The sequence below is a fragment of the Crocuta crocuta genome, unplaced genomic scaffold, assembly GCF_008692635.1.
Source record: "Crocuta crocuta isolate KB4526 unplaced genomic scaffold, BGI_CrCroc_1.0 scaffold532, whole genome shotgun sequence".
Classification (NCBI taxonomy): domain Eukaryota; kingdom Metazoa; phylum Chordata; class Mammalia; order Carnivora; family Hyaenidae; genus Crocuta; species Crocuta crocuta.
The window spans coordinates 681,512-753,600 of record NW_027532419.1 but is presented as its reverse complement, the minus strand read 5'-3'; the positions used below and the strand labels follow the sequence as shown (position 1 = coordinate 753,600).

The following is a 72,089-nucleotide window of genomic DNA, read 5'->3' as shown; positions in this document are numbered from 1 at the left end:
GGTGGCATCATTGAATGAGTCCAGAAGTTTTCTTTCCATTTCTATTTCTTGGTACAGCTTGAAATGAATAGGTATTAACTCTGCTTCAAATGTGTGGTAGAATTCCACTGGTAAGCTTTCTTGCCCAGTACTCTTATTTGTTGGGAGAGTTTTGAAAACTGATTCAATTTCCTTGCTGGTTATGGGTCTGTTCAAAATTTCTATTTCTTCCTGTTTGAGTTTTGGTAGTATGTGGGTGTCTAGGAATTTGTCCATTTTTTCCAGGTTGTCCAGTTTGTTGGCATATACTTTTTCATAGTATTCTCTAACAACTCTTTTATTTCTCTTGTGTTGGTGGTGGTCTCTCCTCTTTCATTCATGATTTTATCTATCTGTGTTCTCTCTCTTTTCTTTTTGAGAAGTCTGGCCAGGGGTTTATCAATTTTGTGTATTCTTTCAAAAAATCAGCTCTTTGATTCATTGATTTGTTCTACTATTTTTTTCATTCTATATTGTTTATTTCTGCTCTAATAGTTATTATTTCTCTTATACTTACTTTGGGGTGTTTTTGCTGTTCACTTCTAGTTCCTTTATGTGTGAGGTTAGGTTCTGTATTTGGAGGTTTTCTTGCTTGTTGAGATAGGCCTGGGTTACAATGTATTTTCCTCTTAGGACTATCTTTGCTGCATCCCATAGGGTTTGGATTGTTGTGTTTTCATTTTCATTTGCTTCCATATATATTTTTAAAAATTTCCTCTTTAATTGTCTGGTTGACTCATTCATTCTTTAGCAGGGTGTTCTTTAACCTCCATGCATTTGTAAGCTTTCCAAATATTTTTCTTGTGGTTGATTTCAAGTTCCATAGCATTATGATCAATCTGAATATATGCATGGCATGATCTCAATCCTTTTATATATGTTGAGGACTGTTTTATGACACAGTATGTGATCTATTTTTGATAATGTTCCCTGTGCACTTGAGAAGATTGTGTAATCTGTTGCTTTTGGATGAAAAGTTATGAATATATCTGTCAAATCTATCTGATCCAGTGTATATTTCAAGGCCATTGTTTCTTTATTGGTTTTCTGCCTAGATGATATGTCCATTACTATAAGTGGAGTATTAAAGTCAGCTACAGTTACCATATTATTATCAATAAGTTTGCTTATGTTTGTGATTAATTGATTCATATATTTGGAGCTTTCAAGTTATGATTATAAACATTTATAACTGTTAGCTCTTCTTGATAGATAGACCCCTTAGTTATGATAAAATGCCCTTCTTTATTTCTTATTACAATTGTTAGTTAAAGTGTAGTTTGTCTGATATAAGTATGGCTACTCCAGCTTTCTTTGGGCTTCTAGTAGCATAATAGATGATTCTTCATCCCCTCCAATTGACACCTTCAATTTGTAGGTGTCCTCAGGTCTAAAATGCATCTCTTGTAGGCAGCAGATAGATGAATCTTGGTTTTTAATCTATTCTGATACCCTCCGTCTTTTGTTTGGGGCATTTAGTCCACTTACATTCAGAGTGATTATTCAAAGATACGGATTTAGTGTAATTGTGTTATTTGTAGGTTTCATGTTTGAGGTAGTGTCTCTCTCTGGTACTTTGTAGTCTTTGTTGCTTTCTACTCACAGATTGCTTTAGAATCTCCTGCAGGGCTGGTTTAGGGGTCACAAATTCCTTTAGTTTTTGTTTGTCTGGGAAATCTTTTATCTTTCCTTCTATTCTTAGTAACAGCCTTTCTGGATAAAAGATTCTTGGCTGCATATTTTTCCTATTCAGCACATTGAATATATTCTGCCACTTCTTTCTGCCCTGCCAAGTTTCAGTGGACAGTTCTGCTACTACTCTTATGTGTCTACCCTTGAAGGTTAAGACCAATTTGTCCCTAGCTGCTTTCAGACTTCTCTCTTTATCTTTGTATTTTGCCAGTTTCACTATGATATGCCCCAGTGTTGACCTGTTCTTGTTGATTCTAATGGGAGTTCTCTGTGCCTCTGGGCCTTGGATATCTGCTTCCTTTCCCAGATTAGGGAAGTCCTCAGCTATAATTTGTTCAAATTAACCTTCTTCACCTTTCTCTATTTCTTCTTCTTCTAGAACTCCTATGCTATGGATGTTAATATTCCATTGAATCACTTAGGTCTCTGATTCTTCCCTCATGATCTAGTATTTTCTTATCTCTTTCTCAGCTTCATCATTCTCCATAAGTTTATCTTCTATTTCAGTTATTCTCCCCTCTGCTTCCTCCATCCTTGTCACTGCATTTAGTTTATTTTGCATCTCATTTACAGCATTTCTTAATCTGTCATGACTATTTCTTAGGTCCTTGATCTCTGCAACAATAAATTCTCTGCTGTCTTCTATGCTTTTTTCAACCCCAGCTATTAGCCTTATGACTATTATTCTAAATCCTTATTCTGATATATTGTTTATATCTGTTTGAAGAAATCCTCCAGCTGTCATTCCTTCCTGGAATTTCTTTTGAGGAGAATTCTTATGTTTTTTCATATTGGCTAGTTTTCTGTCTTTTATGTTTTTTACTAGTTTGTTATTTGTCCTGCACTGGTAAGTACTACTATATTAAAAAAGAGGTCATACACTGTTCAGGGTCTGGCATGTCAGGCAGTGTTTTGGAGTGTGTTGCATGCTCTCTATTGATGTGCCTCTGTTTCCTTGTAGTGGTGGTTTGGACCTTCCATCAGGTGTGCTTTGATTTGTTTATTGAAGTAACCCTGGAAAATAGGAGTGGTGGAAGAAAACTTATCCCGTGCAAAGAGAGAAGAAATAAAACAGGCAAAGAATAAAAAAACTGTAAGGTTTAACCCAGAGAGAGAGCGGAGAGAGGAAAATAAGGAAGAAGGAGATGCATACAGAAGAGATGTAAAAGGAATAGAGTGGAAATACCTGGTTAAATAAACTAAAACCCAGAAAAGAGAAAGAGGAAGAAAAGAAAAATAAAGCAAAAAACATATATAATAAGAATTGACCAAAAATCAAATCAGAAAGTGCAAAACCACCGGACAGTTGTCTGTTGGTGCCTAGTGGCTCTGCTGGTCTGGAGGAGGGGCCATCTGGTTCCTTACTGTCAATCTCACTCTGGTAGGTAAGCAGTTACCAGGTATGGTGGGTGAGGGGGTTGGTGTAAGCAGTCCCACCTCCACTGTCCTGCCATCCTTCCCCTGGAGCCCCACTGTGTCGGTGCTGGGGAGAAAAGTGGTGACGCCCCACTCTCTCCTCCCTGGACAGGGCGTCCCAAACCACAATGTTCAGGCACTCCTCACAGCACTGTGTGGGCATGAATGGGCCCGTTTGTCCCACTCCACAGTCTCCCATGNATTGCTGGGTCATAGGGGAGTTCTATTGTGAGTTTCCTGAGGAACCTCCACACTGTTTTCCAGAGTCAAACCCCAGTGTCTTAAAGGATCCTGCTTCCCACGGCCTGGTTCTAGGGTAGTGCCACTCTGCCCAGCTAACAAAGGGCCTCTGGCTGGCACCTGCAGAATCTTCTGTCTTTGGAGCGGCACTATGCCCTCTTCCCACAGCACCAGAGGGAGGGGACTTCTTTCTACCAATCCGCCTCTGTGCTTGCTAAGGAGCCGGAATTGGCTTCGCTTCCCTTCCCTCCAGACACGTGCACTGGCAGCAGCACAGGCACGTGCATAGGAAGGCTGCCCCAGTCCAGAAAAGTCCCACAACCTTGGATTGTCACTCCTAATGCTATGAAAGTATAAACTGGCTCTCTCCATTTTTTCCATTCCCAGGTCTGTGGTCCAGAGAGATTTTTCTGTTGTCCAAATATAATCCCACACTTCCACAGCCTCTCTTTCTCTTCCTTTTGTCTCTCCACAAAAGGGGATCCTTCCCCTCTGTGCCTATGCCACCATTTTATCTCTCGCAATTTACAATCATGCATCTATGGACTGCCAAGCTGGAGATGTTTCTGTCACTCTGTAGCCCAAATTCCTGGAATTTCAAGTGCTCTGACCTCAATACTGCTGAGTCTGAAGGAGAGGGAAATTCTCTTAGTTGACTTTCTATGTCTGTGACTGACTTTTGTTTCCCTCTCTTCACACTGAGCAATTCCCAGAATGTGGTGCTCAGTCTTCTTTCCAGCCTTTCTTCACTTGAGGAACTCTTCATTCTGAAGACTTCAGTACGTGATGCCATGTGAATTGAGCCTATTTTTGTTTATATGGATCTTACCTCTTACTAATAGGAAAGACCTTTGAATCATAGATTATATGATTTTCCCTTACTCTATATATCTGATACAATAGTATCAGCACTGCTTCCACCACTAATAGCAATGCTCACTGACCACTGCCTATGCCAAGTGTTGTGCAAAGTACTTTTTTATATTCATCTAAATTAACCTTCACAAACATTCTCTGAGATGCCTATTGTTATTCTCATTTCACAGGTAAAGATGTGAGTTCCAGAATACTAAATATTTTGCCAAGTTCTATATGATCCTAAAGCACAGATATTTCCTATTACTATTACTTATTACTATTCAGTCTCATTATAAGCCATACACTGCACACAGAATATTATTATATTTATAAGTAGCTAATGTGTAAGTCAAACATTTTATATCTTTTAAATTGTTTTAAGTTAACTTTATCTATTTGTGTGTGTGTGAGAGACAGAGAGAGAGAGAGAGCGCACATGGAAGGGGTAGAGAGAGAGAATCCCAAGCAGGGTCCACATCAGTGTGGAGGCTGATGTAGAGCTTGAACCCATGAACTGTGATGTCATGACTTGAGCAGAAATCAAGAGTCAGATGCTTAACCAACTGAGCCACCAAGGCACCCCAATTGTTTTTTTCTTAATAATGAATTCAAGATTCAATATAGAAGTTAACAGAGGAGTTCAATGATTGAGAGAAAGCAATTCAGAATTTGAAACTGAAATGTAAGATGATAGATCATTCCCTTATTAAACCTGTATAGTTTCTTTTTTTAATTTTTAAATTTTTTTAATGTTTATGTATTTTTGAGAGACAGAGAGACAGAGCAGAAATTGGGGGAGGGACAGAGAGAGAAGGAGACACAGAATCTGGAGCAGGTTCCAGGCTCCAAGTTGTCAGTACAGAGCCTGATGCAGGGTTTGAACTCAGGAACTGTGAGATCATGATAATGGAGGCTGGGTAATAGATGTGGGGTTAGGCCGAAAGGATTTTTTGATGAGAGAACAACACACCTACAGATCTGCAGACCAAGTAGAACAGTGGGCTCATTATTGTTGTTAATATGAATCGATTCTCGGGAAAATTTTCTGTCTTGGGTTATGTAGCTCTCCATTCACCTACTTCGTTTAATTCTTATGAGTTCAGGATGCCCTTCTCTTTCTTCTTTCACCTCTCATTACTTTTTACTACGAGATCTCTCCTAAATAATATGGTCTCATAGTTATTCATGGCTCTTTTGAAGATTTTCTTTTAGACAGGTTTCCTTTCCTGTTAGCAACAAAGAACAACACAGATTTATTTGGGGGGAAAAAAAGTAAGAAAAGAAAAGATACTGCTAAATTTCTCCTGTAGGAATGAAAAGTCCTAAGTCCGGGGGCACTGTGATCTAGTCGTTGAGAGCATGAACTCTGAGTAAAGACCTGGATTTTAGTCCCAGTTCTTTTTTGTTACTTGGTCAACTGGTTTAACCTTTCAGAGGCTTAAGTCCCTTGTGTTTAAAATGAGAAAACTGTAAAATTCATCTATATTTCATACCATGGTCTACAAGTAAATGTCTTCTTTGTTTTGTACAGTGAGCAAAAAAGGAAAGGGGAAAAGGAAGCCCTGACATTAAGTAAATGGCTGTTGCTGAGGACTCAACCAGCTGGGGGTGCTATCAGGAACCTGTACTGGGTGGGTAAGTGCTTCCCCTTGCTGTCAATAAATATATGCAGTTTGACTGATTTCAAGTTGATTAGCCACAGATAAGTATTGCATTTTAAAGCACAAAGTATATTAAAACTGTCATTAACCTTGTCAAATTGCTAAATTTGAAAAATGCTAGTACAATTTTCACTTCAAAAATCAAGTTATTTCCTTTATCCTTTCCCAGATTCTTTCTCTTCATTGCTGGTTGCTGAACTGCATATTACCTTTTTAATTCTGTACCTTTGTTTCCTAGCATACCCTCATTTGCATTTCTAAAATCAGATGTTCTTTTCATATAACACAGTATCCTAATTAAAATATTAAAAGATGCTTTTTGAATGAAGAGAATTTACATTGCCATAAAAATTTCTGTGTGATGCAGGATGCTTCCTTTTTATATTTCAATGACACTTTCTTTCTGAATTATTCTGAGTTTATAGAGTTAACCCAGTCAGCCTTTAGGAGGTATTAAAATATGAAAGAGGAATAGGCTGCAAAAAGAAGTGTGGTGAAAAAGGAAAATATTGAATTTATAGCAAAATTTTTGAGGAAATTTTTTTGATGTACTTTTGTAATTAACTCCAACCAAGGGATCTTATTTTCTTGATTGATTGATTTGGCCTTCACATGCAGAGTAGAGCTAATCACATTTTTTTTTTTTTTTTTTTTTTTTTTTTTTTTTTATTTCATGGCTTATTGTTCTCCTGTCTGAGGAAATCATACTCATGTTTCATTTTACTTTTCCTTCTTTTCCTGATCTCCATTCTCATCCTACTCAGAAACTTGCTTAAATGTTTGAAGTAAACCCTTAAAACCTTTCTTTAAATATCTATGTGTTTATATGTATTTTATGTTAACTAAATGATGCATTATTCTGGTTTCTACTCTCCTAACTTAATGGTATGATTTGGGGGTCTGAATATTAGTACTTAATACGCCTTTAGCAACTTTCTGTTCATTGTTATCATCATTACTTTATGGGTAGACATCCAAGTTATCCTCAGCTTCCTTCACCCACCTCCAACCCCATGATCAATATCTAGCAGAACTCTGTGTGAACATCAGAGTTCAAGCACTCTGAATCCCAGGGTCTACACACCTTTAAGGTTCTTAAAATCTTCACTATAGCTTTATAGAATGGATGCACCAATTTGGTTGCTCTAGAATTCTTATGTTCCCAGCTTTTTCAGAGGCATGTACTGTCATTCTCCTCTTTAATTTTTGTATTCTGAAGGAAATAAGTGATAATTCATCAATTTATTTCCCTCTTCAAGCACAGTTCCAGAGGAGACTGCACAGTTGACATCTGGACTCTACTACCACAAACTGCTTGACTTCAGGCAAGTTTCTTAATTTTTTTGTTCTTCAGATCTTCATTGGTGAAGGAGAAACATTAGCACATTACTCTTATTTATGCTGTGAAAATTCTATACACACAGATAAATAAAAGCACGTAAAACCATTACTCATTCATTATAAGCCCTATTTAAGTGTCACGATCATTATCAGTTTATTTATCAAAATATAAACTCCATGAGGGCACATTTCTCTCTCTCTCTCTCTCTTTTTTAATGTTTTATTTATCTTTGAGAGACACAGAGAGACATAGCTTGAGCAGGGGAAGGGCAGAGAGAGAGGGAGACAGAATCTGAAGCAGGCTCCAGGCTCTGAGTTGTCAGCACACCTGATGTGGCGCTTGAACTCATGAACCATGAGATCTTGACCTAAGCCAAAGCTGGATGCTCAACCAACTGAGCCACCCACATGCTCCATCTTTATTTGCTGTTTTATTTATTTCTTTATTTATTTAGTTTTTGTTTTTTAGTTTTTTAATGTTTTTATTTATTTCTGAGAGAGAGAGAGAGAGAAAGACAGTGTGAGCAAGGGAGGGTCAGAGAGAGAGGGAGACACAGAATCTGAAGCAGGCTCCAGGCTCTGAGTGAACTGTCAGCACAGAGCCAGAAGCAGGGCCCCAACCCATGAACCCCGAGATCATGACCTGAGCCAAAGCCAGATACTCAACCGACTGAGGCACCCAGGCGTCCCTTTATTTGTGGTTTTAAACCCTATGCCTAGAATAGTGTTTTTTAATGTTGAAGTAAATTGGTAATGTTGAATCTTTAGTGCATTCCTGAAAAACACTGAACTTAAGGGATTTAGTTTTCTGTTTTTTTCCCCCTGTACTACAGTGGTATAAATCTAGAAAATAATCCACCTAAGGCTATGTGACAAAACTTGAAAAACATAAATTAAATCTTCCATCCTATTCCATGCTCTCTTGGAAATCTACCCCTCCTTGCCTGAGGGCACTTGGTCACAACCCTCCCTCTAGGATAGCCCTTACTGGAGTTTTTTCAGAGCTTGTTTTTCTAGTTGGATAGCATTATTAGTGTTGAGCTATGGGAGAGTCTCCAAAGTTTCAGTCAGTTTTCCCTTTACTTTATTAACTGAATCAAATTTGCACATGATCAAATGCTGAGAGGAATTACCAATTCATTCTATGAAAGAATTACAATTCAAAAAACATGTTGACTCAAATGAAACAGTCGAAATTCAATTTAATATAAACTAAAATGTGAAGTATTGCATTGACAAGCAACATTTCTATTGTCAATCAATGGAATATGTAAGGATTAAAGGTACTTTACATTAAATTATCCAGAGTAGTTGATCAATGTGTCTTTTATGAGATAATGCAATGTGGTTTCTGAGAAAGTCTTTGGTGGATATCTGCTTCAGGTAGACTAGATATTTTGATAGAACTCCCTATACAGAAAACTACTTTCAAAATAAAACAGTCTTTTGATGATGACATGCAAGTATAGGAGAGATCTCCATGGACCTTGGAAATTCAAGTTCTTCTTTCTTCTTCTCTTCCTTATCATTATCATCTGAGATCTTATGTCTGAGTTGAAACACAGTTCTGAGATGTATGAAGAAAAAGAGTTGTCTTGGGAACAGATGCCAAAAGCAGTTTTGCATTCAAGCACTGGTCCTCAGGCCACAGCAAGGGTTTTGAACTGAGGTTGAAGCATCCATTATTGATCTGGGCCCTTAAATGGGATTGAAGAGTTCCATATCAGAGGCAACTTTTATCTTCTAGACAGTATAAGTCTTGTCTAGAAGAAAGAACTGCCAATTAGTTTCACAAGATTCTTCCAATTGAGATTAATAAATGAGCTTATAGAGATGACCAAGCATACAAGAAGGAAAGTCACCATATACACATCTCAGCAGAGAAAATTAATATGGTTCTATCTCCCCCCACTCACATCCCAGGCTGTAGATATTGGGACTTTCAGATACAGGTTATAGAATGATTATGAATAAAATGTTTTTAAAATGGATGAAGTAACACATATGAATATGTGACAAGTGATTATTAAGGATGACCAGGCATACTGAAAAAGAAAAAATAGAAGTTCCAGAAATAAAAATATGATTACTAGAAGTAAAAAGTTGGTGAACAGATTTACAGGAAACTATATACTTGTGTAGAGAATAGTTTACTTAGATATATATCTAGATATCTATCTAAAGAAGCTTATATAGATATCTGGATGTTAATCTATAGAAACTATATATCTACCTATATCGATATCTAAAAACCTATCTACCTATCTATCTCTCTATCTCTATATGTTTATATATCTATATACCTATCTATAGATATATCTATCTTAAGGAAATGTACAAATAGAATAGCTTATAAAAACTATGAGAGAGAAATTAGAAAAATATCACAATGAGAAGATCTAATCAAAATTTCAGAAAGAAATAATAGAGAGTATAAGAGAGGCAATACTTTTTATAAATAATGACTAGGAATTTTCAGAACCAATAAAACACATAACGCACAGATTTAAAAAACATTGTCAAAGGAATTTGTTCACAAGATTGTGGTATGAGTAATGTAAGTTATGTAAACTTTGCAATGTGAAATAGACAAAGAAAATGGCAAAGACTAGTCAAGAAAGAAATGATACCTTTATTCAATAGTAAAGAAAATTTACTGGCAGTTGACACTATATGTACATTTAAGAAAATAACTCTCCATCTGAAACTTTTTGAGGGAACTACCTATGATATTTTTTGGTGAAAAGTATGATCAGTAGGTTTCTGCAACTCTCACTAGAAGATTGTGTTATAGGATGTGAACAAGATGGCAGAGTAGGAGGCTCTGGACTCTTCCTCCTTCTACATATGTACCTAATAGACAGCTTCGTATAGATCAATTGCCTCTGAGAGAAGGCAAGTAATTGGTCAAGGCACTTCTAAACACCAGGTGACTGAGAAAGTACTCACATCAAATTGAGTAAGGAAAGCATTTGTAGCAACATGGATGGAACTTGAGGGTGTTATGCTGAGGGAAATAAATCAGCCAGAGAAGGACAGATACCGTATGTTTGCATGTATAGGTGGATTAGGAGGAACTTAACAGAAGACCATGGGGAGGAGAGGGGGAAAAATAGGTGGGGGAGAGGGAGGGAGGCAAACCGTGAGAGACTCTTGAATGCTCAGAACAAACTGGGGGCTGATGGAGGTGGGGGAGAGGGAAGGGGGGTGATGGGCATGGAGTAGGGCACTTGTTGGGATGAGCACTGGGTGTTTATGGAAACCAACTTGACAATAGACTATTTAAGAAAGAAAACAGAGGGGCGCCTGGGTGGCTTAGTCGGTTAAGTGTCCGACTTTCGCTTGGGTCATGATCTCGCGGTTCGTGGGTTCGAGCCCCGCGTCGGGCTCTGTGCTGACTGCCAGCTCAGAGCCTGGAGCCTGTTTCAGTCTGTGACTCCCTCTCTCTCTGACCCTCCCCTGCTCATGCTGTCTCTACCTCTCTCCTAGAAATAAATAAAACATTAAAAAAAAAAAAAAAAAGAAAGAATGCAGAAAAGCTGCGACACATTCACATCATAAACCCCACCCTTGGCATAGCACCTTATCGCTTCCAGATGTTCATTAACATTAATGAGGCATATATACAACCTTAAAGGAGAATTAGGATTAGACACAGATCTTCTGAAATTAATAAAATATAAATATTTATCTTGTTAATTGTTTTTCATAATTTAAAAGTCCAATTAATTTTTACTATATTGATGGCTCTTATTTTATTATATGTGTTTGACTTCTCTATGATGATGAGGTAACAACCCCAAAAGTGATGAGTAACTATGGTTCCCTCTTTTCTCAGTTCTTCCCATCTCTTGTTTTTTGGAGTATTTTCTTCTTAACTCTTGTTTTCTAATACTGTTCTGACTTCACTATTCACTTTAGCCATTCATTTCCTGCTGCTGTTTCCTAATAAGGATGGTGCAATGTAGAGAGCATCTTTCAGGTATCCATAAAAGGTCAAGTAAAAAGGTAAAATATTTATATTATATAAAAGCCATGACCACAGCTCAAGTCAAGTGTATGCATCACAAGGAGTTCATTCATTAACCAGTTCCTGAGATAACTTCCCTGCTTTATAGGCAGATAAAGCAACATTTCTGAAAAGATAAAATAACTCATTCATTTTTTAGCATGATTCCATGATTTAAAAAAACAGAAAATTATATTGTAGTGAAGTTTTCACGTAAATATATTTCATTGCTTTAGTAATGCCAAGGGGCATACAGGTAGATTAATCATCTTTTATATAATTATATACAATGAGCCTAGATATGCTCAACATCACTGTGGTTAATTTTGCAGAATAAACTTACAACATCAGACTCATGATTATTTTTTTTAATGTTTTTATTTATTTATTTATTTCTAGGAGAGAGAGAGAGAGACAGCATGAGCAGGGGAGGGTCAGAGAGAGGGAGTCACAGACTGAAACAGGCTCCAGGCTCTGAGCTGGCAGTCAGCACAGAGCCCGACGCGGGGCTCGAACCCACGAACCGTGAGATCATGACCTAAGTGAAAGTCAGACACTTAACCAACTAAGCCACCCAGACACCCCAGACTCATGATTATTTTGAAGTTAAAGGGTAAGTTTTTGTCTGACAAAAGTTTAATGTATGTAAAAATGATATGTAAGCATTTATGTATGTATTTATGTATGTATTCTACAGTTAATTAAAAACTAAGTTACTCAATGTCTAATAAGTAGTAGGCAAAAATTGCAGTGGGAAACATGGATGTAGAACATTTTGTAATTTACAGTTCTCATTTAAAGACTCATTATTTATGTTTTTCAATTTGACTTAGAAATTGATCTTTAAAATATTTAAATACATCCAACATTTGAGGAAAGCTTCAATATCCTAAAAAGTTAATTATGCACATTTCCTATACTAAATATCACAAATAAAAATAAAAATAAGTACTATTAAAGAAATTGCATCACAAATACAGAAAACTAGCCCAATGTAATATTATTCAGAGGAAAATGAAAAGGAGTGATATGAATAGGAGCTGCTAAAAGTGTTGACAGAAGATACACAGAAGGAAACCTGCTGTAAAGAGGGGCAGTGGGCTTCTTGCTTTTGGCATCTAGGAGCTATTTTAATGTTCTGTTTTGGCTAAATCCTTGTTGCACCCTGTCCTGCTAAATAAAATCAACATAAATGTATACACACTTTACCCAGTACCTAACTTAGCTCTACTAGAAACTTTTCCTTGTAAATTTCTATCTTTTATTCAATTAATAAATACCTTAAGTATTTTCTTTGTACCTAAATTAACCTATATCCCCTTATTGTTGTTTTGTTATTTCAGTCTTCAATTTATTTCTCCCATTATAAAAGTTGTATTCACTAAGTATAATTTCAAACATACAATTTTAAAAAAGAAAACAAAATGATCTCTAATTTAGGTCTCATTCCCCAGCCCAATCACAACTAGGTAGTTTGACATCCCACCTATTTTTAAAATTTTATTTAAATTCATTTATGAGTTTTTCCTCCTAGGAGTCTTTTTTGGGATTTTGATTTAGACCCATTTCTACTATTGAGGCACCATATAGTTTCCCCTTCTAAGACTTAAACCATTTTGCATTGAATATCTGCTTAATTGTCTGCATTCATTCAGTCTCTCACCGCCTGCCCCAACCCTGACAAGTTTGTAGACTCTAAAAATGCAGACTCTTTTCTGTCTTACCTGTCATTGTATTCCTAGCAAATAATAATGCTCTGTGCACATAGTAGGGTTGATAAATATTCATTCCATGTGTGAGTAATGGTCTTAAAAATGTATATCCTCCTTTTGCAATTAACATAATAACACAAGTATTTCTCCACATTACAGTATTTACTTTTAAGTATTTTTATGTGGTTCACCATCTGTTCATTGCATAAAAATCAATTTCAAGATTGTTGGACTCTTTGACTTATGTTTATCACCACTATAAACCAAGGTTCTTAGCAATGCAATCTCCCTCATCAATTCTCAGGGTATCCTATTTCCTCTTCACTTCTATAAATTGCAACTAAATCTTTGTTTAAAAAAAGACTGGAGCAAAGTCCTAATTCAGAGTCTAATGAGCATGGCAAAGCTAATGAGAAATATCCTAGAACAACTTCTGTGCTTCTGTATGCCTGTTGGCTTATTTTGTAATTTAATGACATCACAGTAAGCACAAAAGAACTATCTTCCTTCTTTTAAAAAAATATGTTATTCTAGTTAAATTCAAAATTCCTTTTCTGGACTCTAATCACCCCATTTTACATAAAAGCATTGAATAGGTATGAAGAAATTTTCTATTTTTTAATTTGTTAAATTTATTATTTTAATGTCTTGATCATGTATTCATTCACTAATACAATTAATATATATTAATTTCATTGCATTGCAGTACAGGAATCACTGTGGTATTATGCAAAGTACTGAGGCCCAGTTTAATGAGATGAGTAGACATACAAGCTAAACTTTATTACATACTTCAAAATTAAGATTAACAAAAATATGTGAAGTAGGTAAAGATAGAAGATCTTTATTTTCTCTCTGTGGGCTTTCATTTTAGGGAATGGTATCTGGGAAGCTACTGCAACAAGTAGTTGTGGTCTATGACTTAGCTAAAAATCTACTTTATGGGGAAGGGAAGAATTGTCCTATTTTTTTAAAGTTTATTAAAACTTAAAAAGTTTAATAAATTTTTTATTTTTTTTAATTAAATCCAAGTTAATTAACATATAGTATAATAATAATTTCAGGAATAGCATTCAGTGATTCATCAGTTACATATAGCACCCAGTACTTATCCTAACAAATGTCCTCCTTACTGTCCATCACCAATTTAGTCAATCCCCCCACCAAACACCCCACCAGCCATCCTCCGTTTGTTCTCTGCATTTGAGAGTCTCATGGTGTGTCTCCTCTGTTTTTATCTCACTTTTGCTTCCCTTCCCCTCTGTTCATCTGTTTTGTTTCTTAAATTCCACATGAGTGAAATCATATATTTTTCTTTCTCTGACTGTCTCATTTCACTTAACATAATATACTCTAGTTCCATCCATGTCATTGAAAATAGCAAGATTTCATTCCTTTTGATGGCCAAGTAATGTTCCATCATGTATATATATATTTATGTATATACATATATTTATCCATCATATATATAGATGCCGCATCTTCTAAATCCACTCATGAATCAATTGGGCTCTTTCCATAATTTAACTATCGTGGATAGCATTGTTATAAACATTGGGGTGCATGTGCCCCTTTGAGTCAACATTTTTATATCTTTTGGATAAATACCTAGTAGTGCAGTTGGTGAGTCATAGGGTAGTTCTATGTTTACTTTTCTGAGGAAACTCCATATTATTTTCCAGAGTCACTGTACCAGTTTGCATTCCCACTAGCAATGCAAAAGGATTCCCCTTTCTCTGCACCCTCACCAACAACTATTGTTTCTTGAGTTGTTAATTTTAGCCACTCTGACAGGTGTGAGGTGGTATCTCATTGTAGTTTGGATTTCTATTGCCCTGATGATGAGTGATGTTGACTATCTTTTCATGTGTCTGTTGACCATCTGGATGTCTTCTTTGGAAAAGTGTCTGGGTCTCTTGCCCATTTCTTCACTGGATTATTTGTTTCTGGATTTGAGTTTGATTGTCATATTTTTAAAATTTTTACAGTTAAAGCATCTGGCAAGAGCAGTATCCTGGCTTTTCTGAAAACAATGCAAAATAATCAAGCAAGCTCATTTTGTATAGTTTAGACAGGGGAGAATCTAAATTGACAATTAGAAATCTATATTCTTAATATACAAAAAGTTATCAACATGAAAAACTAGCAAGTGTGAAAATCTATGTAAGTATTGCCTCTTGACTCACTTTAAAAACTTCTTTGGAAGCTTAATAAATTGCCAAACAACATTCAATTAATTACATATTGGAAAGGGACTTCTGTACCTATTGGAGAAGACTATACTTGGATTGTCATCATTGTCTGTGAAAACATGAATCAGTTTAAAATATGTTTTTGTGAGTTGTTTTTGTACTGGAATGATATCTCTTTCAGTTGGGAGTTCTGAATCTTTTATGCAAATATTGTTACCTGAGTATATCTGAAATTTCCTTTTAGAATAATCTTCAAAGTAAGGACAGATCAAAGTGCAGGGTCCCTAGATCAAAACAAGCAATGCCTTTGTAAAATCTCCTATTTTTGCTTTAGTTCAAAGCAAGTTAATAAATGTTCTCTCTTCATCTCTCTGTTAATGACAGTTACATCATTATAGGGAAGGAAAATTTAACATTGGCTTTCTCATAAGCTTAGCCTGGAGAGGAAGAGGGCCTTATAAAAAATAGAAAAGTGGGAGGCTACTGTATTGTTTCTTACACTGAAGAAAATCGAAATGCTAGTGCTATAGAAAGTAATTAAAGGGACATAATGGAAACACTTGTAAAACCTTTTTGCATACTTCTGTTTTAGTATTTATCACACCGGGCTGTGATGAGATGCTTATATTTTATTTTCTTTACTGTATTATAAACCTCTAAGGGAATAAATAATGTCTTATGTATCCTCGTTTCATTAGCACCTGGAACAAATATCTGCTTCACAATAACTCCTTAATAAGCATTTAAAGAAATGAAATGTCTTTTTTAAAAACACCCTTTTATAATGGAGTGCTTTTGAATAACTATGTCATGAGCAAGATTGAACTTTGTCTTGTGATTACTTTTGTCATATGTAAAACCTAAAAGGACTTGTAAATGGACTAATCAAATTAACATTTACTCTGGGGTATTTTTCCATCCATTTAAACAAGTGCATTAATTTTACCTTAGAGTATAAAAACAAATCAAAATGACACTATCACATTAAAGATATAAAGCTTGCTTTAAGTTTTAGTTTTTAAAAAGATGCACTCAAGTGTCACTAAGTGAGAAAATTCATAAATTGAAATTAGTCATTTACAAGAGTTTAAATGAATTACATAAAACTGTAAATAAAACAGATGACATATTAACATGAATTCTATTTTTACATATTTGTAAAGAATTTAAACAGAATATAGTAAAGCCTTGGATTGCAAGTAACTTGTTCTGCAAGTGTTCTGCAAGATGAGCAAACATTTCTAATAAATTTTAACTTGATAAATGAGTACTGTCTTGCAATATAAGTAGTACATGATGTTAAATCTCACATGATCACAACTGAGCCAATGGTTCTTGAAATTTGCTTTGACATATGAGTGCTTTGGATTACAAGCATGTTTGTGGAATGGATTCTGCTAGCAAACCAAGGCTTTACTGTATCTGGATTAGTGATACTTCATATGTACTAAAATGAGCCCTTAGATTTGCTGTGTGAAAGTCTTCTATATATTCATGACATTTGATAAGAAAGACTATAGCAACAAATAAGCCAAACATTTTATAAACAGATATGATTTGAAAAATATTCTATAGACTTATAATACAAGTTTAAAAATTGATATTTCACAGAACATTGTCTCATGAGATGTCCATTGGAAATAAAAAGCTAAGTGAAACAAAACAGCAAACTAACAATGATTAAATAAGTGTGGGGTGTACCGATAAAACAAAGTTTAAAAGGTTTATCACAGTACTGCACAAATCCTAGAACATGCTAAGGTCAGTTTTAATGTCTATATGGATGCGATAGTGAGCTGCATTTTGCAGAGGTGTTTGGTTATGCAGGAATTTGGCCTTTTTGAAAGGAACACATTGGCCTTTCCAAGAACAAATGTGTTGTGGCACACATTTTGGAAAATTCTGGGCTATCAATTGGCATCCGCAAGATAGCAGTATTCTGTATTTGAAACATTGACATATAATTGGATTGTTTGGTAAGCTTGACTTTAGTATTGAACATAGTTTTCCATCAGCACCTCTCACTTGCTCATGAAAATAATGAACATGGAAAAAAAGGTATTTTAGAAAGCTTAGTTGCAAAAGGAAATGAAAAAATAATTTGATAGGAGAAGAAAACTACATATTGGAGGAAACTGAGATGGGAAGGAGGTTGTTGTGAGTGAGCTGTGGATTCTGTAGGAGGAAGACTTACTGAGCATAAATTCCTGAGAAGGCTGGAGAGAATGGACTCCTGAATACAGATGAGTGAAATGGATTGTATAAGAAGAGAGACACTAGGTATAATGTTGCCTAAAAAAGGGAGGAGAGGTAAGGACAGATATAAATCTGCTTGCCACAGATGGCTTCTGATTTCTCTGTAAAATGAGATCAGTTGTAAATTAGTTTCATTGGTGCAGCTTTGAAGAAAGGAAGGGTGTGTGTGCGTGTGTGTGTTAAAGTAGTGCAGAGAAGAAATGCAATTTAGTTGAAAGAACTTGGGTTTGGCCTCATGAGAATAGATTCTATTTTGATCCTTCACTTTTTTGTTAAATGGCATTACCTACACAAGCGATCTACTCTCTCTGATCTTCTGTGTCTTCAACTTAGAAATAAGAAGATCCACCCAGATAAATTCTTCTTAATTTTTAATAAGCATATGAATCATCTGGAGGATCTTAGTAAAGTGCTGTTCCTGATTCAGTCAACTTGGGACCCGGCCTGCAATTCTGTACTTCTAACTAACTCCTGGGTAATGTGATGCTGCTGGTCCATGAAACATACTTTGAATGGCAAAAGCCTAAATAATCTAATCACTAAAATTCTTCTACATTTGTATGTAACTATTTTATACTGAGAGCAGACATATCAGTGTCTCAAGCTACCATGATTCAGGGTTTGTTGTTGTTGTTTGGAGACTTTACAAATGTATTTTACACCATTTTGTAATAATAAATACACACATATTCATGATAGAATTCAAATCTGTGTGAAATTCAAGTAATTCTTCGACGAATATTATACTAGCCAATATAATGTGAAAACATATATGAACTACCTACTATTATAAAAATATTTATAAACAAATTAATAGTTCTTCTCCTTCTCCCTTCTGTTTCTATCTATATCCTCTCTTTTCTTTTTCCACTTCCTCCTTTTTTTTTACATGCCTAAGACCAGAACTCAGAGGTAAGAGGATTAAACCACAAATGTTCATAACTTATTTACAACATATGTAATCTGTGGATAATCAAGAGGTCATGTAATAGGATCACAGTGGTATAGAAGATTCTGCATTGAAATTGATATCTTGCTTGCTTCCCTATTGGAATTGAATATAAAAATATTACTGGAAGCAGATTGTTTGGTCTGAGTATGTCACTGAAGATCATTTCAAATCAAGTATTTCCAGGTAAATATTAGAAATATCATATCACCATAATTAAATGCTGCTCATATTAAATTCATGTATATCAAAAAACAAAAAAATATTTTATTTGATTTTTTCAGTGAGAAAAAAAGCAATTGTAATGCCCATTTTGAGTAAGTCCATACAAGTGTAGAAGTAGAGATCAGTTATAGGTTTACTACCAGATGTATACTTAATGTCATCAGTCTTGGCATCTTTTATATATCTTTATCTACATATTGACATCTACATTAATATTACAGCTCTGTCTGTATCTCTCATGAGTTCCCATGTTAGCAGCAATAAACAAAATGTACCCGGCCCCTGAATCTACCCACACGGTGTAGGAACTCGGCCTTCTGCAAAAGTACCTAAATTATTGCTGTAGTTTTTCACTATTTCTCAACAGCATGTATAGTCTCTTCATGTTCTTCTGCTCAGGATCTTTACTCACCGGTTGTTCTCTGAATAGCTGGTTGACAGCAATATCTTTCTAATACTCTCTACCCATCAGCTATCTGCAGAGAAGGTCAATGTCTAATCAAGAGAGCAGGTTCTTTGTGCCCCCAAATCTGCAATGACTCAACTAAGGAAGAGAAAAATGCTGTTACCTAAGAAAATAACCAAAGTAAGACTGAATACCAAACTAAGTTGTCAGAGTATATGAAAGCTACATTTTATTGCATACACTCACTAATCAGAATGGTGTCCGAGTTTGCAGTACTGAGAATCAGTTCCAAATTCAGAAATTCAAGAGGGATGAGGTAGAATGCTATGAGTAACAGGTCATAAGATCATAAAAATACTAGCTTAGAAATGTTAACAAAATAAAATCCAAGTATTATACTCTCCAAGATGAAAAGATCCTGAAGAGAGTTGGGTCTTTCGTGAAGCTCTTAGGGAAAATAAAAATGTGTTTGTAAGATTTGTAGTTTGAGGTTACTGGGGATTCTGAGGAGCAGGAGAGAATGTGGGCATATGGGATCGAGCAAAAGACCTTAGATGGTAAACAAGAACTTATTAAGTACCTGCTGTGATGCATTAGTTGGAAAATTAGCTCTATTGGTTATGGCATGATGCTAATGAGCCCAAGGTTGAGTGTTCCCCATTGACTTCAGGGTCAGTTAGGTGTGCTCTTCAGGGGCCTCTGATTACAAGAAAGGCTTGGCAAGCTATTTACAGGTGCTGCTCAGGCTCCGGGCACAGAGCAAACATGGCAGCTCTCTATACCCATAATTTCCACTGGATGCACACTCTCAAACAATATGCATTTCAGGGCTCACTCCAGCAACATCGGGATATATATAGTCATGAATAAAAACAAAACTACTTATCTTGATAGTTGTTTTATTCATAGTTTTCTTTGTTGTTAGTGTTGGAGAATGCTGTGGTGAGGTTTCAAGAAAGCATTTTGGTGTGTATAAGAAGTCACACAAATGTTCATATACTTTAACTTAAGAATCATTCCTGAAAATTTAGCTTGGAAAATAATTTGATAACTAAAAAAAGTTATATGTATAAATTTATTGTAGAATTGTTTATGTCAGGCAAAATTGAATGTGAGCTAAATGAAATGTCAAATCATAGAAAGCCTTTTTTAGTTTTAGAACATTACTTTATAGACCGTTATGCATGAATAAAATAAAATATAATTATGGCAATTGAAGAAGAATATAGGAAAAGCTTATGAGAGAACACTAGAAGAAAAAAGGCAACACAAAATGTTAAGTACATTATGAATACAACTTTTGAATATTTTAATATGAATACGACTATTTGAATATATAGTCACACAGAGAAACAAAAAAAAGAACCTTATTGAGAAAGAAAACAGTTGAGTTCAAGTGGTGGCAGGCAGTGGAATTCTATAGAGTAGGGCTCGAATATGTAGGAGCTCCAGTCACCCAGGCATGATTTTGAATTTTAGCTCCTCCCTTTACTAGCTCTGTGACCGTGAGTCCATTATTTCAACATTCCGTACCTCACTTTGCTCATCTGTAATTCTGGGATAAGGATTATTAATTCTAAATAATTATGACTCTTATTCTAATAAGGATTATTAATTATTATCTTAATGAGGTTATTCTAGCCTTTATGACTGTTCTGCTATAGGATAAAATTTATGGAAGAGCCTTGGTCACACACTGGTACTTAATGTTTAGTTCTTGTTATTTAAGCAATGATAGAAGTAATTATTATTTTTGTCAGAAATGCTTTTATATTTTTCCAGTTTTCACTTTTTAATGTTAATCATGTTAGCAGTGGATATTTATTTATTTTTAAGTTTATTTATTTATTTTGAAAGAGGGAGTGAAAGCATGCAAGCTGGGGAGGGAAAGAAAGAGAGAGAGAGACAGAGAGAGATAATCCATTATCTCTGAGATAATGCTGATAAGTCAGCACAGAGCCTGACTTGGGGCTCGATCTCAGGAACCTCGAGAGCATGACCTGAGCTGTAACCAAGAGTCAGATGTTTAACCCACTGAGCCACCCAGACACCCTTAGCAGTGATTATTTAAATATTTATCCTTTGTCAGATGGGGACCAAAAGCATGCACTTTGGAATCAGGCATACCTGTGTTTGAAACCAGCCATGTAATTTACTAGTTATTCTGTAGTTGGCTGTTTTTATAATGTAAATGGAATCACTTAACAAACTTTACAATTGCCCAAGACAGCTCTCTATAAGATAGATCTCATATATTTCAGTTGAGGAAACAGATTCAGAGAGCCACACAACCAACAAGAGACTGAGTCAGGATTTTAATTTCTATTTGACCTCAGAGACTACGTTCATGACTGATAAAATAAACCATGGCTGGGGCGCCTGGGTGGCTCAGTCGGTTCAGTGTCCGACTTCGGCTCAGGCCGGTGGGTTCGAGCCCCGCGTCGTGCCTTGTGCTGACAGCCAGCTCAGAGCCTGGAGCCCGTTTCAGATTCTGTATCTCCCTCTCTTTCTGACCCTCCCCTGCTCACGCTGTCTCTCTCTCTCTTTCTCAAAAATAAATTTTAAAAAAGAATTAAAATAAAACAACCATGGTTATCCCTGACTATTTAGAAATAGTCATTGCTATAACCACATCAGTTTGAGAGAAAAAAAGAATAGGAAATGGAGGGCTGGAATCACAGCCTCCTTGAATCCTGGCCCATGGGTGGGGAGGTTGCTGTAGGGACTGTGGGGAGCAGCGGAAATAGCCGGAGTTTCTATAACTGCCATCTGCTCATCCTCACTAAGGCCCATGCGTCCCAGGCTGCGGTGTCACATGCTTTCCCAGCACCACCCCCCACCCTCCCACCTTGTTCCACACAGTTGCTGCAGTACCTGTTACCTCCCCATGCTCTCTATTATTTTCCTTCCTCACTTGTCTCCCTGTGTGGCCATATTTAGGGTCAGGAACTCTGAGGTTTCTGAGATACCTTGATATCTTGATATTGAATGACAACTGAATGACTCAATTGTCCCGTCGTTAGTCCGGAAGTGGTGGATTGCTCATGCAGCTTGTCACTTTCCTGCAGGGCGACTCCTCACCCTGCACTCCCCGTCTAAGTCTCCAGAGGGTCTGGGAGTTAGGGGAAAAGGGCTGCTTGAAGACATTCCACAAGTAATCCTGCAATGGCCAAGAGGAGAGACAATTTCACACCTGCCTCTTCAAGTTGACTTTGGGTAAGAAAACGATAAATTAAATAACAGCCCTTTGTAACATAGCATAAAAAGACACATGACATTTAAATACAAATGTTATTAATATCTTAGCTTGTTTCAATAAATGTTAAGCAGAAGTATATTTATTCAGATATTTTCTCATCTTATATATTTTGAATCCACAGTCAAATGTTTTCCTTTTATATTCAGACTCCCATACCTTTTCCCATTTGGAATCACGTCAATCAGTTTTACAGCTGAAGGCAGTGACGTGCTGACAGAAGGTGAATGCTATGTGATCTGCTTTCTGATTACATTTGCTGTTTACTGCTTTTGAAGTTTGGAGAAATTATTTTCTTTTCAAACTGGGAGTGAAAACTTCATAAAGATTAGTCTCAGTTAATAATATTGTGGGAACCCCGGATGCCAGAGGTAAGTAGCATTCAGTTTGTGACATCTTAGCTTGACAAGGGACCAGTTTTCTTATTTGGGGATGTGATTCTGTCCTTGATGTTTATAAACTGGTTCTTGGAACTTCCTTTCATCTCATGACACCATGAATGAAAATGTAATAATTTGCCTTTTTTCCTCTCATCCATGAGAGGTGTTGCTTTTTTTTTCCTTTTCTTTTCTTCCAATAATTTTACCTTCTGTTTCCTAATTATTTGGTTCCCACCTGTGTTTCTAGATTTTATTCCGTCCAGTGTAGAGTCCATACTATAAAAATGCCCAAACTTTCATTTCTGTATCTTCATTCTCCCTTGAGGGACAGTGTTTAATCTCCAAATACCTAATATATATATTACTTGAGTACCTATTGTCACCTGACACCAATGTCAGAACAGAATTCATTAATGTCTCTCCACATCAGCTTTCTTGATATTTTTATATCATCACAGTTTTAAACATAGATGCAAAATCTCTGTATCTTTTAGGTTTAAAATTTCTTGTTTTTCTTCATCCAAATCTATCAATAGTGATTCCTTTTTTATGCTCATAATGCTCTTAAAATTTCTTTTTCCTAGAATAGTTGAAGAATTATATTTAAAAACTGGGAATATTAACATCCCAAACTTATGCTTACATGATGTGATAGCCAGCCTCCAAGATGCCTCCCAATGCTTTCCATATCTTATATTCATGTCCTTATGTGATTTGTTCCCACGTTTCATTAGGCTAATTTGAGTGGTAAATAGAACTCAGAAGAATTGATGAGTATGTCATTTCTGAGATTTTGTCATAAAAGTCACTACAGTTTCCATCCTGGCCATGCCTTCTTTCATGCCTATTCCCTCTTGGTGCATTTCCACCGTGAGATAAGGAGCCCTACAGAGAAGTCCATGTGGCAACTGGACTGAGATCACTGTCCAAAAGCCAGTGAGAAACTGAGATCTACTGCCAGCAGTCAAGTGAGTGAATTTGGAAGTAGATCTCTCATCCTCACCTAAGTCTTTTGGTAACTATAGCCCTAGCAGATAGCTTGTTCACATCCTTATATGAGACTCACCATCAGAGACATGTAGCTAAGCTTCTTCCAAATTCCTGACCTGTAGAAACTGTGTGAGATAATTAATGCTGGTTTAAGCCAAGTTTCAGCGTTAAATTGTTATGTATCAATAGGTAACTAATAAATGACTTTCTTATATAAAAAGAATATTTATAAAATTCATTGTCTTGAAACAATCTAAGAAGGGAGAGGGGTCCAGCCTCTGCTGAATTCACACAGTCTTGAAGAGAAGAGTCTGCCCCCTGAGTGGAGAGAGGGCTCAGTGGCCCTGGCGTGGACAATCTCTACCATGAGACACTGTCAGAAAACATAAAGGATTCGAGTCAGAAGAGATGTTAAGAGTTATCTAACTTTACCCAAAACAACCACCTCCTCTGTAGGCTTTTGAAAAGTGACTGAAAGGATCTGAAAGGGAGAGATTTACCTAGGATTTTTTAAAGTTATGTGGTAGCTGTGGTGAGGATTCATGTAGCAGCTCAAGCTCTAATGTGAAAGAGGAAGAAGTTACTTCTTTACCTTTTAATCACAATTATAAAACATCACCTGACAAGCTTATACATATCCAGATATCATATCTGGCAAAGCTACTAGCACACTGTGTACAGTAGCTGGTGTACAGAATGCTTTTCTTCTAAAGCAAAGTTAGCAGCATATGCTCAATATCATGTCACCTTGCAGAATCCAGTGAAAATTAAAGCAACGTCAGTCTCCATGGTATTTCTGATTATAAAACATCTTTAGCAGTAGCCTTACGAAGTTGTTACTGGTGTTACACACCCATAGGACCTGCCAACAGAATAGCTCAGAAAGTGTGAGAAAAGTCGTGTAGATGTTTCCCTACATACCAAAGTGTTTTCAACTTTTGTAATTAGGAAATTTGCTAATTTTAATGATCTATTAAGGTATTAATTATTGGAAATGAACTGAACTCTGGATGTCTGATACAATATATGTGGTTATGACTTTCATCATGTTGGTTCATGTGTTGAGAGTAGGGTAACATCCTGTCTACTCTAGAACAATTTAATAAAAGTATACAAATAAGAAAGCTTTTCTCGTGGAATGATTTACTGATGTAAAATGCTTCTGCCTGACGTTTCAGAAAGTGTGCAAGACTTGCAGTCTTTGAATGAGAGTCCAAATGGTTGAAAAGGCACTTCAAGTCAAACATGAGTAGTAAAGGTGAAAGTGTAATTAAAGAAAGATGTACACCCATGCAAAATAAAGTGAAGATAAAACTGAAACCACATACATGGCCAATTAATTAATCATTTTAGCTGATGTTGAGGTATAGACCATTGATTCAACAGATAATAATATTTTGAAGAAAAAGGATGGACATTTTGATAATTTATTTTTTAAGACAGAATAAGTAGAAAAGAGTAAAAAATGGTTTAAAGAATAAATAATATAGAAAAATATGGACTCAGTAAGTCTTTTTACAGTATGTTTTACAAACCATTAGAAATGTGCAGGCTGATGGATTCTTGTGATTGGGATCAATAGTCTGATTGGTTTTGTCATATGCATCTTACCTATTTTCTCTCTTGGCTCCTGTGATATTAACATAATTGAATTTATTCTACTTAGAAGTTATACAAAAGTTCTTTCTGAATGTTTTAAACACTTTAATGAAACTGGGTCCATCACAGAACCATAAAAACTATTTTAAAACAGAAGTTCCAAATCATAGCTATCACATGGGAATAACATTAAAAGGGATAGGTTTTTATGAGGCCACGATTAGTGTGTAGTCACAGTAACTTGAATTATTCATTTTCTCTTGAGGGTACATGTAGATGGATGGAAAGACAATTATGATCAGTGGGTAGACGGTGAGATTCTGACCTCTAGTTTGTAAGATAGTATCAATTGAGGAGACGTCAACTACTCCTTGAGAAAGGCACAAAGGGATTCGTCAAAACAGAAAAGTCTCAATCACAGTAATTCAAAGTATATGAAAAAGTTATATTGCAACTGACAAGAGGATTATGATTTTGATTCAAGGCATATCTGATCAGTACATTTCACAAGACCCATCAGCTGGCTCAGAATCCTTGGGAGGGGAATTTAACATATAATAAATCCACTCAAATGTACCACTACATATTTCTACTGGGAAACTGTGTTAAGCATAGAAGACATATAAATTCCAGATTTGTCAACAAATCTAGCTAAAACTGTTTTAGTCAACATGGCAGAAGGATCATTGTAGAAAGATAGACAATTTTTCTATACTTGAGGTTTTTGGAAGAATTTTATAGTATTTTGTGGGTGAGGATTTTTTATATTTTATTTTATTTTTTATTTTATTTTTTCTTTCATAGTTTATTGTCAAGTTGGTTTCCATATAACATCCAGTGCTCATCCCAACAAGTGCTTTCCTTCATGCCCATCACACTCCCCTTCTTCTCTCTCTCACCCCCATCAGCCCTCAGTTTGTTCTCAGTATTCAAGAGGCTCTCATGATTTGCCTCCCTCCCTCTCCCCAACTATTCCCCCCCTCCTTCCCCATGATCCTCTGTTAAGTTTCTCCTGATCCACTTATAAGTGAAAACATATGGTATCTATCTTTCTCTGCCTGACTTATTTCATTCAGCATAATACCCTTGAGTTCCATTCACGTTATTACAAATGGCCAGATTTCATTCTTTCTCATTGCCATGTAGTATTCCATTGTACACATTCCATAAACCACATCCTCTTGATCGATTCTTCAGTTGATGGACACTTAGGCTCTTTCCATGTTTTAGCTATTGTGGAGAGTGCTGCTATGAACATTGGGGTACATGTACTCCTATACATCAGCACTCCTGTATCCCTTGGGTAAATTCCTAGCAGTGCTATTGCTGGATCATAGGGGACTTCTACTGTTAATTTTTTGAGGAACCAATTCATTGTTAACAAGAACTGAAATTTTAACTCTTTGGTAAAATTAAAGTAATCAATAGCCAGAAAAAAGGAAATGATGGGAGAAGAGTAGAGTTGTAAATATTTAGGAAATGCATATACAAATGAGGCTTTTTGGTATTGGTTTAATATTTGGAGGTTTTATTTATTTTTTTCTTTTATAGTTTATTGTCAGGTTGGTTTCCATATAACACCCAGTGCTCATCCCAAAGAGTGCCCTCCTTCATGCCCATCACCCCCCTTCCCCTCTCTCCCACCCCCATCAACCCTCAGTTTGTTTTCAGTATTTAAGAGTCTCTTATGATTTGCCTCCCTCCCTCTCCTTGCTTTTTCCCCTTAACCTCCCCCATGGTCCTTTGTTAAGTTTCTCCTGTTCCACATATGAGTGAAAACATATGGTATCTGTCCTTCTCTGCCTAACCTATTTCACTTAGCATAACACCCTTGAGTTCCATCCATGTTGCTACAATGGCCAGATTTCATTCTTTCTCATTGCCATGTAGTATTCCATCGTACAGATAAACCACATCTTCTTGATCCACTCATCAGTTGATGGACATTTAGGCTCTTTAATATTTGGAGGTTTTAGAATTAATTTATGCTAGTCATATCTTCAGTGCTCCTACCTGCAGAAATATGTAACAATATCATCATGCTTAGTTTATTGCCTGCTTGTGGAAACCATATTTAATTCTGAGTTTGTTTACATTTACTGGGGAACATTTTAAAATTTTACTGAACCATTTTTATTCTCAATTTTTTAAAATTTGGAATTCTATATAAAACTAGAAAACACCATATATACTATTGTATGTTTTATGTATTTATATGTTGTATTTTTTAAAAAACCAAAATAATTAAAACTGCAATATTAAACTGGAATGGTTGACAATATTTTATTCATGGGAACTCATTCTCCATGTTGAAGCCCTGGGGAAATACAATATTGTCCTGAGTTGATTTTATTTTATTTTTTTATTTTTCTTAGTTATAACTATACCCCCACCCCCCAAAATGGGATTGTATTGCTTTCTGGTATTTCCTTCAGTCTCTACAGTAATACTAGGTATAACCACATCCCCAAATTATTGTGAATTGCCCAGGAGAATCAAACTGCAAGTTGCTTGAAAGTAAATCAATTTCATATTTCAAAACCATTCCAGCTCTACTTTCAGTATCCCAAATTTGTTAAAAATTAATCTGCAGGTGAAATTATTGATTTTTTTCAATAATTTGGCACATATGGTTGGGATTATTTTACACTGCATTCAGTAATAATTTTACAATAACTACAAACTTGAGTGATTTTAAATGCTATTTTCAAAAAAAGTAAAAAATAAACAAGATACAAGGGTAAATGATGAAATATTTTCTGTATTTAAAAAAAAAAAACTTCCTAATGAGTTGTGATGGAATAAGACAGCTTTACCTTTTTCCAGTGAGGTCCATAACTGAATTATCAGAAATTAACTGCATATGTTCTAGAAATGTTGCTGGATCTTAGCCTGGCCTCTTCAAATGGTAACATTGATCATTTCCTCTGGAATTCAGGCAGATCTAATTAGAAATTAATCAAAATTATTAACCTCTGCATTTTTGAGCCAATGGATCACTTTAAAAGATGTCAGTGGAAAGTCCCAAGAGACCATCTAAGGTAAAATTTTCATTAGAAGTTAAAAGTACACAGAAAATTAAAAACTAGCAATTTATTAATCTAAAATATTGTCTTATTTTGGAATATAATAGCATCGATAATATTCACAGGTTTACTTCATTTTATGAAAGAAGCAAATACATACTATAACATATACTTGCTACTAGAAGCAAAATTTGTTATAATATAAGAGTATTTGGACCCATATGTCTCTTTGGAGATGGAAATACAGATCAAATCAGCCCAAATTATTGTTCTTTTGTCAGGTGTATGTAATTTCAGCTGATAAATTAAAGGATATATATCCTAAACCAGTGGTTCTCAAAGTTTGGTCTGTGTATGGGGTGCATAAGCGGTCCATGAAACTTGTTATAGATGCAAATTTATGGGCCCACCCCAGATCTCCTGAATTAGAAACTCACAGGATCTGACACAGCAATCTGAGTTTTAGCCAGCTCTCCAAATGATTCTGATCCATGCTCAGGAAAGAGAAACATTGTCTTGAACCAACTCTGGGAAAAGTGTCCCACTAATGCAGGTGACGTTCTCACACTTTTCAAATCTTGAATGCTGAAGAATCTTTCCACAAGACTCAAATTCCTTAAAATCTCCAATGCAAAGATTGTAACAGTTTTTGTTTTTAGGTTCAGTGAATTAAATTCAAACATTGAATTTCAAAACTCAGGCACAAAAGCCAGTGGTAGGGGAATTCTTTAGGGAATTGGAAAAACCAGGGGGGCATATGATATGATCTCAATAAATTCTGAAGATTAGTTTTTTGAATTTTTCATATTTGGACATGTTTTATTAGTTTTCAATTCTAAAGTGAAGTGAGGATTGACTATGTTAGAATTTTCCACCTAACTATGAAATATAACACCACTAGTAACAACACTGCAAAGACTTTCCTTATGTGAATCCTGTAAACAACAGTTAGAAGGTAAGGGATTCCTACTGTCTAAACACAGTTTGAAGTTCTGTTCATTTTGGGGGCTCTTTAATCCTGACTGATAATGAATAGAAGATAACAATGCATAGGACTTTTATATCTTAGCCAATTGTGTAATTGTGTAATTTAATGGTCCAACATCCTTTATGGTTCAAAATGGATTACTCACCTTGTATCTGTCATTTTTTTCCCCCTTGTTGCTATGTTTTGTGTGTGTATGTTTGCTTTGGGATGGGCAGGGAAGGAGGAAGTTTAAACTTATCCCATTTTTTGCATAGATGAGGAAAAGTAAAGCTGTAAGTAATTTATTATCTTATGAATATCCATATTTGCATTATGAAATTATGTTTTATAATATTTTATTAATATGGAAGGTTATTTTTAAAACTTTTAAAATATAGATTTTTCAACTGAGTTTTCTCCCTGTAATTTGTATTTGACAGATGTCAGAGTCCATTTCATTATTTGTATATTTTTGAATACATAGATCATTATCTCTACCTAATCTTATTTACCCAATCCTGGATGCATTCATCCTGTGGCTTTCTATTTCTTTATGCCTTATTAACCCATCAGTGCAAGCTCAGGGAATTCCTAAGCTTATTCCCTACAGTAAATAAAAGTATTTAACTTGTGACCTCACCTAAACTCATATACTACTCAACAAATGATTAATTAGTTTACTTCAAGATAGGAGTCTGGTAGTAAGCAACTCCAGCTCATGAGGGCAATGAACCATAACCACGAATGTCCTATCACCTGAGGAGCTTAAATATGCACATGTACTTGCGGTCTTCTCTTAGAACCACCTCAAAAGAGTTTTCAAGATCCAAAGACCAGGACATTTTGCCTTAATTCATGGTAAGAAATTTTCATTTTAAAATAAATAAATGGTCAATATATGATCCACAGAAATTGGAGAAAAATTAAAGAATCTAGTATGTGCTGACATTTTCAATGTTTTACTTTTCTGGGCTTGACCACGAGGACTTTCACAACTAGCATTTTGGTTTCCTCAGTTCATGCTCCAGCTACTCAATCCATTCTGCTCTCTGATTTGCAAGTATCCCCAGAATATCAGGTAGTTGTCCTTTTCCGACTTCCAGACATTGGTGATTTCACTCTCTCTCATGTTGTTTCTCTTTCCCAAATTGTCTATAATTTCAGTGGCTCTTTGTGATTAGAAGCAGAAATGTGTGTTTTGTCCACCATATTTAATCAGAATTAGAATTAGTGTGACTCATCCACATTTTCTTCTTTTGGGAAGAAAAAGGTTTTCTTCTTGATTATAATTTTGCTTTTGTTCTAATTGATGAGGTCATGTAACAAAGCAAGGATTCTTTCCAGTTTAGACTTATTTTGTTCATCTTCTATACATAGTTTACTTTTTATTGGTTTTAATCATTTGTTTTTTGTGTTCAAAGAAGGGTTTTTTGGGGGCGCCTGAGTGGCCCAGTCAGTTAAGTGTCCGACTTCAGTTCAAGTCATGATATCACAGTTCATGAGTTCAGATCCCATGTCAGGCTCTGTGCTGACAGCTCAGAGCTTGAAGCCTGCTTTTGATTTTGTGTCTCCCTCTATCTGCCCCTCTCTCTCAAAAATAAATAAACATTAGAAAAGAAGGGTGTTTTTGGTTGTTCTCAAGTTTCCCTCTACCCTTTCTTCAGATTGTCCACAGTGTAAGTCTCGCATCTTGCTGTCTATGATGTAAACATTACTTCTACTATTTTTGGTCTCCTGTATTCTGCCTCATCTCTCACCCACTACTCTGTTCTCCCCAGCCTGTTTTTAAGATGTTTTATCCACAAGTATTAGAAGTTGCATGGTCTTTTAACATCTAAATGAGTGGTTCAAGTCTAATATTTCCAGGTTCCATCCAGAGTCATGCTCATCTTTAGGGTAATATGTCCCACCTTTTTCCTTGTCTTCAGGCAAATGTTTTTGATTCTCTCTATTCATTGTTAGTAAAAAGAAGTCACTTTACCAGCCATTTACCAGCAGATAAGATGACTAACCTTGATGATGCTCATAATAATCTTTTACACATATTTACTTCTGTTCCCAAATACTTAGTCCAGTATACATAGTCAAATAGGCAAACAACTAGTGTAGCTTTTTTGTTTGTTTGTTTGTTTGTTTGACATGCAGTGAAGAACAAGAAAAGAACACAAAGAATAATAATAACAAACAAAACCCATAGCCTAGTTTTCTGGCAGTTTGAAGTTTTGGTTAATATGAAAAACTCTATCAGAATCCCTTTTATCTTTTCCTCTATCTATAGAATTTCCATTGATGAGATCATATCTCCTAAGATACAATGTAAGCCCTCTTTGTATGTGTGTGTGTGTGTGTGTGTATGTGTGTGTGGTCTCATGAAAATCACTGCATTCAAACTGATAAGAGGGTATGAATGGATATTTTGAGTAGTACATTAGCCACAGAGTTGGGAAGACTAATGCACAGGCTTTTGATTGGTAGAGTCTCTGGTTCTTTGAAACAGAGGGTAGATGAGAGCATGGCACTTCAATTTTAGTGGGTTTGGAAGAATAGAGTTAAAAAAGGAGACATTTTTCATAACTTTTGTAGGAGTATCATATTTCTAGTAGCAAAATATGTTAATTCTGAACTGTCATTCAGTTTAAATCTATTGTTCTCTTGATTAAGAAACTTTTTCTTTTATTTTGGAGATAGATTAATTGTTGCTTTAATTGCCATTTTGTGAAGTTTTGTCTTTAATTAGGAGGGTTTTGGAACCAATTGTATGAGGGAAATAGACATTTTTATAGGGCTGTATATTAGTATATGTAATCAAAGCACATAGAACCATTCTATGAGTTAATCATTGCTCAAAAATCCAATATTTATATTTATGGAGTAATTTGTTGCTGTGGGTAAGCATGGTGTTTGAGATTGTGCTGTCCAAAATGTTAGAGTGGCCAAATGTCTTAAATATGATTGATGTTATAATTATTTTAATGAAAAATGGAAACTGAATATTGAGCTGTTTGTTAAGAAAGTTGCATTTTAATAGGACAAAATAGAAATAACTTTTTTATTTAAAAAAATTTTTTTAATGTTTGCTTATTTTTGAGAGAGAGAGAGAGAGAGCAGGAGAGGGAGAGAGAGAAAGGGAGACTCAGAATCTGAAGCAGGGTCCAGGCTCTGAGCTGGCAGCACAGAGCCCAACGCAGGGCTTGAACCCATGAACCACAAGATCATGACCGAGCCAAAGACAGAAGATTAACCAACTGAGCCACCCAGGTGCTCCAGAAATAACTTTATTTTTAAGTAAAGTAATTCCAAATTGGATATATACTTCAATGTCTGAATCTTTCCTTGGACTCGTCCTTTCTTTTAGAGTAGAACATTATACTTAGAAAATTGAGGGCGGGTAGCAAATCCTTGGGCCATGGATGACTTTCTGTCTTTTTAAGAGTTCTTCAGACAAACCACATGTTCCTGCTAGAGTATTTGGGTTTAATGTTTCTTATGTCTAGTATACTATTTCTCTAGGTATCAATTCCCTCATTATCCTACTTTCTGCAAATTTATGTCAAAATATGAATTTCTCTGAGAAGCTTTCCGGGATCATCATGCATAAAACTATATTTTCCCAGTACCTATTCACTTTGTGTTTTTCTTTGTAGTACTAATACTTTCCTAAGTTATATTTTATGTTACCATTATTAAATCTTTCCACTATTATATGCTTTTCATAGGATGATATTCCTAGTTCTAGAATAATTACATCATGTCATGTATGATAGTAGGCACATAGTAGATACCCAGCCAATATTTATAGCATGAATTAATTAATTAGTGAATCAATAGCATAACTGAATGACTCTCATTTATGGTTCTTATGTGGCCTGACTAATTACTTTAATGTCCTCCCAGAGCACAGAAAACACAGCCAGGATACAATGCCACATAGTGAGTAAAGTAGAAAACATTGGTGGACAGAGCTATATACTTATAGTCGAACTTACAAATAGGCTGTATTGCAAAATATTAATTTCACTTCCAGCATGTTTTTTGATTCTGAAACAGTGCAACAATAGAGATTTATTTCCTAACTAACTCTTAAAACTTAACCTATATTGTAGCTGAATTGTAATATTAATTTCACATTTTTTCTTACTGTTGTTATGGAGAATGTTTCATCTAGGATCTCAGATCCTCTATAAACATATGTCCACTTCTGTGGACTGTGGCCAGGATAGTTCTAATATGTATTAGACCATCCAGAACTGTGAAGATCAAGGCTTTCCAAATGCTCATGTTAATATGCATGGGTAAAAATTACTGAAACTGAATTATGTCACTTGAAGAAATAGTTTGGGATAATTGCAATTTTAGACCAGCATATACCAAACACTTAAAGTTCTATGAAAGAAAGCCATGGAATTTTCAGTCTCTCCTTTGTGTTAATAGCCCAAGAGATCTTGCTTCACTCCAGATAGTCTTGTTCATTGGTTCTGGGTCTCCACTGACCAGAACTCCTATCTCAGCTTCCTACTTTCCTTCTTGCAAATGTTTTGTACTTCTTGACTGATGTTGTGTCCTCAGCTTGAAGCTTATACTTTAAGGAATTTAGAGTCAAATTGATCTCTTAGTTTTTCTGCGTTTGGTTGCCTGTGATACTTCCATACTCTGATTCCTCAGAACCTATGCTGTGACAATCGCTAACATTGTGAGTATTATGTTTTATCCCATGTGGCTTAAATTGGAGCACCTAGAAGTATAGTCAAATGCATTGAAACTATCCAAAGCAGTCTACATGTTTGGTTGGATATTTTTATAACATGATCTTTATAAATAACAACCATGCCAATATTCATTTATTTCAACTTTTCTTTGATTTGGGGTGGTTATTTTATGTGTAATTTGTCTTTCAGCTCCAAAAGATAATATCCCCACTTGATGTTATTTTGCTGGTTGAAGGGAGAAGATTTGTCCTTCTCTTAAGTCAAGTACTAAGGGAATTCCTTAATCCCTTTCTCTAAGCAGCTCACTCCATCTGTGCTGAGAGAAGAATTCATACTGCTGTGGATATAGCAAGAAACGATTTTGATTATGTTGATATAAGAAAATTCTATCCATGTACAGTTTCCATAGCTTGGGAAATTATTGAATTTCTTTTTTTTAAAAAATATTTTTATTTATTTCTAGGAGAGAGAGAGACAGCATGAGCAGGGGAGGGTCAGAGAGAGAGGGAGTCACAGACTGAAACAGGCTCCAGGCTCCGAGCTGGCAGTCAGCACAGAGCCCGACGCGGGGCCCGAACCCACAGACCGCGAGATCATGACCTAAGCGAAAGTCGGACGCTTAACCAACTAAGCCACCCAGGCGCCCCATGGGAAATTATTGAATTTCTAAAGTGATATCATATTCTTTTTATTTCTCATTAGTTAGTCACTGTTTCACTTACCTGCTGTAACCATAATACTCCATTAGAAACAACTACAAAATCTCAGCAGCATACAAGTATGCATTGCTCACATCTCTGAATTGATCGGGTTAGAAGACTGCTTATCTTGGTCGGGCTCTTTCATAAGTGGCATCAACTGGCTATTGGCCAATCTAGGATGACCTTGCCTGGATTTGCTCATACACTTCTAGGTCAGCAGGCTCACTGATGAGTTCTGATCAATATGTTTCATCTTCCTCTGAAGAACCGTAAGTTAGGGCATGTTCATGTTTATACTTAGTACTCAGAATATTACAGCAATCTAGCTGGTCTCAAGGTTTAACTTGCTTCATGTTAATGCAGTCCTTGCTTGTTGCTTTAAGGTCCTTGATCTGAAACAGGCCTAATTTACTTTCTTTGAGATTTGTAGACCATCTCAAATCTTGGGGAATAAAGGACCAGAACGTTGGTAGGACACAGAGGGCAGCAAGTCTGTTTCCATCCCCCTTAGCTCTCTGATTAACTCAATAATATTTTAGCAAAATGTTTTTCTTTTTTGAGATCACACAAATGACTTTACTGACTTCCCTTTGCACATCTGTACACCTTGTCCTCTTTTTTAAAAAAAAATTTTAATGTTTTATTTATTTCTGAGAGAGAGAGACAGCATGAGCAGGGGAGGGTAAGAGAGAGGAAGACACAGAATTCGAAGCAGGCCCCAGGCTCTGAGCTAGCTGTCAGCACAGAGCCCAACGCGGGGCTCAAACCAACGAATCATGAGATCATGACTCGAGCCAAAGTCGGACCCTCAACCAACTGAGCCACCCAGGCGCCCTGACCTTGCCCTCTCTTGTAGAAAGAACTGAGTCTTCTTGTACAACCCCTGGGTAGCAAGGAATCATCCTTGCATTTGAAGATTTTTAATGTTATTGTATGTATAAATAAGAAATTATATATACATACCTAATTTCCAAACTTTCGTTGTTTAAATTTACAAACAATAAAGAAAAATATTTTAGTAATTATTTGTTCTATGTATAATTCCAAAATGCTTTCCTAAAACTCATTTTGACAAAGTTTTCAAGTAAATGCAATATAAAACCTTAAAATAAAACTAAGCGAAATAAGGTAAATTAACGTCATAGAAAAACATAAAGCACTTTAAAAAGGATATTATTATATTAAGCAAATGGGTGAAGTTTATGATTTGTAAAGTAACAAATATGTTGTTAAAATATTTATCTATTATCTAGGCTCCCCACTGCCTGCCCAACTTCTATTTATGGCAAATCGCTAACAACATAATATTTTTATACAAAATATAATATAAGACATCTATGAAGTGCATAATAAATAAAAAGTACAGATACCGGGAGAAGGATAGGAATATATTGATGTTTAGGACAAGGTTTCTGCCTTCAAAATTAAAGAAAATTTTAATACTTAGATTTTATTTAAAAAGTTGTTTTCTGAATTTATTTTTGTTATTTTCCTGGATTCTTTACACAATGAGCCATTTTTTTAGAGAATATGTTATGTATAGATTTTCTGACATTATGGTATAAAGTAAATATCTGCATTCTTCAATTGTGGTGCTGATGTTCTATCTTAAATTTCTCAAAAAAAAATGTTGATGTGATGTTCTCATAAGGACCTTATCATCTACACAGATAAAAGTACTAAAGCAAGTTTTACTTACAGTTTTGAGACTAAAGTATGAGTCTTCTCATTAGTGAGAAGTTCATAAACTAAATATGCCAAATTAAATTGGGTTTTGTGTACATAAAAACCATTACTTTTAAAAGTGTTATAAGTATAAATTAGGCTGATAATTTGACTTAGATATTCTGAGTATCTTTTTTCTCAGATGTTTTTGGCAAAAATAAAAACCCAAATGTGCCCATATGAACACAGTGCCATTGTCATTTTGCAGGCCCCATTTGGTCAAATACTGACAACTTCGTGTGGCTCAAGCATATGAAAACACTACTGACAGAGGATATATTGACATACACAAAGACATGTTTGTCATTTCCTCATGAAACGGTATTTTCTTTTCTATATTAAGAAAATATTAAGTAAAACCCTGAATTGGTTGGCATGAAATTACATCATGGTATAATCCCTCAAAATAACTGATTCCTGGATACAGAATCAGCATTTCTATTCTATAAAATCTTTGTGATTTTATTACTAACAATAATGTAGATTTTTTTTGAAGACAACTTATATACTGCAGTCAAAACCTGTGCCATTCTAAATGGATTTACTGGATTACTATCTAATCTAGATTATCTCTGAAAATTAATCTAAACCTGAAAGGAGGAGGGAGAATCAAATGGAGGGCAAAATATTGTATTTAGTATTAAGATTTATCTTGAAAAGAGTATTTTAGGAAGAATCATTAAAAATTACTGAAAATATCATTGAAGTTTATCAAGCATTGGAATAGATCATCACCACATAAACTGGTTTGAGGCAACTTTTCCAGTTATTAGTAAAAATATCTTAAGTACTTTCTGCATGAGGTTTTTAATCTATATAATATTAGTTATAATATAATTCCTCAGCTTCATAATATATGTAATGAAGATTAAATATGCAATATTTAATTGAATGTATAATATGTGTAGTATTCACAAATACTTGCCAAATGGAAATCATCCAATAAATTTTAATAACTACTATTTTTATTAATTTAAAATTGCAACAGTGCAATCTCTTAAAAAATCTGACCAAAATAATTTATGTCACTTTATTTCAAAGTGGTAGACACTAAAATAGACCAAAGTGACTCTATTTTTAAAACATGAGCATAATGTAGTGCACTTTACATTTCTAATAATTCTACCATCTTGAAGTCCTTTCTCCCAGATTTTATATGTAGGATTGTGTTTTCAAATCACCCTGAAAGAAAGCTCATTCAATTGTACATTTTCAAATTTATGTATAATCAGAAACATTAACATAGCCTGAAATATCTCTTCTCTTCAATTAACTAAATTACTTTTATTGTACCCCAACATGTGAATAGACCTTTGCCATTCACATTGAAAATAAGCATGCTCATACAGTAAGTTGTCCATCAATAACTATAATCTGTATGTTTAGTATAAACCAACTTATTGTATTAGGGGAGATGCCTATAGCTGAATACATAACTCAAACTGACTAAAAGAATGTTTATTATCTAATATAACTATAATGTGCCATCGATCCAGGACAGTTTGACATTTTGGTCCAATGATGGACTTGAAGACATGAGGTTCTTCTCACCTCTCTTCTCTATCATGTTCTGTTTGATTTTATGCTCATGTTTGCAAGAAGACTGTAGTAGATTCAGATGAAATATTAAGATATGAAAATACCCAGTGAAATAGGGATTATCTCTTCCCATGTTCTCTCTGGAAACTTGAAATTCCTTATAGGACTTTTGTTCACAATTCATTTGCCAGGATAGGATTGTATGCAAATCACTGCCCACAGGAATAGGGTTGCCATATTAGCTGTGATAAATTATTTACTGTGGGAAGGATGTTGGAGAGTCAATCACAAAAATCACCTTAATTGTGCACTGTTTCATTATTCTCATGTAAAGGGTCATCATATGACTAAATCTTAACATAAAAATACAAGCTTCTGAAGTTCCTATACTTAGATTGAGAGGCAAGAGGAAATCTTGCACTCTAGATTAGCACCTAAGTAGCTTCCAACTGAAAAGCAAAAGAAACAAAACAAAATAAAAATTTTGTTTTATCTCACCCCAATTAGTTGTTAATTATGCAAGCCTCTGTTTCCTCAGCTAAGGTAATCTCTTCATGTCAGAAAATACATTGAGTTATATATTTCTCACAAAGATTTGAAAAGACAAGATGTTGATCAGCAGATCAAAATAAGTTCATTTCATTTAATTTCAGAATTTGCATGTAAGAGTAGTTGAAAACCTCAGTTTACTTCCTCAAAAATGTTAACATTTCACTATCATGTATAAAGAGTTGAAAAAGAACTATCAGACATTTGAAGAGAGCCTCTAACATGTAAAAGTTTTAACAAGGAAAGGGGAAAGTAGAGAATATTTCATAAACAGAAATCTCAGAGAGAAAATTTTTAAGTATTGCTGTATGAAACAAAATAGGATTCTATAATAAAGGAGATATTTAAAAACAATTAACTCTGGGCATGTATTGCTAGATGCAAAGATATAGTTAATGAATATTTCCAGAAAGTTTAAAAAACAAAAGGTAAGGAAAGCTATAAGAAAAAATTTATCAAGTTTAGAGAATTGATTCATAAGTACCACTATCTAATAACAGGATATCCAGAAAAATATAACAGAAAAAAATTAAAAATTATATTTAACAGTCATGAAAATTTCCCACAACTGAATAATAGTTTCCAGAAGGGTTCAAAGGTTATCCACAGCAAAGATTAGAGAAAATATCTATCCCCAAAACAGTCATCTTAAAGTTTCAAAAAAAATGGGTATAAATATCCTAAATTCTTAAAGTGGTTTAAAAAAGAGGACAGGTCACCTATAAGGAATCATGATACAGAATGCTCTTAGACTTTTCACTGGAAGCTAGAAGAATGTGAAATAATATCTTCAAAATTCTGAGACAAGATAGTGTATATATCCCGCTAGACTACTAATCATGTGTGAAGTTTGCAGAAAAAAACTTTTAGATATTTAAGGTCTTGATGAACATACATATCCTATGGAGTTTGTACACTGCATAGCTGAGTGAGAAAGAGAATGAGCAGGGTCATTGGAAAGAGGCCTTTCCCACAGAAGAGAAGTGAAAGGAATTTGCAAGATGATGGGCAAAGGAAGTTCCAGGATGACCAGTAGGCAATGAGTCTAGAGAGCAAATGGTTCAGGTTCATGCTGTAGGGCAGAGAACTTCAGGAGGAATGCTTCCAGGAAAAAATTAAACTGAATATGAATTTTAGGCCTTTGAGAAGACATTTAGAGATTATTTGAAGATGAACTAATGATAGTCACACTGAAAGGTGTGACCAAATGAAAAATTAAACTCTAGGACTATGAAGAATTGATTTAAATATAGAATGTAATTTTAATAAACTACATAGAATGGTCTACATGGCTTAGCTATGAATAATATTTACATAGTCACAATAATGCAAATTGATTTAACCACTAAACAGTAACAACCTGACTTACATCGCTCTACTGGATGAAAGTGTGTGTGTGTGTGTGTGTGTATAAATATATTAATACATTAGTTTCTGTAATATGTCCTTTGGAAGGAAGAGGGCTGGATAAAAAGCCCAGTCTTTCTCTTTTATTGTCCATTTTAAGAAGTCCATTGATACTGTTTGTGATTGAGTAATCAGGAGACAGTAGAATACACATCAAATTTAGGAAACAGAGATAAATAAGAGAAGAAACAGCTAAATGTTGAACATGGGGACTGATAATTAGGATACAGAAGAGACTGTTGTTTTGGTACAAGATTCATTAAATTATTGAACTCTTTCAACAGTAAGTGGTATAATTTTGATAAGATGAAAACTAAAGAAACAAATCAATAGGTAACTTATTCCTGAAAACAAAAGACAGCCTTATATTTATGAGTTTTCAAGAAAAGAAAGAGAATGTCTGTGGAAACAGTCTTGCTTTTAATATGTCAATTATTTTGTACCTATAGAAAAGCATGTCTCATGCATGTATAACCTCCACAAAATTTAGTAATGTGATACAAAAAGGAAAAAAAGAAACCCAAGTACTACCATGATATATAATCACGCCCCCTAAACATGCATCGTTTTAATGAAATAATGCCTGAAATATAGGCACAAGATACCTGGCACAAAATAGACTGTAAATATGTGTGGAATACTTTGAAGAAAATGATATATAATAAAGTTCTCTCTTTCCAACTCAATGTTATCTCATTATGAATATAACATTTAGAAATAGGGAATAAATATCGAAATTAATCCTTCTTCAAAAAACGTTACTGGACAGTTGCTTATCCTTAAAACTTTCTGTTAAATAGAAACAAATGATGCTCCATCTTCATAATTTCCTAACTCAATATTCTAAAAAATTTACATTTTCAAAGGCATTTCATTTTTTTAATGTTATTTATATTCCACCAAGGGAGTTTGTAAATAGAATGTGTATCTATCCCAGGATAGCAACTACCTAGTAAATAGGTCCAGATGTTTAGGATAACAACTTTCCACCTGCATGTCTTTAGGATTCCTTTGCCTTCTTCCTCTCTACCTCCCGCCAAGTTCCCTTCTGTCATGTCTTATTTAATGTAGCAGATGTGGATTAACTAGAGATGTACAACAGCTTTTTAAAATCGAACAATTACAGATTTTATCAGCATGGTAATAAAAGTTATCAAGTCTTTGAAACTCAAAAAACCATTGGGTGCTAGAAAAGATTTAAATAAGTTTATAATTCTCACACCAAGATTCAGTGGTTTTTCAAAAAATAGTTCATTAGACAGCTGCAAGAACTTCGGAAAGGGGGATGGAGTTTTCTTCCAAAATACACAATCCAGTACAAACCTAATTACCGAATTTGAAACTAAGTAGGGTTAGAGAGAGGGAGGTTTGGTTTCCTGAGTGACCGAGAGACAGCATTCAAAGGCCAAACAAATGTCCTACGTAATATAAGGAGCATGTCTTTAAAATTTTTTTTTAATGTTTATTTCTGAGAGAGAGAGAGAGACAGACAGAGCATGAGTGGGGGAGGAGCCGAGAGAGAGACACAGAATCAGAAGCATGCTCCAGGTTCTGAGCTGTTATTAGCTCAGAGCTTGACATGGGCTCGAACCCACGAAAGGCAAGATTATGACCTGAGCCAAAGTCAGATGCTTAACCGACTGAGCCACCCAGCTCCCACACCCTGAGCCTGTCTTTACTGAATCCTGTCTTGTCCAGGTAAAGGGAACTCTAGTAATACCTTGAATGTACCCAAGGATTGATCTATCCTTATGCAGATGCAGCAACCATGGTTCTGTATTGCAAGCTCCCTTCCATGGGTGATGCTGTCTCCTGTGCCAAGCTACTGAAGGAGAGAGAAATGATTACGCTATATATCCAATTGATTCTGCCTCTCTTGTGGAGTGTGTCAAATAAATTGCATTTTTCCTGAGCCCATTTAGATGGAGTATTATCCTGCTGTGTTCTTTTGGATCCTGTACAGATTTCTGATTGCTGAATTGTAACACTAATCATAATAATTATCTATGTAATAAGTTCACAATATGAATTGTTACAGATGGTCACATTTTCTATCACAGAGCAATCAAGCTTATTTGTACAATCTACTTGCTCCTAGATAAAACAAAAGGCAACATGTAAGTTTCTGTATGTTCATCACACATTGTAAGTGGCAATTTAGGTCTAGTACATCAGAGAAAATGAAAGATGATAAGAGAGAGTGCTAAAGAACTTTTCAATAAAAGCATATTTGGATTTTGCTATTAGTTTTACAGATATTATCATTATATATCCAATTAAATACTAAAGATTTGTTGTGTTTTTTCACAGCAAGCAATTTCTTTTCTCCTATCTAGAATCTGAAATTCATTTTGATGAAAGAGGACATGCAAATGAATTATAATCCAAATATAATAACAATATAAATTATTGAAATAGGATGTACAGCATATTTATGACCTTCAAAAAAATTGGTCTTCTAGGATTGATTGCAACTGGAAACAATTTACCCTCTCTGTCACTTTAACAATTGCCACGTGGTGCTTTAGCTGATGAGCCAAATCTGGTCTCCATTCACAGGTAATATTAGAATTGAAGAGACACTTTGCTGATACTAATCTTTTGTTTTTGTTTTCTTGTTGCTGTTTCTGAAACATGGTCCATTATGCTTTCTACTCCCATGCCTAAAAAAGTTCACTGCAGCAAGGGAAAATCACTTCCCTGACTTTTATTTAATATTTCATAGAAATCAAAGGAGATTTTTGCTTTATGAGGGTAAATTCATAGACTGTACTTGAAAAGAAGTGAGGTGCCTGGGAGGCTCAGTCGGTTGAGCATTCCACTTCTGCTCATGTCATGATCTCACAGTTTGTGAGTTCAAGTCCTGTGACAGGTCAGAGCTGGGCGCCTGCTTGATTCTGTGTCTCCCTCTGTCTCTGCCCCTTCCCAGTTCATGCTACGTCTCTGTCTCTGTCTCTCTCTCTCTCTCAAAAATACTTCCTTTAAAAAAGGAAGTATTGACAGTATACTTACTTAGTGACTTTTTAATTATACTTATGACAATACATTTTAAGCTGAATATCATAGTCTCATTTGAATAGACAAGCAAAACTTGTGTTACTTGAGAAGTGAAGGGTTCAGATATTCTTTAGAAAATAAAAGCATGCACACTGGACATTTTCCTTTAGGCTTATCCAATGGTTTATCCTATTAATATTAATATATTTTAACTGATAGATATTGATAGATGGCTAGATAATAGATGAATAAATAGCTAATGCAATCTTTAACGTTCTCTTTTTTTGAGACAATTCTAATTTGTTTATATTTCCTAAAAATATGATTTCCTCTTTATTGTAAAGAATGAATCTTTACATTTCCTAACCCTCTAATTTATAAGCCAAAAAATGAAGTACAATAATTAAAATAAAATGCAGTAAGAAAGTAAGAAAATAAAGAAAACTGTCCTTTAGGATAGCCAGAAGATATCAATTTATTCACTTAAACTCTAGGAGAAAATAACAAAGATAATAAACATCATGTTCCTTTTGATGCTTAGAAGATTGTTAACTGAAGGGCTTAAAAATGTTCAAGTAATTCAAATGTGACATTATTTTCATTAGGTATTGCAGGATGCATAGGGCAGTAAAAGTCGTGTAAACATACCACAGGGATTTCCACAAATACACCTTCTCTTTGACTCTCCAGGACATGTCTTCTTCCAAGACATTTATGTTACATAAATGATTTTTAGGCTAACCTACATATTTCTCTTGCTAGTTTTCAAGAGTGAAAGTTACAAATGTCCATTTTGTGCTTATATAGCCATGAAATGTGGCAAAAAATGCTCTGTTTGAACTATTTTATTTAATTTTCACAACTTTATGAAGAAGTCATGAATATCATTCCCATTTTCAGTTCAGCAAATTGAGGTGTAGTGCCATTAATTTACCCTTCCTGGTCATTCAGCTGAACCTAAACATGTTTCTTTCTCATTCCAGAGCCAAACATCTTAGATCTTAAACATAGTTACTTTCAAGAAAAGTACTCAAAGGCTGTAAATATCTTTTCTTACAAAACACTGCTTACAGGTTCTAGGTGTCAAATCTTCAAGTTAAAATTATTACTGACATTAACTGCATGTTTGTCAAAGATTTAAGTCATTAATGATTGAACTAGTAAGAGTAAAGGTCTTGCAAAGAACATTTTTAGTAATCAGGTATTTGCGGGCATTTAAAGGGCTAGAACTGGTTAAGGCCCAAGAGAGCAGTCAAAACCCAAAACTGGGGGTTATCTTTTCTAATGGACGTTATTTACATCTTTACCAACAGTAACAAGTTAATATGTAACTTTCAGAGTCTAAGCCCTTAATTAACAGTAAGAGTCGAACAAAAGCATCTTCCCTGGAGGATGAAATAATCTTTGAGCTCACTCAATAATGTCAGCAGTTTCTTGGCCCTATTTGCATATTTTCAATAATTTTTCTTTATCAACCCAATTCCTGATGATTTGCCTGGGGCTCTGATGTCATTTAAACCCTAGGGCTCCTTTATCACTCACTCTTCCTATTTCTGCCTTCCTCACTCCCTTATGTTGTGTAACTTCCTCTTGAAGTATGAGTGTAGGTTTTTCTTTCTCAATCCTCTTTATCACTCTGAGGGGTCTTTTAACCTGAGATGGCACTGGTAAGAAAAAAACCTGGAAAATTTTTTATCCATTACAAGGTAAAAATATTTGAGGTAAAATAATTATCACTCCACTTATGTTTCTTCTATTTTTGAAATAAATAAATCTTATTTTCCCTATATTGGCACCTTTTCTTCTAGTCTGTATATCTGAGCTTCTCTTTTAATCTTTTGCATTTCTTTCCTCAGAGAAATTTCCATACATATGTAATATATAAAATTGTATGATATATAATTGCATAATTATATATATATTATATATTCTGTTGATTTTGTATGTTTTCTCTTCTTTGGTTTATCTTGATAATGTCTTCCCTTTTTCTCTTGGTTTATTTTGGTTTGGCCGACTTTAAATTTGATAAATGTGTTTTAATATTTCTCCTTTTAACAGAATCAGTAGTTGTGTGTCTCAAGGGTGTTGTTATTTGTACCTGTGAGTTCATTTTCCTTTAGGAATATAAACTACTCTATCTCTCAATGCTTATGAAGGAAAGGCAGACTCTGTCAACTTCAATGTGCTAAAGGGATTTTGGGGGATGAGGGATAGATGAAGTCAGTCCCAAAGTGAGAATCCCAGGCGTCAATAAACCATTAGCAATGAGTGCCTCCATTAAACAAATCCTTAGCTAAATGGCTTCCTCCTTTACCTCCTAAGGAGAATCAGCATTGGGACAGACAATTTCTACAGCAGTTTATAATCTGCCAACCCAGGGAGTTTGGGGACCGTGTGGGGAAGTGGATGACTAAATGTATCCCCCATCTTTTTGTGTTAGCTTTCTATAAGCACAGGGTTTCTGCACTATTTTAATTTTATTCTTGAAGACACCTGCCTGTACCAGAACTCTGAGTAGTCACGGGTGTGAGGCAGGCTCTCTTTGCCCCAACCTAGTTCTATGGGAGAGACTGAAGCAAGCTTCCATAGGGTCTCTCCTATTCGTTGCTCTCACAGGTCTCTCCTTGCTCAATCAAGAGCTCCGCCTCACAGGTGACAGTTCAAACTTCCTACTGCTGTTGCACGTGAATTTAGCCTCAGTCCTTCCATCTCGACCCAGAGTTTACCTTCTGGGCCTGCACTCGGAGGGGCTACGTGACTGTCCTCCGGTGCAAGGAAAAAAACAAAGAAGAAGACAAGGCTTAATGTCCCCTGATAATGGTTGTTTATGACACAGTTTGCATACTTTGTCCTTGAGATAATGGCTATTCCCTGAAACTCCCCAAAACCCTAGACCTTGCCTGGAAAATAACGACTGTTTTCCTACACAGCAGGATAAGGACCGCTCTCTTTATCACTTTGTAGCCTTTTTACGATAACCGCTCAATTCTGCTTCTGTACTGCCCGCTTGCCTGCTTGCTCATTATAAAAAGCCCTAAGTCCTTGGACTCGGGGCCGCGCATCTAGGGTTCTGTGGTAACTCTGTGTGTTCCTGGCCGGTAATAAAGACTCCCTCAATTCGGCTTCAGGGGTCTCGGTTGGTCTCTGTGTCTCTCGGCATAACACTACCACCACAAGATTTTCCTACATTATATTTCCAGTTCTTTGATTTGTTTCATACTTTTATTGTTCAAATCATATAAAACTTGAAATAATACTTTTTCTCATGATACACAAGTTTGTAATAAAAGCAAGCAATGTAATGTGAAAAATGCTCATAGTTCAAATATAAATACTTTATTGTCAAGTTTCTGTGAAATGAAATAATGGTTCTATTATTGGAAATGTTTCATAGTCTTATAGACATTTCTCTGTACTCTTTTTAAAATGTGTTTCATGAAGTAAAAAGAAAATCTAAATACCTATCAATCTTAATTATTTTTAATAGTAGCTGTAACTGAATTATCATTTGGTAATGCTCTTTTTTTCAAGACAAGGAAATACAGCAAGAATCTTTAACATTTATTTAGACCTAGTTGAAAGGTGGCATGAAAATAAGGCCTCTCATCTCTTCTTGAATGATTTCTTATTCAAACTCAGCTGGAGTTCCGAGAGCAGAATGTTCTGCTTTCTTGGATCTCCAGTCAAGGGAACCTTTAATTTTCTCTGCTTAATAATAAATCTAGGAAAACCAGTTATGACAAAATATGTGATGGTGTGCTTACTCAAATAGTGCACGGCTTTCAATTCTGCCGTATGGTATATTCTCCATTCATTGATTTATTTCAGGCAAAAATATGTAATACAATGGGCAAATGACATGTCCTCAGATCGATTTTACATATAGTTAAGCTATTTTAAGCAATTTTAGGTTGAAATTTTTCTTTATTATTTGTGAGAGATCAGAAGCGAGCTACTTGGTTGTTCTAACATGGAGCTCAGAGCTTAGGTTCTGTGTATTAATTATTTTGCAAGATATTATTATGAATATGTGGGGTTTTTTTGTGATTAAGTTTTAAACATGCACAGCATATGGTTGTCTGAAAAACTGATACAAGTACTTGGAAGTTTTTGCTTGTGAAAATAATGCTTAAAAATTAAAATTTAATTTGGGGCACCTGGGTGGCTCAGGAAGTTGAATGTTCGACTTTGGCTCAGGTCATGATTGCACAGTTGGTGAGTTTGAGCCCCACATCAGACTGCTGCTGTCAGTGCAGAGCCCACTTAGGATCCTCTCTCTCTCTCTCTGTCCTTTCCCTGTTTGTGCATACTCTCTCTCTCTCTCTCTCTTTCCCTCTCCAATAAAAATAAACATTATAAAAAATTAAATTTTAATTTGAAGAGAAACTCCATGTCCTAAAACATGGCAGAAAGAGAAATCACTAATGTGATTCAATGGAAATAATCCAAGGAATAAATTCCATTTGATGTGTGAGATGATTCCTTCTTACTTTGGGAAGAGTCAGTTCTTGCCATCTACGGGATCACAGTTCCAGTGTATCAGGGTGCTACTCTCTAGAGCTACTAGTTCATTGGAAATACTGACTTGACTTCTTGATTTATTTACAACAGCACAGGATGTTTTTCTTATGTCACCTCTGGCAGAGGCAAAAAAGGATGAGAATGAAAATGGTTGAACGCACAGGTGCTTCAACTACCATTGTGCTTTTGTATTTCAAGTTATAATACATGTCCTTAACTCAAATCCCATTTTTCACATAATGTAATAACAACACTGCTGTTACATGGTGATTGGTATTATAAAATGTGCTGTGAGATAAATGTTGTTATTATGAAAATCCTATTAGCAAGTCCCTATGTACTGTACATGCAGGGCAGATTGATTAGCATACACTCTGTAGTCACTTTCCTGAAAACAGTTTTACCAGCCATGAAATACTATGCAATAATGCCATTAATAAATATATCTAATTGCAGTATATAAAAGTGAAATGTTGGATGGCTTGAAATGGCTCCTGTGAATAGTGAGATTATTTCAAGTAGATGCACTCAGCAACACACACACTGTGTCCCCCCCTTTTTTATGCTGCCACATGTCAAGTAATAGATCATTAAAGTGCATAGTCAGTTAGGCTAATGAGAAAATGTAGGTTCTTTTACAAAAACCTGTCAGTAGATGGCAATGTGACTATTTTACAAGGCATTTTTATTCCATATGGAACAAAAAACTTGAGATCATTCACATTTGCTACCTAAATTACTGTAATTTTTCCCCAAAAAAGGGCTCCAAGAGCCATTTTAAACTATTCTTTAAATAATTGAGAGTTACAAATGAAAAGTCACGCCTAGAATTTCCAAAATGATCAAAGTTGTTTTAATTTTCCATTGGTCATGGTTGAATAAAAATAATGTTACAAACTGTACCGTCAATAACCAGGGACTATGGAGCCTCATTTCAAACTAAAGAATTTTTAGCAAATCCACACTATGCTCTCACTTAGACACCATGACCAGCTATGGCCCACTGGAAGACCCTTTCTTACAAGACTCAGGAATAATGTTGCATTGAAATTTTTATTTTGGTTTGTTTTCATCTTTCCTTTTATCCTTTCAACTCTCTCCTGATCCAAATAAATCACCTCTGTTGTTTTTAGTGATGTTTTATAGAAGTACTCACATAAAAACGTATCATATTAAATATTCCTAAGAAGTCAAAGCTTACTAGGGTGTCGGAATATACTTGAAGAGGCCATGGCTTCTGAATTCATTGTAAGTTATAAAAAACAAAAAAGAATAATATATTCTGGAGAGACATTCTGGGACTAAGTTTTGGCTAATGTGGAAATTCTAAGTAAAGGAAAAATATGTTAAAGTCCTTGAATAATTCTTCCAGAAGAAACAAAGATATTATTCAGCCCCACAGAATGATTTAATTGCATTGAGCCTTAAACTTGTGTTTCTTTTTAGAGCATGTAGGGTAAAGGAAGATACAGTATCAGGAATGGAATTCTATGAATGGGCAATTGGTACAGTGGGGAAACACTAGTCAGTTAAAAAAATATATGATTACTTGCCATAGTATAACCTGCAGGAGGGTTGACTAAATCATATGGGTTGCCATTTTATTCATAGAATGAATGAATATAACTTGCATAATATTTCTTCAACTCTGATTAGTGATTGAAAGTCTAGCCTCAGTTTTTCCCCATATTGATTAGCAAGACACACCAAAAGGGGGTAAATCCAATCCCTTATGGATCTGATTCAGTACACAATCACTGAGGCCCTATGTAGTGTCCACCCTAAATAAACTTAGAACTAAGAGGTTCACATATCAGAAATTGGGATTTTTAATGGCTAGAGTCTTTTTTTTCCATAACTTCTTAAAAGAAGTCTTCTTGAATTTGACCATTGAAAGTCCATAAACCACAAAGGATCCATTTATCTTATCTATAAAAATAGATATATATTTAAGGAATAATTTTGCCAGTGTTTAAAAGTAGGGATAGTATTCCTTATATAAATATACAGTTTAATATTAACATACATTGAAGAATTAAGAGAGATAGTTAACTTGCTTTGATTTTTTATATTATAATTTGCAAAAGATCAGTAGCTCTCTCTTGTGATTTATTTTGACAACCTTAGTAGTAAGAACAAATATAAATAAAAATAAAGAGACTTTGGGTGGGTGACTGGAGGGCTCAGTCAGTTGAGCAGCTGACTTTTTTTTTCAATTTTTTGTTATTATTTAAAAAATTGTTTTTACGCTTATTTATTTTTGAGACACAGAGAGAGAGAGAGACAGAGAACAAGTAGAAGAGGGGCAGAGAGAGAGAGGGAGATATAGAATCCATATCAGGCTCCAGGCTCTGAGCTGTCAGCAAAGAGTCCAATTCTGGGCTTGAACTTAGAAACCATGAGATCATGACCTGAGTTGAAGTTGGACACTTAACCAACCAAGCCACCTAGGCGTCCTTGAAATTTTTTTAAATTTTTATTTATTTTTGAGAGAGAATGAGAGACAGAGTGTGAACAGGGGAGGAGCAGAGAGAGAGGGAGACACAAAATCTGAAGCAGGCTCCAGGTTCTGCTGTCAGCACAGAGCCCTACGAGGAGCTTGAACTTGCAAACCACTAGATCATGACCTGAGCCCAAGTTGCATGCTTAATGGACTGAGCCACCCAGTCGCCCCAAGCAGCTGACTTGATTTCAGGTCTGGTCACACTCCCAGGGTCATGAGATTGAACCAACGCTGGGCTCTACACTGAGCATGGAGCCTGTTTAAGATTCTGTTTCTCCTTCTGCCGCTCTCCCTACTTGTGTGTTCTCTCTCAATCTTTAAAAATAAATAAATAGGGGCACCTGGGTGGCTCAGTCGATTAAGCATCCGACTTTGGCTCAGGTCATGATCTCAGGGTTCATGGGTTTGAACCCCGTGTCAGGCTCTGTGCTGACAGCTAGCTCAGAGCCTGGAGCCTGTTTCAGATTCTGTGTCTCCCTCTCTCTCTGACCCTCCCCTGCTCACTCACTCTCTCTCAGAAATAAATTTAAAAAAACATTAAAAATTTTTTAAAAAATAAATGGATGAATGGATAAATCAATCAATCAACCGACCAACCAACCAACAAACAGGTTAATTCACACACTGTTAAAAATGGAAGAAACTACCTTCCCATTCTTTTTATCAGAGCACTTATCTTAGAAAACTTGCAGTTGTTGGACATTCTCATCTCCTTGATATGTATATAAAATGTTTTGAAGACCTTTGGTCAGTTGGCCTGTTGTAACCTTTATGACCCAAAAGTATTTCTCAAAAACCTGTTAGCCATCTCTTTGAAATGTTAACATCAAGGAAGAGAGACCTCCTATCTCAGTTTCTGTGACGGATAAGAGACTAAATTCATGGTGGTCACTTTGTTCCAAGATCCAAAACTACCTCTGGTCATAAAGGTGAGAAGTTTGTTTTTCTGCTAGATAAAGCTAGTTAGCTAATGCAGATGGTCACCTCAATTTGCAAATAAAGTTGGGTTGAATTATGTGTGACAAATAGTATGGTCAAATCCCTTTACTTGAAGACCAGTTATTGTTTATCTTGAACAATGTTCACGTAATGAGTCATATCTGTTCAGCTATATAAAAGAGTGAGATTTCTTTTTGTCTTTGCAGTCTCTTAGCTGATTGCATGAGATGCTCATTACATGTTGGTATAATGCCTATTCAGTCATAAACATTTTTTTTCTCTACAACCTTTGTGGGGAGGATTTCTAAGTTGGCAGATTTTGTTTTTAATTATATTTTCCCAACTGTATTTAACCAAATTCAGATTTGATTTTCTTGCTCTGGATTTTCTTCCTAGCAACTCAATTCAACATTACATATTGCTCTGGGCAAGAATACAATTTTTATACTGGTTATCAATTTCTATTGATATAGTTGCAATTTATCTTCATGATCATTCATTCTTCATTGAAGATAATTGTTCATCTTGTATCATGCCACTTTCAAATAAAGCAATCAAACAATCAAAAAGAAAGCTATCAGAGAAAGTATAATATCTCTTAAAATAAGGAAACAAACATTTTTGATGAGTTTCTATTTTTTTAAAAACTCTGTGGAGATGCATATTAAATGTTTTAGTCAATAAAGATAGCTGTTTGGCAACATTTGTGACTAAAACGGGGTTAAAAAGAAGTAAAAAACTAATAAAATACTTTTCAGAATTCTTTCAACTCATTTATGAAAGAAATGATATTTATCATTAAGAAAGATTTTTGTATTCTTTCTTTTTTTAAGCGTTTTTTAAAGTATTCATTTTGAGAGCGAAAGAGAGCACAAACAAGGGAGGGGCAGAGAGAGCAGGAGAGAGGAATCCCAAGCAGGCTCTAAACTGTTAGCACAGAGCCCAACAAAGGGCTTGAACTCACGAATCATGATATCATGACCTTAGAGGCAACCAAAAGTTGGCTGCTTAACTGACTGAGCCACCAAGGTGCCCCAAATTATGTATATTTTCTTTTAAAATAGAACCTTGTTTTCAAAGGAAACATGAGAAGGCATAGACTTTTGGATTTCCTTTGGAAGTAGACATGTTAAAATAATTGAGAGTCATATATATATTTGAAAACATCTTTCTTTAATCATTTGTTTTACTGGATATTTATCCATCTGCCAACATCACATATACGTGTGAGTGAGAAAACTTGTTCTGTAAGGTAACACTTTAATTATTTTTAAGCCAAATGTCTGGATAGAGGGTTATATAACTTCAATTTTGCAAGATTTTGTTAAAAACCAATTAAAATACAAAAATATAGTTTTCTTTTATAATTGTCAACATTTCTACCTTTTAAAAATATAGATTTTTCTTACCGTACTAAATAGAAAAATAACCATAAACCATCCATAATCTATTTCTAAGTTTTATCATTCTTGCTAGGTTGGCTATAAAGTTGTATACAGAGACATAAATACAGTCCATTGACTCAATTTCAGTTTTATAATAGACTTTGGAAATCAACCTTAAAGCATACATTTGATTCTTCAAGAAGAGGAAGGCGTAGGAGTAGCATATATAATCAGAGTATTCTTAATATCTGAACTCTCCAGTATCCAGGGCTTCTAAATGATTAGGTGTTGAAGTTTAGATTGGACATCACTCACAAGACATTTTCCTTGGACCGGCAATAATATCATAGACTGGCCTAAGACCTCAAAGTTAAAAGTTATTATCAATCTGTCTTCAGAAGAGATGCTATTTTATAAAAATCTCTAAGGTTAAAGAAAGGGACTCAACTTGCATTAAACATCTTTTGCCTCTCTTGTTTGAGGAATGACATACAGAAAGTTTTCTATACTTATTTCTTCTGGAAAATTCCATGATGAATCGACGGTGAAACTTATTGCTCTTAAGAGGTTGACATTTAAACACTGATTTACACCAAGTATATTTTCTGCATGCAATCAAGCTTTATTGATGTCTTTAGCGTTCTAAGTATTGTACCAGGTATATTTGAGTGGTAAATAACACTGGTGAAAGTAAAAGCTTTTTCATTTCTCAATATACTTACGCTGATTTACTTACTCAGATTTTCAGATGTAGTTTGATATAATGCTGAAGAATAAAAATTTGAAAGCTAAATGGAATCATATTCTTACAAGAGTTGGAAGGATACTATGAAACTTTTAGTTGGTTTTTCCCTTTACTCAGAACTACATTATCTCAGATATGTGAGAATAATTCCAAGAATACTTTCAAAAGTAACAATCTGTTTTAATCTGTAGCAACTCTGAGTCTAAGGAAATTGTTCACATAACCAAATCTGTTACTTTAAAAAATGTTATTTGCTTATTTTTAGATGGAATGGAATTTACTGAAAGCTTTTTTTTGATATAGTCTTTTGATAAGACAGTTAACAAACTGTCTTCAACTTGTGACTTTTCTATTGGAATAACTAATTCTTTTATTTACTATGATTTTAGTCATTGGAAGGTAAATATGCTTAATTTACTTTTTGAGATACATCTTGACTTTGAAATAATATCTTGATTTCTAATCATATTGAGGTAGCTATATTACATTTCTAAGGAATTTCTTTAAATTTAACATTTTTTTCTGACTTAAAGCATCTTTTTCTAAAGGAAATAAAATGAATAAAATGAATACTGTCTCACTAATTTTTTTTCAGAAAACTAAGTACTCCAGTGTTTCCAAATTTATATTAAAATTCTCTCAAGTAAGATATTCTTTGGGAACAAAATGTTTTTCATTTGATAAAAGTTAGATCTATGTATTTAATAATGAGTACTTCTAGATGCATACTGTTATGATTTCAGATATTTAATAATTATTCTTGCATTGATGTATACCCAAAATGATGGTACAATCATTCCTTTTCCATAACATCTTCAACTACAATTTATGCTTTGATCTTATGGAGGACAACTTGGTTTTATATGTCATCAACATGCTACAAATGATGAAATAATTGTTTACTTAGGACTAAATAACTTATTTTCATTGCAGCCATAGCAAATAAAAAGGAAACTGGATTGATCAAACTAAAAAATTATTAGTATTTTTATGTGCTGTGAGCTCTAAGGAACTATTGTGGGGATTACTTAGAACCAATGGGGTTGGCTCCTGAGTTTGTTGTAATTCCTCCAATGTTCCAATGGGAAGGGTTTTAAATAGTTTTAAAAATTATTGTATTTTTTAGGTATCTAAAATAACAATTGGTGGCTGGTGGCAATAAGCAAGGTTCCTATAATGCCCAAAATTTAGGAGTAATTAGACATAAGTTTACCCTTTTCAAAGATTGGATAGGAAAGGTCCTTAAGTACAAAGATTTGTCTTGGGAGAAAATAGCTGATTAATAGTACACAAAGTGATAGCAGCTGTATGGCAAACAAGGACATATTAGAATGGAACACTTTAAGTAATAGAGGAATATTTGTGCTTGGAAACTATTTACTACTTCTATGTCTGAAACGGGCATAGATCTTTAAAATATATGCATAAGTATAAATATCATAACATTATTGATATTCATATCTGAATCAGATATGCATTCCACACCTAATATTTACATTATGATTTCATTACTGCTGTTACAATTTACATTATTCATTTTAAAGGTCACTGTGTGTGCATTGTTAAATATTTTTACAGCTTCCATTCTTCATTTTCTAATACACAGTTATATAGGCAAATAGAAAACATTCTACCTTGCTGGTACCCAACTATAACAAGTCTTCACTGCAAAATTAGAAGAAAATTAGCTAAGATTTTCCCAGAACTTGTATCTTTAATGACATGGTTTCATTAAATGTATTATGAATCTATAACACTACAGATCCGAAATACATTACCCACAATGCTGAAATCCAAAAGTACGGATCACAAATATCTTTTGAAACTAATTTTTAATAAAAACTTTCCCAAACTGATATTGCTATTTATAGTGTTTATCTCTCTTAAAGTGGATATTCATACATTTTACTGCATATATATTAAGGTTTGATTACTGTGTAGAGTGCCGACCAGCTGTGAGAATTACACAATACACAATATATGCATCAAATTAACCTTACAAAACTTGATGAATTCTAAATTTTGAAGCATCCCTATCCCCAATGGTTTTAAGTAAAGAAGTGGGACTTGCATTATTTAAATCAAGGTGAGAGTTTAAACCATTCTATTTTGAAGTTACATATTTCCAATTATTTGTGCACCATCAATTTGTTATTGAAGGTCATACAGAAAAACAAAATATTAAAGATGGAAGGTATTTAGAAATCATACCCTTCAATCATGCACCTTCTTGTTAGCAGAAGAAACTGATGGCCAAAGAAGTAAATTACTTTGTTTAAAATCATACAGCTAGTAAGTGAATGAAGACAGGACTGAATCCAACTCTCTGTAAACAACAAGAGAAATAAATAAAAACTGAGGGAAAACTTGCTTTGCAACAGCAGAAGAAAGTAATGAGGATGCCTGAATGGTTCAGTTGCTTGAGCCTCTCACTCTTGATGTTGGCTCAGGTCATGATCTCATGGTTCGTGAGTTCAAGCCCCGCATCAGGCTCTGCACTGACAGTGTGGAGCCTGCTTAGCATTCTCTTTCTGCCTCTCTCTCACTTTCTCTCTCAAAACATATAAATTAATAAGCATTAAAAAAAAGTGATGAGATTCCATAATTCAGTGAGGGAAATGATGCTGGAGCAATTGGACAGACATACGGAAAAATGGACTTTGATCTCAACCTCACATCATGCACAAAAATCAGTGCAAGATGAATCAGGATCCTAAATTAAAACAGCAGATCTAAAGCTTTAAGAAGAAAACATTGTCTTTCTTACCTTGCTGTGGACACAGATTTCTAAAGTCAGGTACAGTAAGAACTAACCTCAAAAGGAAATCAAAAGATAACTTGAACTTCAAAAACAAACTTCTTTTTATCAAATGACACATAAAAGAGAGGGAACTGCAAAATGCCAAAGGAAAAAGAATGATACCCACAAATTTCTGACAAATATATCAGGAATATATACAGAACTACCACAAATCAATAAGTAAACCCGCTGTTAACTCACACACACACACACACACACACATACACACACACACAATCACACAGTAGAATTCACTGCACACGAGAGTATCAGAAAACAAATAAACAAACAACCCCAATAAGCACGTCAAGATTCATCTCAGGACATGCAAATTAATCCACAATGAGATATCACTACACCCATCCAAACTGTGAAAACAAAAAAGACAGATAATATCAAGTTCCGCCCAGCTTGTGGAGAAACTGGAACATTCCCTCACTCTAGAGGGAGTGTAAGTAGTGTAAACACAGTCACTTTGGAACACTGTTTGGCAATATTTGCTAACCCTAAATATAAATAGATTGATTGTACAGATGTTATAGTAAGTGGGGGGTGGAGCCAGAAAAAGAGCGGGGAGGCTACTGTATGGTTTCAGCTCTATGAAGTTCAAGACTGGACAAAATTAATTATGGTAAAATTTAGAACAGTGGTTGCCCTGGAGGAAACCTAACTGGGTAAGTTCATTTCAGTTTGAAGTGTGAGAACATAATTCACAGAGGAAATAGTATTTGAATTAAACATTCATTTAACAAGTAATCATTATGTTTTTTTTTTCTATTTACTAGCTATTTATTAGTTATTAAGAATACTGGAAGGTTACACAATTACCCTCAAGGAGCTTATGACTATATGTAAGAGGAAAGATGATTCTAAGCCAGAAAAATGGCTGGAAAAAGTAATGAAGTGTGAAAGTGCATAAATTATTTAAAAAATGAAAAATAGTTCATTTTATGGAGTATAGATATCATTGAGTAATATAATAATCCCAAATCCAAATTCCTCTACCTTAACTAGAAATATTTTTATTGTTTTTTTGTCTTTTGCATTCTGTTTATCTTTTTTCTCTTTCTCTTTTTTCCTTTCCTCCTTCTCTCCTTTCATTCTTTTACTCTTTTTTCTTTTTTCAATAAACTTGCATTGATCCCCAACTCACACAATTTATATATTCTCCTGGGCTCTTTATGTTTGTATTATAATCATGTATCACCAAATACATATTGCTGTATACAGCGATTTTGCCAGAAAGACTTAACAAGATTCTAAGTTCCTCAATAACCAGAAACCACTGCATTGGGTTTCAAGGCATGAAATGCAAAAGGGTATTTTGAACTGCTATTCCAAATTAAATAATTTTTTTTTACCCTGAACTCCAATGTAAAATTTCTAATTTTATTTCTAATCTGTCTGGATGTGTTATGCCGAGAGACACAGAGACCAACCGAGACCCCTGAAGCCGAATTGAGGGAGTCTTTATTACCGGCCAGGAACACACAGAGTTACCACAGAACCCTAGATGCGCGGCCCCGAGTCCAAGGACTTAGGGCTTTTTATAATGAGCAAGCAGGCAAGCGGGCAGTACAGAAGCAGAATTGAGCGGTTATCGTAAAAAGGCTACAAAGTGATAAAGAGAGCGGTCCTTATCCTGCTGTGTAGGAAAACAGTCGTTATTTTCCAGGCAAGGTCTAGGGTTTTGGGGAGTTTCAGGGAATAGCCATTATCTCAAGGACAAAGTATGCAAACTGTGTCATAAACAACCATTATCAGGGGACATTAAGCCTTGTCTTCTTCTTTGTTTTTTTCCTTGCACCGGAGGACAGTCACGTAGCCCCTCCGAGTGCAGGCCCAGAAGGTAAACTCTGGGTCGAGATGGAAGGACTGAGACTAAATTCAGGGGCAACAGATGGACAGTATGTGAGCTACAAGATTCTTTTATAACACTCTAGCCTGACTCTCTGTCTCCCAAGTCCATAGAGTATTTCTGATCTCTTAGGAAATGATCTGTTTTCCACTAAGGTCTAGAACAAAGCTGGTACATTCATTTGACCCCAGGCTTTCCCAGGGCAGGAAAAGCTTTCAAACTACAAAACAGCACCATCTAGAGGTTGCCATCATAGCTTCTAGGATGGACAGATTTGGAATCTAAGGCCAATTCGGCTCCCTGTTTCACCTTGAACCAGTTGTTTAACCTCTTCTCTTCAGCTTCTCCTTTTATAGATAATAAACAATACTTAAAGCTTACTATAGAGCAATCATTGTTTAAAGCATTCTTATAGGTATTGACTCATTTAATGCACAGAGCAATGGAATAAAAAGGACATTATTATTGTCCTCATTTTGCAGATGAGGAAACTAAAGAAAAGACAGCTTAAGTAACTTGCCTGAAGTCATATTAACTTGTAAGTGACTTAAAGACTGTTTTAGAAACAATGCAGACTCTGGGCTTTCTCACCGCAATCAAGATTGACTTTGTCACCCCAGTCAATCAGACATTTTGTTTGCCTCTTCTTTGTTCTTTATTCTTTATCTTATAAAAGCTTCTTGCCTTCCAGCCATTTTGCAATTGTCCAAATGGAGACTTTCTGCTTCATGAAGTGTTACATGAAGTTTTTTTATCACCTAAATTGTCTTCATTGATCATTTTGTAACACCAGTCACCAAGTTAAGTAAGAGGAAATTAATTTAGTTTAACACAAATCTGCTTTATATTACCGAAATTACCTGGAACATACAAATGATTTCACTAAGTATTATATGTCTTCCTAATTTTGAGAAAAACCAATTCTAAGCTTGAATAAAATAATTTTTTTTCTGTAGTCTAGAAACTGACAGCGCCAGCTGAAATAAAATAAGGTAGGAGAACAAATCAGAAGTTATCTGAGGGGAAAAATAGATTTCTTGGTAGAATCTTCAATTTATTTGGACTAGCGTCAGGCAAAATATCTACCTATAATGTGTGGATTTTAATTTTGAGGTTTCAGATTCATTCAAAACCACAGGAATATGTAAGTAACAGAGAGAAGGAAAATACCTATTTCTCTTGATAGTTAAAACTTTATGAAACAAACTGAAGCAAATTAGACTTCTCAAACCAACTCAACAAGATTAATTCGTCATACTTCTTCAGCTATCCAATAAGTTGTTATAAATTTAGTAGGAAATCAAAGAAAAATAATAACATCTTCCTTTGTGGTCTTAATGCACTTCTTATATTCCCTTTTTTTGTTAATATTACCATATCTATTTAGACAACTAGACCAGAAATATGAAAGCATTTACCATTTCTCAAAACATGAGTATCTTGTAACCTGCATCCTTTGAAATAGGTCCTCACTGAATGATTAAATTAACAAATAAATGAATAGAAGGCCATTAGATTTATTACTGAAACTAAACATAGAGAAATAGAGTTTGTCATTTCGTTAAATTGTCCTAAGAAGTTGAGACTAAATAGATCCACAAGAAAATATTGTCTTCCCTAGTGGAGTAATTTAACCAGGCAATGTAAATAAACAAATGGATACCATGTCCATACTACATTCTAGTCACCTTCCTTCTCCTTTCCTTTTTTTTTTTAATTAAAAAAAAATCTTTATTTATTTTTGAGAAAGAGACAGACAGACAGACAGAATGAGAGCAGGGGAAGAACATAGAGAGAGGGAGACACAGTTCTGAAGCAGGCTTGAGGCGCCTAGCTGTCAGCATAGAGCCTAACACGGCGTTTGAACTCACAGACCCTGAGATTATGACCTGAGCCAAAGTTGGTTGCTTAACTGACTGAGCCACCCAGACACCCCTTTCTCTTTTGCTTTTAAAAATGCCTCACTCAGCCAATACAGTGACATTAAGATGAATGTAATGACATTTTGTGATGTATTTTCAATTAAAAAAAAAATTCATTTGCAGAAGAAGAAACACTATGCAAGAGTAACTTAGGAAGGAAGGCGTGAGCATTCCAAACAAGCCAAACTGAATATGACATAAAGCAGTGAGGTATTGCTAACCTGCATAGGGTAAAAAGTACTTTTCTATTTTGTATTTCTTTCTACTTTGTTCTAGAACTAAACTTATTAAATTATATACCTATTCAGATAACTTTGGAAAGCAATATATTAGATATCTAAACAAAACTCGTTCTGCTACAATCAACTCTTATTTTTTGTTTTCTAATTAGAAGGTACTTGTGACACATCTAATCCAAAGCTCTCATTAAATACCAGCAGTAAAAGCTTTAATGCCAATCATACAGAAAGTATGTGGATATGACAAATTCTTTATAATTATCATGAAAATATATTAAAAGTACAATTTCATGGCCAAGAAATTTAAATAAAATGAACCAATTTATACTTACATAAACAAATATCTGGGAACTACATTCAAAGTTAAATATTATAAAAATCATTCTTGTTAGTAAAGTTAATTCTCTTGCACATGAACTAAAAAATTATATATTCTTTTTTCCTACTAACTCTTATTATTGTTCATAGACATAAATTATTTAATTTCTGTCATTTAAACTCTTAATTAAATGTTAGGATATTTTCCTTTTTTTAAAATTTAAGATAAAGTGATAAAAATTAAGAATTATCCAAAGAAAAAATGATTAGCTATAATATTAAAATTGTAGTGAATTTTTTTGGATCTCAGGTAAAAAAAATGTCATGGAATGAAATAATTTATATCAAAATAGCAACACCTTTCTCCCTCATTTATTTCATCAGTTACATTTGTGGTCAAGTTATCTAAACTTTTGTCACTTTCCTAATTTATTTGTGTGATTAGAGGGTTAATTTTTATTCTAGTGGCTATTTCAATGCCTATCATTTCATGAGTTGTGAGGTGATCTATTTTCATGAAAAGAAAGCTGATGAGTCAATGGTATGAATCATTACATTAAAACCCTAATTATGAACTGTCTCTAATATAGTCCAGATTTAAAAGAAAAGTTTCTGTAGATGGAGCTTTTTCATACCCAGCATTGTCTTCTGTAGGCCTGATGATCTTAACTTTCTATTCTTTATAGTACCACACTATTTTTTTTAAGTAGAAAAGTAAATGAAAGCTATTATTCCTAATGATTCAGGTTGTCTCAGTTTGGAAGCCATTCCTTAGGATTCAATTACATGCTTTGAGAAGTTGTTTTACCTCTTAGATTTTAAAGTTATATTAAAATACATGATTTCCCTCCTTGCCATACCCCTCCCCTTTTGTTTGGTTTGCAGAGCATAGAGGTAATGGAGTAAAATTTTGATAAATAGAGATCAACATTAAATTCTGGTTCATTTCCCAAAAAAGACATATGTGGGTTTTGGTTTGAGATTTAAGATAATTGTAAACAGTGAATAACATCGGACATTGAACTATGATTTGGAACTATCCACGTCAGTGCCAACTCATACTTAACAAAACACTTCAAAGTACATATCTGTTTTTAAGTAACTTCACTCATTGTAGTTATACCACACAATTTCCCAAGATCAGGGAGTCATTTATAGCATTGTTATTTCAAAATCATTGCCTAACATGATCATCTATTTAATACAGAATGTTCAGATAAGTAAAAAAACAAAACAAAACCAAAAACACATGAAATAAAAATCAAGCCTAACAAAAAATTATGTTCATATTTTCTATACAAATATAAGTGACTATGGAATCAGCACTGTGTAATTCATGTTGCTATTTATTTTCTCAAAATACTGACCTCTGTATCCAAACTCCTAGTTCAACTGAAAAATAGAAATTTCAGGTAGCTTCAGTTTCCCCAGGACACAGCTCCTTGTTTCTATTTGTTTTCCCTGTATTGTATATGCTAGAACAATGGCTTTTGTGATGATTTTTCCATTGTCATATATATTGGTTTCCTGATCTTGCACAAAATTAATACATAAAGATTGGTGAAAATTGGTGTTAACAGCTTGTCAAGAAGTATTGTGGATTGCTTTATTGAACTCTATCATTCACCTTTTATTTATTTACAAGAGGTATTTTGAGTTATATGCCAGTTAGCTTTCTTTGATCCATGGTATAGCCTAAAAGAGACAACTTACCTGAAGAAATATATTATTGTTTTTAAGTGGGATTATGTAAGAGAGTGGGGATGGATTTAAGCAAATCACTAGTTATTACTAGGGGGGAAAAAAAACAACCCAGATGTCCCATCTTACCATTCTGGATTATTATTGGGTGCTAAAGTTTTATTTTAGTCAAGTTCCCAGTAGGGAATGGACTACATTGTCAAATTGGGAATAGTAACATGGGACACTGTTATTACCCTTAAACCTGAAAAATAAGTTCGAAATGAAGATACAGGAATCAGAAGAAATGGTGCTTTGACAAGCCCTGTGATCACCATTAAGGCACATAGCTGGGGAGTGAACATTCCATAAAGAGCTGTGGGAATGAGTACCATGATCTTGTTTCTCTCTCTCAATTTCTGCTGGTGTTACTGTTGGCTGGATCCAGATGATAGCCAGACAGGTAGAAAGTTTGTTAATGTGCTTTCATTGGGCACAGGCGGTGTTTGGAAAGTTGGGAAAGCAGAAAAGCATAGGAACAATGTCCAAGACGCTCTGCATGCTATAATTTACAATGGGGGAACAATTGGGTGGCTAAATAATTTTGTACTGGTTAAAAGTTTTTCCTTTTTTTTAACCAATGGCCATAGCCTCCAATGCAAAGACATAGATACAGACACAGATAGATATAAAGATGTATAGAATATATGACACTGATCCCTTACGCTTCCTGAAAGGTAGAATTCAGGCAATACTGGGCTCATTTTACAAGTGATTAAATAGCCTAGCAGAAGCTATGTAGCCAGGAAGGGGTAGAACTTGTGTTCAAACTTACCTTTTACTTCCGAGCCCAGTATTATGGCCATTAATTTCTCTTCATTAAAAATATTTGGAAGCGTTTATTTTCTTCCCATAAGAAAGTAATTATAAAATATTTTTGGCAACCTTAAGCATTTGCTCTCAGTCAATAAACTGAGTATTTGGTATATGAAGTCAAGTAACCATTTTGGTTGAACTAGTTGACTCATCATTTACTATTAATCAATTAAATAGGGAACTTATTGATTCAGTTTGAACAGGATTAAACTAAAAGATAAAGGCAGTCTTGATTTTGGACTTCAACTTCTTGTAAAATACTAAGAAATTTATCTTTAAAATATAGTTTAATATAATCATCACACATATTTGGTTATATTACATATGTTAATATAATCATTATAAAATCAATATATTTCATATAATCAATAATAATTATAAACACAATCATAGTTACATATTTGGGGAAAGTAATTCCACTATATGTTTGTGTATTTGTTCAAGTGTTGTCTTAGTACCTAAGTGATCTAGTACGAAGTAAGGAAAAATCCTTTAGATTGTGCTCAAAACTTAAAGGCAGAGAATTAGTTCATTGTTTTAGTCTGTTCTTTTTAATGCTATCCTTTTATAGTCATTATTAAGTGTTAGTCTTCTTACCATGAAATTCTAAGCTACGACTCAATGTGACATGGTTGGACAGACCACTGGTTTATAGGGAAGGGCTGGATCTGCTCTTGGCTCTGGCACTAGCAAGTTCTAAGTGTCAGCTTCTCAATCTATAAAACATACTTCCTGAAACATGTGGCATGGTGTTTTATCATATAAACGTTATCTTCTACCTCAACTGTTATTCCATTTTAGAATTGTTTGCTTCAATAAAAACTATTGAATTCAATCAAACATGACAAGTGCTTCTTGCATGTTGTTTAAAAACAAGTAAAACAAAAATTAGTCCCAATCTCTGCCATAAGAATTTCAGTTCAGTAGTAATTAGCTCTTTTGTTCTATGTTAATTAAAATGTGCACTTTCATTGGTAGCAGTAATATAAAGGACTGGTAATTTGGGTTTTGTTTTTTTTTTTTTCATTTCTTTCATTAACTTTAACATATTTACATGGAAGAAAAACTATATAGTGATAAAATAAAGTCCAAATATTTCAGTTTGTTTGAGTAAATATATGCAACTCTATATACCTTGGTAATTTAGAATAAATGTATTCTATTAGGTTTCACATAATCAAAAAGCCAGAGGAGTGTTGCAGGTTCATGAAATACTAGCTTTATTGTGTTAGTCTTAGTAATGCATAGAAATAGCATTAATAATTTAAAAATATATTACATTACTTATGAAACTGTTTAAGCACTTTTATATTGAATTAGATTTCTAGTAAAGCAAAGCAAAGATCAAGAAATTATCCTCTAAATACTTCTTTTAAAAAACAGCTTAGCAGCTAAAACATTTAGTGTTAAAAACATTTTGCAAAAATATTTACTGATTTTGTTAGTATGTAAACTTTGGTTGCAGGTAAATAGCAAGAGTACTGAGTTAATCTGCAGGCTTATTTTTTAATTGTTTTGAGCTGGGTCACTCTTTAGAGAGTAATTATCCTTGTAGATACAGTAGAGATTAGGAAGCATTTGAAGTCAAAAAGTAAAAGCAAATGAAGTTTCAATTTGACTTCAGCCTATGGACCATCCCCACTGAGGAGGAATGGAGCCGTTCTCATCATTTCTCATTTGGTTAGTGTCTTTACAGAGAAATCTCATCCTAAATCTTGAATTATGTTTTCAAAGCCATGTCTAAGAAATGTATACTTTGGATGTCCCAAATGCATGGCTTAAGACTCTTACGTCTCTTCTCTCTCTCCTTTAAACTATTTTATTCCTCTAGCACATGCTTCTTCAAGTTAGGCTTTCTCTCATGGTAATCCTTCTGACTTGAGCCCTTCCACTCCCTTACTTACCCATAAAGGACAATTTAATATGGGGCTTTTATTTCTAAAGTTTTCCTTGTGTACCTGCCATATTCTAATTTACCCTCTAAATCAGGAAATAGTTATTAGATAATTGTCATATTTGCCTTAGAGTCATCCTTAAAGTAAGTTCTATGAAGGCTTGGATTTTGTCTAATTTGGAAGCATTCAGAATAATGCTTGATACTAATTTTTTTTTTTTTTTTGGTAGATACATGTCTCTTTTCCTTGTGGCTATGTTCTGTTCTTTGTAGGGATACTTTCTTTTACACACCGTAGAGTTATTAAGCTTGGGGGCTTTAGAGAAATACTTGGTGGTTTAACTCTCTAAGTTGACCAGAAATAAATTTTCCTGAGGGTGTTTAAGATTATGAAATATGTGAACTAGCTGTAAACCTGTATCATGCTTCAAGGGAAAAGGCAAAAAAAAANAAAAAAAAAAAAAAAAAAAAAGAAAGAAAAAAGCACACTCCACAATTGTTATGGGTGCAGAAACACCACAAATTACATTCTCGTTCTGAGGAGACAATTGTCTTATTTCTAATTATCTTTTTGAAATGCACCAAACTGAAAACGCATGCTTAATATGCTCACATAATACTTTGAATTTACAGATGGAATATTTGGTATAGTGTTTATTCTTTTTTTCTTCTAGATTTCACACCCTTGCAAAAAACCTAGGGACAAGTGCTAAGTCATTTGATTTATTTAACTCTGAATTTCTTTGCTTTAGGATTATAAATCAGACTCTTACTGTCACTTCAATGCAGAAAGGGTTCTTTTGTGTTCATAATATAGATCAAGATGTGATTTAAGTCTAATCTTGTCAAGGTAACTCCTTTTTAAACTATGAGAAGAGACTTGGCTGTAGCCCAAAACTAATGGGAGTCATATTTTATAATAAAAAGCAATATGTTCGTAATAGAGGCTCTGCTGCTTCTTGCAATCTCCACAAGCACAACTTCTTGTCAGTTTGCACAGCTAATGCATTTTTTGTCAAGTCATAAGCACTTTAAAAAGCCTCTACTTAATATTGTGGAAGACAGAAATTCTAATTTCCAAAGGAAGCAGTGAAAATAGAGATCTTAGCCTGGAGGAATAAGATATAAGATGCCCGACTATCAAAGGAATCCCATTTTGAAAAGAGAGACCATCAGCAAGTAGAGTAGTGTGAATAGAAAATTGAACAAACTTTCAAATGGAACATGAAGGGGTGTCATATTGCCAGTACTTTTCTTCTTCCCCACACTTTATAAAGGGACCCTTCAACTGATCAAATGTAAAAAGATGACAAGAAGTAATTTATATTGTTCACATCTACTATGTAATGATTACTGTGAGAAATGAAAACTAATTTCATTCCTGTTTGCATATACTGCAGACACTTGTCACACATTGCTTAGAGCTCTTATAAGCCTCCTAGTCTGTAATGTAGAGGTAGACACTGATGTGAAACTATAGCAAAAGTTTCAGGAATGTTAGTTACTTAAACTTTTAACTTCTGTGACTGCCAATGTGAGAGAGCCAAAGATATATTGCATAAAAAAATACCAGTGTGAGCAATTAAGTCTGGTGGAGAAAATTCATTTTAAAAACACTGATTACATTAAGTCATCTTCCTACAGAAGCAAGTTTAATTTATGAAGTTCATAAATTTTATGAAAAAGAAAAGCTAATTCAACTTAGAACTTTCACTTCTGAAAATTCGCTTTATTCTTAGATTTTTACATAGAATGTGGAATTTCCAAAGCTTTCGTTTGGCTATGAACTTCCAGGATTTTCAAAGATTTCAACATTTCAAGGACATCATTGTAGCTTTTTAATATTTAGCTTTGAATTATGCAAATCCACTATGTTCACATTGTTATAACTGTCTTCATGTTTTCCTCCTTCATGGGGGTGTCACAGATGGATGTAAATAGTACTCTTTGATGTCAGTGTGGCTTTCTTCAAGAAAAATCATCAGTGGCTTAGTAGATGTGACCTTTTGCCTTTGCTCTTACGTGCTCAGGAATAAATTTATTATGTCACAGATGTCTGTCTTTTTATTTCTCCTTGAATCATGTGATAATAGTGTTCTTTATTTGTCTGACTAAATTCCAAACAACAATTAAGCTGCTTTGGACACTGTAATAAAATCTATCACTTACCTCATCTCATTTTATACTTCATAGTTTGGTTTATAGGGAGATCTAAATATTTTAAATCTGTTTCCATGAAACTCCTGAGGTCCACAAAACTTAAGCAAATTGTAAAATCAGGATGTAAATATAGATTTTATAACTCTAGTGGGCTCCCCCTCCTCCCCCAACAGAAAGTTACCTCACTATTTTGAAGACAAAGTCTGTCGGAGGCCGCGCCGGCTCCAACAGGTCCAGGGGTCCCTGAAGGATGGACAGTGTCGGCGAAAGAGAGTGAGAGAGCCCTGAGATTCTTTCTGATCACCAGGCAGGCATCTCTGTCCTGTCGGTTTTGTTGTCTTTATTTATAGGCCAAATGTTAACATGGCATCAGGAATTTTTACAATGGATAGCTCTTTGTGATAAGGTGTTGTTGGAAAATGTACAGAAACAGGTTTTACAGAAGTCTTCTTGCAGAACTGCCCCAATTATAGTGAGGTTGAGTAACTAAGAAAATAACAAGGCGTTCACATTTTAATAACACTAAGATAAGTCATAAGTTTGTAGATACTCTTATCCATCCTCATCACAGCGGCCAGGGTAAGGGAAGGTGTTTGTGGAAAGTAGGCCTTAGGGAAGGGGCTGCTATACACCATCAGTTAGCAAAGGTGTATGTACTAACTTATCTTCTGCCCTTATCTGTTCCTTCTCTCTAAGTTAGGCTCTTTGTCTTCGGGCAAGACTTGATTTTCCAGTTATATGCTTTATTGCACCAGAGAGCCAACCATACCTTTAAAAAGTTTAGCTTATTTCCCAATACGTAGAATAGCCTCTACGAGTGCATTTACCTTTGTGTCTGCTTTTATGATTTCTTGAATAGCTAGGGCATGAGAGACATTTTTGGTTAGTTGATTTGCATGTTGAGCTGTATGAACATCTTGGACTAATGCAACGGTAGAAACAGAATAATACATGTAAAGGTCAGTCTTTTATGACTAGGGGGTCATTAGCCTGTTCATAGCTCAAGGGAAAGTATGGAGGGAAACAGGACCTTCTGGAGACACAATGTCTGTTCCCATAATCAAATGAAGTTGTTCCCACAATAAGTTCCTTCACAAGGTGCAATCATTATACCAGGGCCAGAATAAGGGGACAAGTCACTCCCGATATTGATCAACAAGGTGCCCTAGGGGTCAGTGCTCAAGCAGAAATAATTGAGTGGGGGTGGATATCGGTCATCATCTGATTGGCAAGAGACCGGGTGCAAACTTGCTTTAACCTCACCAGGAGTTTTCTCGACTAGTGGGCTCGGAATGGCTCCCAACAAAAGTCACCAACTCTTCTTAGGACCATGAACTTAACATCTAAAGTATGTCCAAGTATTAATAAGGGTAGTAAAGATAAGTCTAAGAGAGAGACAAATGCAATTCCTGCAAAAATGTACACATGTGCCTTGTTATTTTCTTGTTACGTTTCTTGCTATTATGTTTATAATGTTATGTTTTATTAATCCCAATGAAACATTTTAGTAGAATCTGAAACTTTAAATTTTTGTCTTGCCTTTTCTTGAGCACATCTACAGTCTTATGTAAAAGAAAAATAATTTTAGATAAAGACTCTTTTACTTATACTATAATAAAAGATGCAGTTTTATACACTAACAATCTGTTGCCAGGACACATGGTATCATTTTAATAGTTCTAGATTACTCAGTGTCTTATTTAGGTCATGTCTGTTGGAGTTAATTTGCTTATATGATCTAGAAATTTAATATTATTTAATTGCTATCTTTTATTATTTTTTAGGTTGTTTTAAATTAACTATTTTTTTGTTCTAGAAATCAACACTTATTAAAAATCATTACTTTTTTCAGAAAGAGAGTTTCTTCTTTTTGAACCTACTAAAAATGGAGAATTGTATGCATCACTCCATTTAGGTCATTTATTAAAGTAGAAGAATATCATTCACTTCAGGTCTATGTCTTCATTTAAACTGCCTTAATATGTATTTGTCCATTAATATTCTCTTTTAGTAATATCATCCACTCCCAAGGATTTAACTACCAGAGATAGACTGAGAACTCTTGAATTCCTATATACATCCTAGAACCTCCACTGGGCTACAAATTATATGTCCAATGTCTCATTAGAGATCACTAGATCTCTCTGTTGGGGTGTCTTAAAGACAAATTAAACTGGTAGACTCATGACCCCTTCCTATGCTCTTGAACAAGCTCTTCCTCCAGTGTTTTCAATCTCATTCAATCCTAAAACCATATACCCAGTTGCTGAAGCCAATAAGTTTGGAAGCATTCTTGACTCCCCTCTGTTTCTCATTCCTCCCTCAGTCTATTACCAAATTTTATTGATCCAAATCCTTCTCCATTTTGTCACCTTCTCTTTATCCTTGCCATTGCCATAGACCAGAGAACCACAGCCCTTTAATGCCTAGACAAGTGATAGAGACCCTTGGCCATTTTTCCTAATTCTCTTTACCATTTACAAAAAGTTCTAAATGGTTAATATGGGTATCAACTCTATGTAAAACATCTCTGCCCACATTTGGAAATGTATTTCTTATTCTTTTTCTATACTGACATCTGTCTCTTCCTCAGACAAATGGGACATACTCAACTGGTTCTACACATACTCTCTTTTTTTATGTGCAGGCATTAGAACAGGAAGTTTCTTCTTCCTCAGGCTCTTATTTTTGCCACTACACCTTCATATACATAAGTTTTTCCATTCTTTATGTATTAACTAAGATGCCACCTCCTTTACTCATCTCCGCAGAGCAGATTGGGTACCTCAGTGAATGATCTCTCTGAATCTCCTTTCATGACAGCCATCAACATTATAATTATGTGTTTATTGCCTGTCTTTTCCCCTAGAATTTAAATTCCATTAGGGTATAGACCACTTAATTTTCTCTGCTAAATTCTTTGTATCTATTATAGGAGCCTGATGAAGAATGAATGCAATAAGCATATGAATATTTACTGAATAAATGAATATCATATTGCTTCTTGATTATTTGTCCACAATACTATTCATTTCTGGAAGCATCATGCCATCTACTTTATGGACAAATATATAATTACACATTTACATCCAAATCCTTGTTTGCGTTATAATATCCAGTCAAGGCTAAAAATGATCCTTTACTTTGGTGCAATTAGTAGCCTTCCTTTGATCCTGCCATTCAGTCAGGGCTAATTATAACTTTCAGGGATTGAGACTCTTCTCAAAAAGAAAATTTTACTTACTTAGTTGTTAAACTTAGCCTTTATAAATCATCTGTTAATATTATTAAAATTCATGAAAGTGAATTGGACAAGATATGTAAATCTAAATCCTAAAGATTTCAGAAACCAAATCACAAATTTTAAGTCTCATTAATTGAACTCACATCTAAATAGCCCACACTGATTCCTCTTATTTATTCATTTATTTTTTGACAGCAGATCTATATAAGACTATTGTATCCAAAACAAATCAGAAATGATTATATTTGAGTTTTAATTGCACTATTTGGATATATTGGTCTGTGTGAATTAAATGAGAATGTATGTTTTCATATTATAAAACTATGATTTGGCAATCTCTGTGATTTTGTCAAATATGCCCTTATTGTCACCTCCGTTCTGTCTCAAAGCTACATTCCACTACTTCTTATAAATCATCTTGAGATATTTTGTGACCACACTACATAATGTTCAGAAAGAAGAGTGCCATTGACCATTTCCTCTCAAAAATGTGGGTGACATTGCCACTGTCTACATCTACCATCATATACTGTGGAGTACAGTCATTGGACTTGAACCCAGAAGTGTTCTGACTCTGACAGTCAGAGTTTGCCAAGTAGAGAACTAAGGTAGAAATGTAGGCTGTTACTAGAAATAAAAAATAGGATTACAAAAGTGAAAAAAGAAAGAAAGAAAAAGTGCTCTGACTCTGAGAAAGGACTAGAAAACAAAGTCTTAAGTTTTAAACAATGGTAATTTATTTTTTAATTTTTTAATGTTTTATTTATTTTTGAGAGAGAGAGTGACAGCATGAGCAGTGGAAGGTCAGAGAGAGAGGGAGACAGAATCCAAAACAGGCTCCAGGCTTTAAGCTAGCTATCAGCACAGAGCCCAATATGGGGCTCGGACCCACAAACCACGAGATCATGACCTGAGCTGAAGCTGGATGCTTAACCGACTGGGCCACCCAGGCGCCCCTAAACAATGGTAATTTAAAAGAGTGACAGTGTCCAGGGAACTCTCAGTTTCAAAGTACTGGTGGATTTCCTTGAGATGATAAACTTTTTAATCATCAAGCTTTCAGATTAATAATGCATCATCAGGATAGCAAAGCTTACTAACTTTCCCCAGTATCCATTTTCACACACTACTCTTCTTCCACCCATGTTTTAGTAGTATCCACGCTAATCCAGCTGGAGACAGAAGTTTTCAGCTTTCCTGTCTGTTTCCACCTAAGTTCTCATCAATCCAAAAATAAACAACAGTCATACAAGTTCCAGGCTTGTTCAGAACCCTGCTAACAGAACACTGCTTCCTCTGTATTTCTTCTTGAGGTTGATTAGTGTAAGACCAGCTTAAAACATGTGAATCAGTAGAATAGGATGGCTGAGACAAAAGTCACAAGGAACCTGGGAACCCAGCTTTCTATGGAGAAGCTGGCTCCCCTAAACTGGGACTGAAATACATGGAGAGATACAAGTTGAAGGAAAACCTATATTTTTATATATTTTTACAATCATTGTTTGATTTACTAAATAATAAAATTAAAATATAAATATGTAAGGATATGTATGTGTGCATGCTTACATATATATGCATACATACATTTTAAAACCACGTGGCACATAGCTTAAATAAAGTGCTTTGTGTTAAATTAAGGGCAGAAGGAATCCTTGCGTTTGTAAAAGAAAAAAAAAGGTGATATGATAAGGCAAGGGATTACCAAGGAAAGTAAACTTGATTTTTTTCAACATCCTTTTTATTTCCTTTTTTGATGGAAAATGCTAGATAGAAAATATAAAATATTCTATGGTAGAAACACAAATAAATTTAAAAAATTACTAATTCTGAGGTGCCTAGGTGGTTCAGGCAGTTAAGTGCCCAACTCTCGATTTCCATTCAGGTCATGATCTCACCTTTTGTGATTTTGAGCCCTGAGTCAGGCTCTTCACTGACAGCATGGAGCCTGCTTGCAATTCTCTCTCTCCTTCTCTCTGCCCTTCCCCTGCTCATGCTCTCTCTCTCTCTCTCTCTCTCAAATAAACATTAAAGAAATTTTTAAAAACTATGAATTCTAAGTCTTTTGACTGTTCTTTTTTTTGTACAGTGTAACCACCTAACAGAAGGACAATGTTGCGCTTGTCTAAATGCCTAGACTTGAAGAAATTATCTTAAACCTTCTAGATTCTGCATAAAATTTTGTTTAAAA

At 34.8% G+C, this 72,089-nt stretch overlaps 1 long non-coding RNA gene across 1 annotated transcript; it reads right to left on the bottom strand.

Moving 5' to 3' along the window:
* Nucleotides 1-26,946: 26,946 nt before the first annotated feature.
* On the bottom strand, nucleotides 26,947-66,947 carry LOC144243915 (uncharacterized). Its single transcript, XR_013338801.1, has 3 exons — nucleotides 66,839-66,947; nucleotides 28,017-28,144; nucleotides 26,947-27,213 (listed from the first exon to the last, which is right to left on the bottom strand). It is a non-coding gene; the product is annotated as an uncharacterized LOC144243915 (long non-coding RNA).
* Between the last annotated feature and the right edge of the window lie 5,142 nt (nucleotides 66,948-72,089).